We start from the raw sequence: 71,471 nt of genomic DNA on the forward strand, positions 1-71,471 counted from the left end.
TCTTTTATTTATTTAGTTTGTAGTTCTAGTCATTTATTCCTAGCTTTTTTCCTATTGTTATCCTTTTGTTTTCTTAAGTTCCAGTTAATTATCTCTAGTATTTATTTTGTTTTTCCTTTTCAGTTTTCCTTTTTGGTTAATCTCCCTAGTTATAGTTTTGCAAGGTGTGTGTTTTTTTATTTTTATTTTTATTTTTTTTACTTTTTAACTTTTGATCTCTTGTCTCTCCTGTTGTCTTGTCTTGTCTTGTCTTTATGTATGTGTGTGTGTATGTCGTGTTGGTTCCTGCCCTGCCTCCCTGATTGCTGATTCTGCTGATCTGACAGACAAGAGTTACCATCCCCAGGGCCAAACCTGTGGTTCCTTGAGCCGCTACCTAGTCCCCTTTTGCCATGGAGTCTGGAGTTACCCCCATCCCCAACCAGCCTGTTCTTCTGTCGTGTGCCCTGCCCTATTGTGTGGACTGTCTTCCTGTCTTGTCCTTTAGTGTTACCATTTTTGTTAAAGGGGTCATATGATGCGATTTCAAGTTTTCCTTTCTCTTTGGAGTGTTACAAGCTGTTTGTGCATAGAAAAGATCCCTGAAGTTGCAAAGACTAAAGTCTCAAAACCAAAGAGATATTCTTTATAAAAGTTAAGACTCGACCACGCCCTCCTAAAATGGCTCATTCAAACATGTCCCCACATGTCTACGTCACAGTGTGGGAAGATTTGAAAAACACCACCCAAACGTATATGCAAAGAAAGAAGGCGGAACTGATCTCGCTATAGCATTGTTGCTGCCGCTGGCGCCAACAGTTCAAGCCAAATATTTGAGTATGTGCATCACATTTTACGGAGGACTATTTCCTGAACCTGGGAGTAGCCTGCCAGCTATGCTCAATGACTGTTTCTATAAAGTGGGGCAATTCCAACTTTGCAAGGACAGTCTGGCACTTCTAACTCGCAGCCTGTAAGTATGTTTTCATATTTAAAGAATTTGCCACTGACTATTCAAACGAGAGTTTTGAACAGTGTAGAGTGGTGCTTGTTGTTTGTAATTTCTCCGATCACAAATGCAGGCATGGTAATGTTTACGCAGCGCGATGCAACGCGTAAAAAGACAGTATAAGTCATTATAATCAGTAATTATGTCCCCACTGGATGCAACAAATGCCTCGTTTGTAATGGGTTTTATCGTTTTGTGTCGTCGCGCCGGGACACAGCATCACAATATGGTAAGGGGCATAACCTTTCCGTCTCATGCTTGAGGTATTCGGCCAATCACAAAGCACTGGATAGCTGGCCAATCAGAGCACGCCTCGCTTCTCAGAACAATGAGCTTTTTAAAAATCGGCGCATTTCAGAAAGTCGGGGCATAGAGGAGCAACAATAATGTACAGTATGTGGAAAATGTGTTTTTTTTAACCTTAAACCGCATGAACGCATTGCATTTCACCAAATACACAAAATAATGTTCTTTTTAGCAACGTCATATGACCCCTTTAATAAACTCTCTTACCTCTGTTCATTCTGCATCTGGGTCCTCCCTTGCCAAACCTTGACAATTTCAAGATTAACACTTACTGGACCGAAGCAACTTAGGTTTCCTATTATTGTCCATACATCATTTTTGTATCAAATATGATGCAGTAGGCTTTTGTGGAACTTACATTTTAGGAATGTATTACGCTAGTCAACATTTGAAGTGGATCAAAACCTTTCAAAGTTGTCCTAAAACCTAAATGTTGTCTTGTCTTAAGGTCATTGTACACCGAGTTCGAAATTTGTGGCTGTTAAAAAATAAATACGACCTCATGTTGTCTCAATCACGTTTAAAAACTGCCTCCAAAACTTTCATCCATCATAAAAAAAATTCGGATCAGGTTAGATTTTCTGCGTTTTTGCATCTGTAGCAAGCATTTTGATAGGAAAGGATGACAAATACAAATACTCAGTGTGCAAGGACCTTTAGGACAACTTTGATAAACTATTTTTGATCCATTTCAAATGCTGACTACTCTATATTGCATAACATTTTTTGTTTCACTACAGAGTTTTGATCAAAAACTAAGCATTTACATATAACCTTACTAATATGTAACTCTGTCTGTGAAACCCAGACTGAAGTCTCAAAATGTATTTGAAATAAGCATCAACGTTTGATTTCAACCATTAATTTCTCTATGATTTCAGTTTTTGACATAGCCTTATTTAGTCTATATTAGTCTATAAGGTATCAAGTTTATATTTTCACAAAATGTTATTTACATTATGAAGGATGATTTTATGTAAAAAACAATAAATCAAAAATAAATGACTAGAGTTGGGTTTTCACAGGCAGTGTGGGTTCTCACACACACACACACACTCACTCACTCACTCACACACACTCTCTCTCTCTCTCTCTATATTTGTCTAAAGTGTAGTAAGTGAGACTCACGTCACCAAGAATGTTGTGATTTTTGGATCACACGTCACTCAAGGTGTGGTTATGAGTATATCAGATGACCAATTCCCACCTCTCTTAGTTTAGTGCACCAGTCCAAGACTCTTAATTTGGCAATGTGGTCATGTTTCCCACAAGCTGTTTAACAATTTGAATTTCACACACTGGAGGGAGCTGGTCAACTGATTTATCTGAAAGATTGGTGGTTTAGATAGCTAATAGAGCCTTGGATCATCAACACAAAGAAGACACAATTGTAATAAGATTAATGAAATGTATTAACAATAGATATGCAAGAGTGAATACAACAACTAGAGATGATACCAATAAATGAATAGGCACTGCTAATAGTTAATAATTGACTAGTAAATATGAAGGAAGATACCAAACAAAGTGTAGAAACAAATAAATGGAGTGAACACAGAATGGCAAAATGCAATGCTGTTGAGCGGAATGTAGCAATGGAAGAGATTTATATGGTAATGTTGCTTAAGGGAACCACTTAATGGCTCTGGTGGAATTATCGATTAATAACTGCTTATTTATCTCTGAACAAAAAAATATAGCTATTATTTGTAATGCTGACCCCAAGTATATGTTATCTAAACAGGTCAGAAAAACATAGGCTGCAGGTATAAACTAAGAGGAAAGAGGTTTGGTAAGTTTATAATTACGTTCCACGGGCGGGTGATCGGTCCGGCGGTAGAGACGTCTTCCACTGGTGATGCAGACTGTGTGCAGTGGGAAGGGCACATAGTTGCGTTCCGGTAGCCATCTAAGGACAGGGGGTCGTTTGAGCATGGACCGGGCAGCTGGGTCAGATGGGTCTTCACGGGGTCCTTTGCAGCCTGGCTGCGTCGTTGAGGAGCCGTGTGTTTCAGGCAGTGTCTGCCAATGCGGAGGTCCTTTGCAGACTGGGATGCGCTGCTTTCGGAGTGGCAAGAGTCAGACGGGGTCCATCACTGCTGGGTCCTTTGCAGCTGAAGGGCAGCCAACTGCGATAAGGAAGGCTTACTCAGGAGCTGAGTTGAACCTTAGCTGTCTTGAAGTCTCTTTCTTCGTCAGGCTAGAAACTCAGAACAGTGTATATGTTATTGCCTCCTTCCACACAGGTTGGAAAAACAGAACGGGTATCTGTTACAGTCTCTCTGGACAAAAGACTCAGAACCGGGGAGTGTTCCTGTTGCTGCCTTCCTGGTAACAGGATTCAGACTCAGAACAGGGAGTGTCTGTTGGAGGGATACTTTTATCCCTTTCTGATGAGGAGGAGATTGGAATCTGGCGCCTCTCCGTTCCAGGAATGTGATTGGTCGCTTGTGTCCGAGGTGGCCATGGTGTTGCCTGCCCTAGTGTGGAACTCATTTGCATACAGTGGAGTACAAAGTTAAACAGTGTCTTTAACATTTCACCCATGCAATGTTTCTTTACCAAACCTCTTTCAAATTGTTATCGGCATCATGAGGAGCAAAAAGAGTCCAAACATGATAGGAAACAGTTGAACTATCACTTATTCATACCATAATGTGTTAATAGGCCTGCTTCCGTGAGCTGTTGTGTAAACAGTCAATGGTCATCAACATAAACTGTTCTTCATCTGAGGATGAAGTGAATCCCTTGAAGTTTGCATCCATGGTCTCCAAACATAGGTATGAATGGATTTGGATAGATTTTTGTAGCCTTTCTTTGTTTCGGACACTGCAGTTGCATCCAGAGATCTGGAGGAATTTTTATGGCAGTCATTCATGGGGTCTGATGGTGAGGGTCAACCCATAGTCCAATGATAAGTCCTCTCTTAGGTGGCCGTGGGTGCAGACGATCTCCCTTCCTGTCCTGCTAGAGGTGTATGGCAGTTGTCTTGGCATCTTATCTGTTGATTCTGAACATTTGTATATGTTTCTCCACCAAGATCCAATAAGAGTGGGGCACATCTCCCTCCACACCGGCAGTTAGAGAGGGCCCTGCCATAAACTGGTCCTTGTAATGCCATTTTGACTGTTGTTCACTACAAAAGGATCAAGAAACTCTTCCATTTCAAAATAATTATATTTACATGGTTACATTCTATTATTTTATTTTTCTTTCTTTTCTGTTCTCAAATGGGTGCATTACACTCTGTCCACTTGTTCTTTAAACCCATCAATCAAAAGTTTGATCCAGAACATTTAGGGAAGCAAAACTGCTTAGATGGCAGAAAATTGTTGTGAGTGTGCATTTTCCTCTATAATCTCTTGGGATATTTTAAACACGAGATCAAAACCTTCAAGTACTTTAGGGTCATATTTGCTGTGAGAGGGAGGGAAGTAATCTCCTATAAATGCACAGCGATGCTGTTAGTTTGAAAGATTAATCAATATCCTTCTGCATCTCTTCCTCTCTGAAAGGTTTTGCTGCTCCAAGCAAACAACATAAACATATTTCCCGATATGACACAATGGAAATTACTATTTAATATCACACACACTTGCCCCCATCCATTAAGTTTGTAAACATATACCGCTATGGTATTTATCTCCAATTAACATCTTAAATTTTGGCAAAGGTACAATACATCGCTGATAAGCTACAAAAAGTGTTTTGCAGTGTTATTGAACTTATAAACTATATTGAACAGCTCCAATATATAATGCGTCTTGAAGTTATTTCAAAAGTGTGTTGGAATATGGTATTATTTGTAGCAAACACTACAGAGTTGATTAGCTTTATTATATTATTACCTTACAACATCAAATTACACAGCAACAGCGGCACCAGACGGACTCACTGGTTTACATACAGATTTACACACTGTGAAAGCAACAAGCGTCAGTCTCTTGGGTTTGCAAGCACAATTTATACTTGCAGTGGAAATACAAGGGGGAAAAAAGATTCTGAGATTGTTTTTAGATTATGAGCAAATATGACATACTGCAGTATTATTAAACTCCATGATGTAGTGTCATATATATTCAGCTGCACTGCAGTACATCAGAGCTTTCATTTATTACTTATAGTTTAGCTTTTTTAACTGCATGAGCAATGAAATAAACCATCTCTCAACTACTAAGGCAATAACACAAATGTCTGTCACAACAATCATAGTACATATTAATATAGATTATAAATTATACCAGTACAATGAACACAAGCCTGAATATGACACCCTTTAAGATTCAACAAAGCAAATTCACAACAGTGGTAAACATATATTTTTAACAAATTCTCAATGCTTCAGTCCTCACAGAAAAGAAGAAAAACAATTGATTTGCACACCTTCTGTCTCTCTCTCTCACACACATACACACACACACACACACACACACACACACACACACATACATTCAAGTCACAATTTCTGTGCTTAAGGACTATCAGTCAAGTCAGCTACACATTTATGGACACACATACATAGTTTTAAGGCATTGGTGGCCTAAAGTCTATAATATTCCACTTTTTCCTTTACTCTTGTTTTCTTTATTTTATTATTATTATTATTTATTCCTCTAGATTTGTTTACACAATACACAGATTAAATTTAAAATAATTTTAAATTCTTACAGGATTACACAAAACTAATCAAATGTTATCAGAGCTGATAGAATAACACAACTATTATTCATTCAAAAAAAAAATAAATAAATGAAAATAATAATAATCTTCTTTGTGTTGTACAACCTCAAATATCAGATATACAATATCAGACATGCAGACCAGCATAAATCCAGCAGGAGGGGAGGACACACATTTTCAGTTGTTTGGTTGATTTTTCCCTCTTAATCAAAAGACTAATCCTTTGTAGTTCAGCAATAACTTGTAGATAGAAAACTTTAATCTAAGTATGTGGGAGGGTAATAACATAAAAACCACATGATGTAAAGTGCATCATGTATTTGAGTTTTCTATGACTAGCCATCAGCAACAACCAGAGGCAACAGAGGGATTTCTCCTAGGACTCTAGATAACATAGAGACACACTTATGTAGGGTGTACGGCTATGGAGTTGGTTGCAGAATTCATCCTTTCATTCAGGAAATGTTCTATGAAATGTGTCACCACAGTTTCTGGGCTGGAGATATCAGTGCACGGATGTCAGTAGATGTAATAACTTCCTCTAGACGTCTCTCTGGAGATGCTTACAGCTCCAGGCAATCATGAACAACACTCATATGCTTCACAAGTCTCTTTTTGAACTTAAAAACACCTTTAGACAACATGTTTATCTTTAGCGTATATAACATTTCTTTTACTGTTTTTTTTTTTATATTTTTTTGTCAGTTAGGGCCCGTTCACACCAAGGACGATAACTAGAACAGTAATGGTAAAGATATAGTTTTTTGATTATTCTAAATTCAAAAGAACAGTCCACATCACAGCCATAATGACAACGACCCAGAGGAACGATATTGGTGGAATCACTTCCAGAACTCTGAGGAGCAATAAAAACATTGACAGCCAATCAGAATCCACCTGACTTTAAAGAGCTTGAGCATTTAATCTGTTTTTCTTTTTATATATACCATATTTACGTAAATTTAATTTAAAAATATTTATGAATGACTTCATTTTAACGCAATGTTCTGTCTCATGCTAAGTTATTAAAATGGCCTTGGGATATAATTGCAATGCACATGTAAAGGTGTATTTTTTTTAGAAATAAAAATAGATTCCCCGAGACAGAAATTAGTACAAAGGTAGATCAGATTTTTCAATGATGTATCTCTTCACCAGTGTTGCTCAGTACTAATTATTTAACAAACATTCACAAGGAAAACACGAGTCCACTAAACAGATTACAAAAGAATAAATTAAGATAATATTATTTGCATTGTTGTATTATAAATGGTACCTTCTGTATTTATTTACACTTCTTGATGATTCGCTCTTTGGAGAACATCTCTTTAATTAAATCTCAAATTCTTTTATGTGATGAGCATAGGTTTGCTACATCTGTCATCAGCTTGCATGAGCCAGTAATAGATCGTGATGCTTTCTGAGTAAAATCTGTCCACTGCCTTAGTAACAGATGCTGCTTAAGCCTGGTTACAAGGCTGTGTTAAGCTGCCTGAAAAAGAGATGAATGTTTTAATACATCATCTGAAAAAAGGTTTAAAAGGACCTTTAGGCTTGACCAGTGCACACTGCACATAAATCCGTTTTGTTTTCAAATCCAATCTTTCAGACTGACTGTCATTGTGTCAGTGATGAAATTTGATCCATTTGTACAGGTACTTTAGTTCATATCCGGTGTATCTAAACAAGTTGGAATGATGTAAGAGTCCAGAAAATATCTCGCTCTTGTTTTGAACTCCTGAAGCACATGAGAGAACATGAGTGGAATTTTATACATTCATGCGTATACACATAATGAGAGAAAATATTCATACAAAACTTGAGACAATAATGCTTTTTTTTTTTTTTTGGATGTTACAGATGATGCATCACACTCTAAAAAAAAAAATGCTAGGTTACCTTTTCAACCTAAAGGCTGAGTTGAGATGGTTGGATCACACAGAATGGCACTTAAGAGGAGAGATTTAAAACGCTTTAAACACTGAGGGTACAATCTTGTCGATTCACTATAATACACAGTTTATTCCCGACTTTCAGTGTTTATTATAAGCTTTCAGTCTATGTTTCTTGGCGACACTCAGCCTGATGGTTTGTCCGTAGTGTTAGTAGAGCATTCATTGGCGGGAGAAAATGTGAACAAAATAACTGGTCTTTTTTGTTTGTTTGTTTTTGTTTGAGATTCAATATTAAACTTTTCAAAAGCAGTTTTGTTTAACTAAGCTATATAAATATTGGGTTGCCATTCTTTTCGACACTTTTTCTCATACACATTTAAGTTTGTTTATATTTTTGTAAATATTTGGGTGTTTTTGCTAAATAAATGTTCACCTTTTGAGTATTACTGTTGCTGGCATTGTTACTGTAGTCATTCTGTGTGTGAATTAAATTTCCAACCCATATTGAGTTCATCTGAACCCAGCAGTACAGTAATTTCTAAACAATAATTGAGTTAAATAAAGCCCAATATGTTGGGTCAAACATTTAACCCAAACCAGCGCTACATTTTCTCCCTTTTTGACCCAGTGCTGGTAGCCAAAATGACCCAAATTGGGTTGTTTTTGACCCAGCAATTTTTAGATTGCAGAAAAAATGACTTGAAATTCAATCAGACTGAAATGCATTCCAACAAATTCACGTTTTAAAACCACATATGGATGTGGTTTGGATGGGGTTTGTAAAAATCAGATGCCATGTGTATTTTCTGACTACAAAAGCTCTTCTGACTAAACAGATTTTAGACAAATCCGCCAAAAATCTGTCTTCTGTCTGCATGAAGTTGGCTGCCTTATTGTTTTTTGCCATGTTGACTGATGAGGCTAATAAACTTTTTCATATTCATCACGCTGTCTACATACTTTGTCCGTGACAAGGTGAAGCATTTCGAGGAAAGACTACGCTGAGAGATTGTGTATTTAATCTGATGAGAACACTTGAGCTGACTGTTGGCTAAACACCATGAAGCATGTGGTTAGTTCAGGCTTCAAAATATATCCTATTAATCAGAAAAGAGCTGTGGGCCACAACAACGTGTTCAGAACTCTCACAGACGTCTCAAACACTCCTCGGGGAAATCAGAGTTTTACAGCCCTTCCATTTTCAGCCGTAACTCCCAAGCTCAGAGCATTACAACAGTAAAATGCCCCCAGATGGAGACAGGCGCTATGATGTCCGACTAATTATAGAGAAACAGCTCATTTATGAAATTTTCCACGGGCATACTCGATCTCCAAACACTTATTGTTTTACTGGATTTACCAAGCAGATGTTGTTGTTTTCTGTTCTGCCGTATTTCTTTAAGTGTTTAGAGTTTAATTGATTCCAAGTTCTGCTAATCCGAAACCATTATGTCAGATGTTTCCTTCGTGAGAGCATTTCCTGAATGAAACTAGTCTGTTTTTGTGCAAAAAAAAAAAAAAAACCCATGTTGGACTATCATGGGCTATTAAACACTGAATACACAATAGGGTCGTATCCATATTATTCTTCGCAATCAACATCTGTGCAGCCTACAGCAGGCTATGATCCATTTTACTGTTGCATTCACAATTCACTAAGCATTCAAACACCAATTTGCCTTGCGCCAATTATGGGTTTTTCTCTCACTTTTGGACTCCTTTATAAACGTAGATGCTTTACAAGTTGTAGTACGCCAGTTGTTTTTCACAAGAAACACATGGTTTCTCAATCTGGATCCAAACCTGAGGAAGTCAGGCGTCTGTTTCGCAAACGTCTTCACGGGAGGATCTCTACCACCGGCTATATATTAGTCTCATGAAAAAGGAGTCATGATGGGCTTGGAAAGGTCAGAACTAAATGCATCTGCTGACCTCATTTCTCTTCTCATTAGAATAAAGTAAAAACATCTGCTGACCAAATCTTTTTAAGACTGAGTGACGCAATGCAAGATTGGCTTATATAAAAGTATGTTGATCCTTTTTCAAAACACGCAATCAAGAAGAGCTCAAATGATCATTTTCAACTATGAGCATGTCACCTTTTCTGATCCAAAAATAACAACCTGAACTAATGGGATGCTGTTTTAAAATGAACAAATCCGACAATATTGTCTGGGTGATCCCATAAAACTGATCTTTGTGTGTGATCCTGAATACCGACCCATTATCCAAGTCATGAGTGGCACAGGGGAACGATGCCATTAAAACCCTGGCTGGTACATTGGGGAAAGTTTGGACGGCCAAGTGGCATAAATTTAATGGGGGAATTGGCAGCTTTTAAGGCCTGCTGTGTGATGGACGGTCATCAGGGCTGGGGAAGAGTGTGGATAACAAGGTATCAATGCAATGTTGACATTGTTCACTGCAAAGTAAGTTCAGGGAGCACATTGATTAGAAAGTCATGTTTAGCCAGTGGAAAAAATATGGAGCATATAAATCAGGGAAAAAGAGACAAACTATTGGGGAAGAGAAGGGTAGGTGGCAAATATCGAGAAAGGTAAGTAATATGGGTAGTTTGGTGAGCATTTATGCTGGTTCCTGCTTGGCTATGATTATGCTTAACTGTACCCAATGATGTAAAATCATTCTGCACATAAGGATGGTTGAATTGAGCATGAGCAATGTAATAAACAAATTGACTCAAAACCATGTTTTAAACCAGTGTTTCCCATCCATTTTTGCCTTATGCATCCCCAAAGCCCTATCTGTAAAGCTCAAGCATCCCTTCATCAACACTTTTGGTCAAAACAAGTCTTCACTGTCTTTGAGGAACATAATTAAATAATTAATTATTACATAATTATTTTATGACACGTTTACACTAATTGTTTAATTAATGTTACCTATTATTTTGTTTTCTTTCTTTACAAAGGAAAAACACCATGACATGAATCATAAATTATTCTAGCTTATTTCTGTTTCATAGGTTTAAAAACAATACCCCATGGGACCGTCATTTGTGACCATTTGAGGAATTGGGAATTATAATGATTGAATTTGAATCTTACTTGATGAGCAATGAGTTCATGCAAATTACTGAGGTTTTTTTTATTTATTTTTTATAACTGTTAGAAAAATGCAGTGTAGAAGAAATATACTTTTAAATGTTTCCATCGTTATGACAAAAATAATCTTTGTATATATCCATTGAAAATGTCATAACTTCCTACTTAATTTTATGAGTTTTTGGAGTTTCAGCTTAATTTTTTCCATCAGTAATTAAAATCAAAGTGGCTGAAAAAGTGCAATGAACTCATCACTCCAGGTTGTCACTTTGGCAGCACTTTAATTTTACTTAAAGTCAGCCATTAAATTGACATTTTCAATTTTAGTGGCTTGAAATAATTTACAGTCACTGAATCAAGTCCGACTTCCCATGGGTCCCACGGCACTCAAAAATATCTGACATTTAATCAAGCTTCTCTCTCTAACCTGCCTCAAAAAACATTTTCTCTTCTAAAAGAAGGACAGAACAATCACAAATCAGGTTTAAGCGTTATTTGCTGTTGTTTGATGATGACTATCTGGAAGGACCTTAATACGCTTATAGCTATGAATTTACAAGGGCATGTGAAAGCAGTCATAAATCAGTCTATGACATTATGACAGATTGGCATGAGTTCATCCCAATCAAGAGATTTAAGGTTTTCATTCAGTTGAGGTCACCTATAACCACAGACTGTGAAGGCCACAAAGGACAACTTCAAAAACAAAACAAAACCTCTGCAGCTCAAAAAATGCCAAAACCAGTATCCAGTCTACAGACCATCATCATTAAGTAATACTGTAGAATATTGTGACTTTTGTAACACAGTCTCACTATAAATATGTGTCTCTAAATACATTTCTGAAAAACTGAAAGAAAGAAAAACGTACCTATACATACGAATCGCTGCAGTTTCCATTTGACATAAACACTAGAGGCAGTAAAACTCTGACAATTTTTATTCCTTCTTACATAAAGTATGATTTGCAGGTCCACAGTTTTGATTAATAAAGCCTAATTGTCACACAACTATTTGAGGAATATCATGTTATGAATTCAAAACCTTTTTAAAATGCTGCGACATCTGAAAACTTTTGAACGTTAGCAGCACATATCCAGCTTCATATGTATGGGTTTCTATATTCAGTAGGTTAGTTCGGTAGCTCACGCTTGGAGTTCAACTTGAGAGGTGAAGAGCTTGGGTACGAATCCCGTGAAACTACGGTTCAACAAAACAGCTCAAAGCGGCATATAAGGAAGGTCAAATGGCACGGTTGCATCAACAAGTCCGTTTTTATATCAATTTTGCATTTGTTAACACTACCGGGTAGGTTTAGGGTTGGGTTTGGTGTAGGGGATATTTCCAACATCATAGAGCATTAACGTTTAGCGGCACTCCCTGCTAAATTATATTTGAATTATGAACCACTGCTTTATGTACCTGAAGCAACATAATATATCAACGTAACAAAAATGTTGTCAGGGTCACGTATTGAACCCGCGTTTTAGCACCGCTCACTGGACATTTCACTTTGAAACTGCCTCGAAACTTGCAGTAAGGTACGTAATAACGATGCTGCAGAAATGTATTTAGAGGCACGTATTTCTAATGGGCCTGGAATTTTAGTATAAGCCTGTTGACTCAGACTTTGGAAAGCTGCTATATGTCAGTGTTTTAGAGTCCTGATCTTATGAATGAAATCTTTCCTGATGAACCTTGACCTCAGAAAGGATTTTAAAAACACTATGCAGGCACTTAAAACTACAACAAAGGGACAATTTAACATAAAGTGTAAGGCTGGCATTCTACTAGCCATTTTAAGTAATTTACATAGTCGTATGAGCAAGTCGGTTAATGTAGCTGTCTCTCAGTGAGCGCTAACAGCTCCACAAACTCTGCTTCCTGCTGAGTTGATGGTCTTGCTGACTCTGATAACATCTAGCAAGTTCGAAATTATCGCTCAGTTGATAAAGGCAACCAATGAGCTTCCTCTCATTCCGAAGAGCCATTGTTCTCTCTCGCATCTGATCCAAACTTTTCCTCAGCAAACTCTACGCCACAAACTCTACCTTAAACGCAGATTGTTATTCATGGTAAAAAATCTTCTACACCAAAACGACATCCCGGTTCAGTCAGAAAGAATTGTCGCAGACAGTCTTTTGGTGTCTTTTTTTGTTAAGTGAAAGTGACAGACCTTCGACAGAAGAGGGTGAGGTTGGTGTGACCTTCCCTACCGAGTTGTTAGATGCCACCTTATGTATATACATTTATACAAGTCTCTAGTGTATATGTAGCAACGTGAGCAATCATGGATCATAAAACAATGACCAATGTTGATGTAGCATGTGGTTTGCTTTGCTGCAAGTAGGTGATAAACAATCAAAGTCTTCCACCAAAGTAAACCCTCGGAATATGTCAACGTCAACTCCAGTTCGTCTCCTTCTTGCCCAGCCTTTGTCCTCTGAGAATCAGCATGGTCCCATTGTGCTGACAGTGGTGTAGTTGAACTTAGACATGGATGCTCCAGTAGCAGTAACCTCATCGTCACCTTCCCTGAAGCCTCTTCTGCGGCAGGGCCAGCAGCAGCAGGAGAAGGTGGTGAAAAGAGCCTTTCGAAAGCGCTTGTTCATGAAACAGTAGATGATTGGGTTGACGCAGGCAGATGTGTAGGACAGCAGATGGATGAATGAAATGGGGGCTCCAGAAAGAGCCCTGTGGGCCGAGGGAAGGTCAAACGCTTTCCAGGTATTGACGGAGTACAGGGGCATCCAGCAGATAAAGAACATGGCCACGATGACAATGAGCATACGGATCACTCGCTTTTTGGCCATTAGTTTAGCCTCGGATGTGTTGCTGCGGGGTCGGTCCACCTTTGCAGAGCCTGTTGGGGTGAGGACTGACATCTCCATTGAGTTGGGCCTCTTGGACACCTGGATGTAGCAGCCGTCTCCATCATCGCTGCTATATAAGACAGTGGCGCTGATACCATTTTTCATTCCTAAAAAGGAAACATTGCACATTCCTCAAAAAGAATCTCAGAGGGAGTATTTAAATAAATACAGATCAAGGGGAAGCTTACATTTTGAACTAGATTTGCATTTTCTGAATAAAGTACTACTGCTTGCAAGGCAGAATTTAAAGTGTCATTGTCGTCAGCTACATTTTAAGTTTGGAGAATTATTATAATTATTATAATCATATATAATTATTCTTAGGCCCTGTTTACACTAGTGCGTTTTCATTTTAAAACATTTTTAAACCCTTGTTTCTTTCACTAAACAATAACCTTCATAAGACCCCACAGCAGGTTGTATTTTGACATTCTTGAGTTTCCTTCTTTTGCACAAATTGTTGCCAATAAAATGGGAAAGGAAATGACATTTCACTAATTCAAATGAAAACATCTTAATGGTAGAGTGGTGACGCAACGCTGGAGAGTTTGAATGCTAGATTACTGCAGCCCAGGGGAAATGGAGACATATTTATAACATTAATAGGATGTGATTTAGAGTAGAACGGTGGAATTCACGATGAGACATAATCAAAGCAATCCAGCAGATATAAACTTGTAAGAGCGCCATCAATGAGCAATTTAAGGGTAAAATTCAAGATTATATTTCCTGCTTTTTTCTTCTTGCTTTTTTAGGGGAGGTTGCGGAAATGTTGTCCAGCTGCAATTATATTTTCGAAAATCCAATAGGTCACATTTCATTACTTAGGAAATTGAACCTCATTCACAAACAGATGGCCATGGCTGTACACACAACCAATTAAATCCTCAGGGTAGGTCATCTAATACGATCACAGTGACTAGCGTGTTTAATACCCAGTAGGATGGTCTGGGGCTTACTAAAACATAACACTAAATTAGACTGTATTATGTTATTGACTTCATATTTGTCTCACCACTCTGTCCCTTCTTCTGCTCCAGTTCAAACTGTATTCCACGGTAGAGTTCTCGAGAAATGAGTCCATAAGCAATGATCATCACCACTCCAGGAATGAAGAACAGAACAAATAGCAACAGGATGCACCTAAAACAACATTAAAACATTTTGAAACACCATTTTGAGCAGTAATTTACCTAAAAGTGAAAATTTAGTCACCCTCAGGTTATCTAAGATGTAGATGAGTTTGATTTTTCATCACAACTGATTTGGAGAAATGTAGCATTACATCACTTGCTCACCAATGGATCCTCTGCAGTGAATGGGTGCCGTCAGAATGAGAGTCCAGCTTTTCACTTAACAAGATGTTAACTGATGGACTGGAGTGGTGCGGATTATTTGAGGATTATTGTGATGTTTTTATCAGCTGTTACGATGAAGAAACAAACTCATCTACATCTATAACCTGCGGTCTATTCCTTTAAGATATAAATACACCCACTCACTCATACATTTGTCTAAGAGTTATGGTCTGATTTAATGAAAACTGTTTCACCTAGACTATTCAAAACATTGTTTATTCTACAAAAGAGTTATTTATTCTGATTATACTTCTGAATTAATTTAAAAATTGATAATTATCCTCAGAAGCGTGTAGTCATGCTTTGGCATAGCTTGAAGGGAACATTTTCACATTTTCGTGATGTGCCTAACAACACCTCTTCCCTGTAATGAAACCACTTTAATGCCCAGCCTCTCGTGGCATATTACTGTAACAGAATATGCAGAAAGAATTAGAAAAATGTACAAGCAAACTCAGAGGAACATGGAGAGAGAGTACTGTTGTCGTCCCTTGCTGTCTACCTTGCAAAAGCTGTCATAAAATATAAATGTGATGCAGGAGGCACCCAGCTGATGTTTAAGACCCCGGCTCCTTATCAGAGCGCTGCACAGTGACTCTGTCTCTGTTTCTCTGTTTTTGCCTCTTATGTTGAGACAAACACAGACAGTCAATGATGTTACAGTATGAGTAATAACAGGATGCTTTTCCAATTAAAGGAATTTTCAGAGTACAAAACAACTTAAGCTCTAAGGACAGCATCTGTGGCATGCTCTTGATCACCACAGACAATCATTTAGAGTATGTTAGTATACAAATAATCAGGTATACACTTCCAGTGAAGTCTATGAGGTGTTCTGGAGGCTTTAAAAACAAAAATGTTCTTTTATTGTACCTTACTGTTTAAAAGTTGTTGTTTTTTAATTTATCTGATAAAAAGTATAGTAAAAATATTCAAATAACTTAAAAAGCTACATTTTGTACACATATTGCTGTAAATTGTCCGAGCTGTGGTGTTGTGGTTTGTGCATGTGCTCAGGACATGTATACAGACTGCTGGCTCTGGAGAAACCAGATTTGAGTCTGACCTAGGTCATGTCCCTTTTTCCACTTTATTGTCCTATAAAATAAAGTCAGATGAGCACTCACAACTGTACTTGAACACTCACCACGCTTGCTCCACCTCACTCTTTGGCCAGTCATGGCGGCACATGTGAGCTGTAATGTTGTTAGGCTTGATGAACTTCACCAGCGTGCTGAAGATGGGATAGGGTGTCATAATGAGGAAGGACAGGACCCAGGTGGAAGCAATGACTTTGTAGGCGTGGGATCGGGTCTGCCATGCTCGGGACTTTAGCGGGTTGCAAATGGCACTGTACCTCTCAATGGCTATAGCCACTAGACTGAAGGTAGATATGCAGACAGAGACGCCTGTAATAAATCAAAAGAATTACACTGAAAAAAAAACTATTGTAATTTTAACTGTAAAAGACTGTAAAAATTTTATAGTAAGAACATGTTGACTGGCTGACTAGTAAGTTACCTCACTATAAATGGTGAAAAACTGTAATAAATCTAACAAGACATTTCACAGTTTACAGTAATTTTGCAATATACAATTTTACAGTAAAATATTGTTAAATGTACAGTTGTTGGAAGTGAAAAGTCTTCTTGTAATTTACAGTGAAAACCCTAAAGTGGCATTCCCAGAATTCCCTGTGTAAAGTGTCACATTTGATTGTTTTTCATTTAAATAACTGTTTGTTAATTTTAATTAGCATGTATTAGTTATTATATAGATTAGGGTTTTATGTTGATGTTTATTGCATTATTTTAGTGCCATGTTTATATATATATATATATATATATATATATATATATATATATATATATATATATATATATATTAGTAATTACCCTTTTACTGTAAATGTAACTTAAATCCATATTAAAATGTGAATACCATATTTTTAATACATGCCATTGTACCATAATTTTCAGGTTTTTTTTTTTGTTTGTTTCAGTTCTTCATAAAGAAATTGGTATTGAGACAAGATCTTGTCTAAACGGTTTATCCACCAAGTTTTCTGATTCAGTTGCTCCTATACGTATTCACTGCAAATCTGTATTTATTTCCCCGAAAGCTTGATGCTTTGCAAAATAGAAAGCAACAAAGTCCTTAATATGTTTTTCTAAAAATACAAAGCTCAGTGAAAAACATTGCAGAATGGCATTCTTGTTGGTGAGCATTGTAAAGCGAGATTTCCGACAGCCCCTCATGTTTGAGGAATTACTGCCCGGATGGCCCGAGAGCTTTGATCTGATCTCGCCCTCCGCACCAGAGCTCATACCAAGGAAATTGTTCTTTGCTTTACAAATCCCCTTCCTTCTCCGCCCCCTTGAAAAACAAACAGTGGGAGGGAGGTTGTGGTTGGCACAGCATGTTGGATGTGCTGCCCTGTCGCACTCTGACACTGTGTGGGCCGCAGGCCACTCACACACACTCAAGCAAATAAGATCTGCTCTCTTGTGAACTGTGTCATCTCCAGGGCCTCCACCAGACAGTCAACATAATGCAGGAGAAAAACATCCTTTAGAATTGCTATCTGATCACCCGTGTATGCCAGAAAAAAAAAAAAAAACATGACAGTGTAATTGTTTTCAGGCCACCACACCTGAATCATTCCTTGTGCCTGTGACTTTTATGCAAATGCATAACAATATGGTCCACTGCTGTCCAGAACAGAATTGTCTTTTGACTTTTTTGCCCCATCAAATCACTTGCCAGCAGCCCTCGTGTGTCAGATTTAACCTTGGAATTGTATTGGCTGTTGCTGGATGAGCCTTGACTTTCATTTAGGGAGGTAGTGATCCATGAAACAGTGCAGATCAAGCTGGATGCATTTATACATATGTCTACATCAGTGGCCAATTTCTCAAAGCGAGGGGCAATGCCAAAATCTGACATCTTGCTAACTGTATTACAAATGAATAATAGTCTCACCAAGCCATTTTGACTTGTGCTTTATAGTCTGGTCCATATTTCAGTTTATTTGTGTGTTTTTTTTTTTTTTTTTACAGTATGTATTGTTTAGGAGCCAAAACCTGAAGTACATAATATTACAGTAATAGATTGTGTGAAGAAAAAAAAAACATATTTAAAAATACAGCGCAGCAAATTGTGATAGTTCATGAAGACTTGTCTTGTGAATATTAATTAAGATGAATAAAAAATGGTTTTGAAAAAATGTTTCAAAGTATAGATTACATTAACCTTTTTTCCCCTGCTTGTTCAATTTTCTAAACAAGTCGACTTTATTTCTGTAGTCGGTTATACAATACGGAGCCCTGCTCATGACATGCGGTAATGTCATATATACAGGGCTTAAAGTTCTCTGGCACCGTGCTGGTGTTGTGCCGAAAATTGATCATCTGCCGAAAACTGATTGCCATCTGTAATCACTTTTTGGCAACTGCATTTTATGGGTTTATTGGCCATTTAAAGGTATTTCAACAGGTAAAAATGACTGCATGAGCTATAATCTGTCAAATATAACCCTCATGCATGGAATCAAGTCATTTAGCTCATGCAGTCCTTTTTACCTGTTGAAATACTAATAATTCAAGCAATAATTCTTCACCCCTGGGTCTGTACAGCATCAGCCCATCACCAAGATCCAGACACTGGAATCATCTCTTAAAAAGTGCTCCTTACTATACCATGTATTGTACTACATGCATTGTATTGCTTTTCTCCAACATTAGATCATAATATGATGAATTACTGCTGCCAGGATAGACAAAAATTTGTACTGAAACATCTTTAAAAACTCAAAGGAGATGTGTTTACACAGAAAAGAATGACTTCATTTAAACATTCATAAGGATTCTGACTATTGCTGACTGTGAAGACTACATTAAAAGTAGTTCAAATCAATATCATTCAAAGATTTGAAGCCACGTAAAGTTCTGCAGATCTTGGCAATAGCATTTGAAGCCTGTGATTTTTATCAGTGCTTGTGAAGACGATCAGTATACAGACTCTCCCTGGGTGTCATATGCCAGCATTATATTCAGTGCAAAGTAGCTGTTCTGTTTTTTGTGATTTATCGGGTACATTGGTAACATGCCTCATTTAAGATTAGAAGAAATGAAAGTCCATCTCACCCATAAGATAGGCCACAATCTTGCACATGGCAGCTCCAAAGATGAAATCCTCCAGCAGGTTGGGAATAAGAGTGAAGGGCATGCAGAAAATAGCCATCATGAGATCACTAATGGCCAGGGAGAGCAGGAATGAGTTGGTCACCGTCCGCATTCGCTTATTCACCACCAAAACCACAATGATGAGCAGGTTACCAAACACACTCAGCAGGAATATGAGAGCGTATAACAGTATGCGCAGCGAATCCATTTCTGAAAGTCAAAGATCAAATAACAGATCAACATATTAAAGGCTTTTAAAATTACAAAATATAAACAACACTTGACCCTATAATGCCTAGCTTATGATATCGGATAGGTACATTTCTAAGGCCTCTAAATTATCAACATGATCAAAACTTTGCTGAAAACCTGTTGTACACAATCTACTACATGCCTTTTGTCGTCCAATCGATATATATATAGCAAGTTAAAGGCCTTTTTAGGTCACACTTTAGTTTGGGTAAGAACTCTAAATGTTAACTAACTATTAACTACGACTTTTGCCTCAATAAACTTCTAATTTGCGGCTTATTAATAGTTAATAAGGCAGTTGTTAAATTTACGAATGCAATAGGATTAGTATTAATGCAATAGGATTAAGAGATCTAAAATATGGTCATTCAGAATAGACATTAATATGTGCTTTATAAGTACTAATAAACAGACAACATACAGTATAGTAATAGGCATGTTAATGAGCAACTAGGTAATATTGAGAATTGTTCCCTAAAACTAAAGTGTTACACCATACATCATTATTTAGAAAAATCATTTTGAAATGTATCAAATATGAAGAAGAAGAAAAAAAAACATAAAACTGAGCATTTAAATATCTTAGTAAGATATGTTATAACACTTATATGCATTTTGTGTAATAAAAAGTTTATATATGCTTTATTATTATAAAGATATCATTGATTGAAAGATTTGTTCAAGTATTTCATATGTCAGGCTCTACAGGGTTAATGTTAGATTATAGGAAATCAAGTCGGTCAATGATGGGTTAAAAGTCTTGGGAAAGGTATGAGAGGAGAGTTTAAGTGGCATTTAATTGCTCAGTTTAAAATCACTTATCACTTTTAAATATGCCAGATCATTGCACATATACTGTATTTAATTACTGTAATATTCAAAAGGCCTCAGTTAATGAAATTCTCCACACTTGCCCGTGATTACTTTTTGAGTTTATTTTTCATACCGTCAGCAATTTCCTGGTGGAAAATTATATATAATTACTAGTATATGGTGAAATGTTTCTCCTTAAAGGTATATATATATATATATATATATATATATATATATATATACACAGTGAAATACACATTTTCTACTCCACATCAGCTGGTTCTAAAGCCCTTAGAAAACATACATTGTTTTTTTCAGCAAGTTAAATTTCCCATGTGCTGTCAGATTTTCTTGCTGACTTGCTGAATATTTAGAAGCGATAAATGCCTCTAATGGTCCTCAATGCAACCACATGCTAATAATGGAAAAAATCCAGCCATCATCAAATAACATCCTCAGAATGTAACAGCTCACTCAAACACTTAAAGCTGTGTGTTTTTTCAGACACGGCTGATGGTTTGTGTTTTTCTAACTTATCTCTGTGGCCATAAATCCGAATTTTTACACAGGGAATCATTCTTTCTGACATATCCCATCACTTTGTTTAAGCAATGAGTTGGAAACTTGATATCTGTAACTGAAATGCTAATGTGTAATTGGAAAGTTGTCTGATTATTGATCAATCATAGGGGAAATATGGTGACTAATGGAGAAAAATTGCATGATTACTGCAAAACAATATTAGACTATGAATCATAACTCTGCTAGAATGTCAGAAACTTACAATGCATTAATTTAATAGTATCATAAATATGGAGCCTTTCATAAGCCACTTCATGTTTATAGTTGAAACCAAAAAGTTCAGTGTATTCTATGCGGGTAACTTTATTTATATTATATAAATAATTTTATTATTAAATTTTCAAGTCTTTTCCTGCCAGCCACCGCCACCGTTTTTGAGCATTTTCACTAAATTTTGATTTTTATATGAATATCTGAACATGAAATAAGAAAGAACAGAGCCTCTCCTTTAAAAAAAAAAAAAAAAAAAAAAAAATAATAATAATTCTACTTAATGCATTCTTTTTTATCAACACTTTGATAACACCGCATTTTTTTACATATGCATGCTTACTTACATATGCAATATGTTTCTGCATATTATTCCCCGTTTTAGACTATATAAATTTTGCATAAATGTTTCATAACATACATATACAAAGAAATTAATTTATCATATTGTTGGGGTTCCTATAGAGCTGAAGTGGACTGGAAGTAGAATTTCCCCTGAGTTTAATATAGACATGGCATTTCATACAAGACAAGATAGTGCCACAAAATAAATAAATAAAAAGAAAACATCTGTTAAGAAAAGTGATGGTGTTTTATATAACATTTCAAAATTGTTCTTTGTTTAGATTTAAAGAAGGGCAGGTTTAATGATGTAACCAAAGATTCAAGATATCAAATGTACACTGTAAAAACTCCAACTTGCAAATTGTTTAAAAATTAAAAATTTAAGTCAGGTGAACTTTTTTTTTTTAAGCAAAATGTTGAGTTTACACATCAAAACAAGTTAACTGAATGTTTACTATATTTCGCTCAATGAACATAAATAAGAAAGTTATATTTTGACTTCTTCATTTGAGCGGTTAACTTCACATCACTGTGCATGCGCAAAGCACCACCTTTGGATTATACACGGGATTTGCAGCTTCAAACATCAACAACGATGGGGAAAAGGGAGTCTCCTTGACAAGGTAAGTTATTTTCTACCTAGATGTAATATAAGTAAGCCAAATAAACACAGTTAGGTTTGTAAATGTTCCTAAAAGAAAGAATGAACTTCGTGTTGAAAGAAGTCTGGCGGCTAACTAGTTAGCGAGCTTTGTTTTTCACGAGCAGTTAGCATTTGAAAGGTAACGTTATGTATTAAGATATATGTTTAGAGGTACAGTTCAAATGTTTGTCGATTACTGGTGCACAGTTTTTTATTATTATTATTTTGTTTAATACTGTGATACCAGTGCATATGTGAAACAATTGTTGTATTTATTCAGTGGCCAACAAAGTATATGATGACATCGCCACGAAGAAACATGCATGAATGAGAAAATAAAGTGCAGGATGTGTAAGATGATAAACGTGCTTGTTCGCACACACCCGCAGAAAATAAGCGATCACAAATTCAGCATTTTTTAGCAGCTTAGTTCGCTTAAATTGTCAGATACACACAAAGTTATATCAAAATGTCCATAATGGTGAGTATTCACGTAAACAGTCAGTTGTGTCAGGTCTGAAGTGAGAGTCAACAGTTGAGAGAAAAATTGCCTGTGTATCACTAAATTCGATCCGTGCATTAGCCTCATAAACCTGCTGATATATGTTCCCTTAATGTTACAAAAATAAAAAGTTAAGACAACACTCAATGCTGAAAATACTAAAACCGGTTGTAGAATTAGTAGTTATACAGAATTGTATTATTATTATTTGCTATGTTTTAATCATTTAATGTCAATATTTAGTGAAATCTAAAATTGATGTCGTTTTTATTTTATTTTTTTACTGCAGGACACAGAGCCAGAGGATGTCCATTAAAGGGGATGAAGATGAGCATCTTATCTACTGGAAGATGATGTTGCCACCATCCACTCAAACCCAGAGGTGCCTAGCTGTAGTACTAGAGACGCAGATTGTGCTGGAATATATACATGACCTTACCACTGCTGTTGCTGTCCTCTTTGGCTTATTTAGTTCACCCAAAAAATGAAAATTTGAAATCATTTACTCACCGTCATGTCGATAAGACATTTGTTCATCTTCAGTACACAAATGAAGATATTTTTAATGAAACCTGAGATATTTATGTCCATCCACTGAAAAACTATTCACCTAAAATTCTGACGCTTCAAAATGGTCATAAAGAGATTGTAAAATGAATCCATATGAATCAAACGGTATTAATCAAAGTCTTCTGAAGAGACGTGATCACATTACACATTACGCATTTCACAATAAATGCTGCTCCATCTCTGCAAGTGCCGTGAGTTTGAGTCTTATATAAAGTGTATTCATGAAAAAAAACAACACAGAAATGATATATATATTTTTTTCAATTAGCATTGCATTATAAGTACACTCTAAAAAAGATGGTTCATTAAAGGTTTGTTACGTGTAGTAACACTTCTATTTAGAACCGAGTTTAGGGTTCTTTATTCCTGCCTTTTTGTTTTTAAAATCTGTAACTGTCAGAGCACCTCATTACTGGTTTTCTGGAGTTCAACCATCCAGCTACACAGACTATCAACAGTTTCAACAGGTAAAATGATTTCTTACAATGTCAATAACTTATAACGTTCATATTGTAACTGGTTTCCCAGTACCAATAATATATTTTTCTTTTTTGTTTCTTTTTAGTGTGACCAGCTCTGTTCAGTTAAGGATACTCTCCTCTTCTCCACTAAGTAAGTAACAGAGATATTGAGTTCATGATCCATTGTTAGATTTCTTTTAGATATTTATAATAAAATTATTACTTGGGTTTATAAATAAATGGTAAAGCTATATTTAAGCTATCTCTTGACTTTAAATCTCTTTTTCTTTTTTAATATTATGAAGGGCATACTGTTTATAAGTGCTTATATGTCTATTTTTGCTTATGGCCTTCATAAGCATAATTGTTTTTACATAAACACAAGGACACTGTTTAACTCTAAACTCAACTGTGTATTTCAGATGCATCACATTCACAACCTCATCATCTGCAGAGAAACCAACACTCAATCACACCAAAATGATGGACTTAAAGGCATCGCAGAGGATCCTGAAGATACAGTATTTCACTGGAACTTGGTCTTCATTACATCTATGTTCTATTTCTATTTTGTATGTTACTTTCTGATGTATTTTTTAATGTTCATTGTCAACTGTCATTTAATATTTGTATTCAATGTTGTTAGAGCATTATAATTTTTGCTACAAGTTCACATCAATTAAAAAATAAATAAAAGTACCTAATTGAAACTACATGCAGTTTTATTTTGTTTTTGTGTGTGTGTGTAAATCCCTAATACAGGCTACAAGACATTATAAGAAAAATAAAAACAATAGTAATAGATAATATATATATAAATAATATGAATAAATAATACTGATATTAATGGTATAAATGTACTAATAATAATGAGAATGAACTATTATATTTTCTAAACCCTAATTCATGCATCCCTACAATTGCGTCTCTTCAGAAGACTTAAACCGCTCAATTCATATTAATTTATTATATAATTATTTTATTATTTATGATCTCTTTATGAACGTTTTGAAGTGCCAAAGTTTTAGGTGAACAGCCTTTTCAGTACAGGGATAGAAATCTCTCAAATTTCATTAAAATATCTTAATTTGTGTTCTGAGTATGAACAAGGGTTTAGAATGACATGGGAGTGAGTAAATGATGACAGAATTTTCAGAATAATGTTGGTTGAATTATTCCTTTAAGTGCTGTGTTAATAGTTGAAATATTTTGCTTATTGATCCAGCTTGTTTGTTGCATTATGCATGTGCCAAAATTAGGAAATTTTAAGGTGATGGTAAAGTTAAGCTTCCTTTCAATTATATACAAGTTTTGTAGTACAAGACTTTGCTTATTGCTGCAGAATTTATTATTTGTTTTTTTACTTTTTTTTTTTTTTTGGCACTTAAAAAATAATTTAAGAGCATTTTTGTTGTAAATTTTGTTGCATGCTAATTATAATTAATGTAGTTGACAATTTTATTTTATATTTTTTTTATCCTAGTAAAACTGCATATCAAATTGTGTTCCTTTTGAAGTTGTCATTGTGCAGAATGCCAATAAACACTTTCTGTAATGATTGTATGTTGTATTTGTATTTGATGATGTTGTATTTACAGTATTGTTTGCACTGTGTGCATTTGTGTTCTTAAATGATGTGAGGGGAGCGTACATTGTGGCTGAGAATCTGGAAGTAAGATTTAAAGTTATACATTTAAATAGTTTTAAAAAAAAGTGGTTGAGTCAACTGAAATAATATTAAAGCAACTGGCTGCAAAGCTTTTTTTGAGTTTACTGAACTTCAAGAAAAACCTCAGTTCTTGAAGTTCAGTAAACTCAAAAAAGCTTTGCAGCTAGTTACCTTAATATTTTAAGTTGACTCAACTTAAAAAATTAAGGTAATTTGCTGCAAAGCTTTTTTGAGTTTACTGAACTTCAAGAACTAAGTTGTGCCAACTCATTTTTAAAAGTTTGACTGGTAGTTCACTCAACTTAAACCAGTAGTTTTAGTGAACTTTTATATATGAATTTGCACAACTTCAAAACTTCAAAATTGCTTTGCAGCAAATTACCTTAATTTTTTAAGTTAACTCAGCTTTTTATTTTTTACAGTGTAGGAGTGTAATAATCATTTATTGAAACACCCATACTAATCTGAATACGAACATCTTTAATGTCTAGTGTGTTTATGGCCTGACATATACAGTATATGTGAACTTTTCATCACACTTCCTCTGATAATTAATATTGTTGGTTCATTTGGTAGTTTTGCTTCTGTGGAACACCAAAGAAAATGGTTTCAAAAAGCTGTTTTCAACTGTTTTTGTTCACGGTGAAAATAACTAGGGTGTAAAACAAAACTAGACCCATTTGACTTTGACTGTATGATACTTTTTTGCAAAAAAGTCTTCAAGGTGAACTGTCCCTTTAAGTATTCATTTTCTCCAGCTTTGATTATTTTTGACGTAGAAAAGCTCCACATTATAAACAATCCTCCCTAAGAGTATTGAATACTAAGCCTTAATTTTGGGGCCCAACTATCAGACCTTGAAAAGAAGCCATTTTTTGGCAAAGTGCAACATATTCCAGCTGCTTTCTATTACTGCCTCTGCAGAGAACAGTCAATGTGAGCCAGCATGAGCAGGGAGGATTATGGGATGTGAACAGTCATATCCTGTTTGTGGCTTAGTCAGGCTAAAGCAATCAATCGAGGCCACATTTGACTACAGCGAAGGGTTCTGTGTGTGCTCCATTACTGATCGCCTGTAGCCACTGCTCTTAAAGGATTAGACCCGCCAAAATGCTGCTGACATCCTCAGGACTTTGATCTCATGAGAGATGTGGTCCACATGAGTGGCTCAACAAAAATCAATCTCTCGCTTTCTCTGTCTTTGTTTGCGAGGAACGTTTTTCAAGAAGAATGTGTTTATCAAGTATCCTCCACATGGCACTACTATCTGTAGGACGCATTAGCCTCACTATGTGGGAGCAGTGTGAACTAAACTGTTTGAGGATTGCTGTGGATTCTGTCATAGTCATGGGTTTCAAAGGCCTTGGAAAATACTTAGAAGTGTCATATAACTGCGGCGTGTTGCCTTAGGATGGGATTGACGTGATTTAGGGTTAAAACAGCATCTCTCATCATTGCTGGTGATTGGATATACAAACCCGATTCCAAAAAAGTTGGGACACTGTACAAATTGTGAATAAAAAAGAATGCAATAATTTACAAATCTCAAATCTCATATTTTATTCACAATAGAATATAGATAACATATCAAATGTTGAAAGTGAGACATTTTGAAATGTCATGCCAAATATTGGCTCATTTTGGATTTCATGAGAGCTACACATTCCAAAAAAGTTGGGACAGGTAGCAATAAGAGGCCGGAAAAGTTAAATGTACATATAAGGAACAGCTGGAGGACCAATTTGCAACTTATTAGGTCAATTGGCAACAAGATTGGGTATAAAAAGAGCCTCTCAGAGTGGCAGTGTCTCTCAGAGGTCAAGATGGGAACAGGATCACCAATTCCCCCAATGCTGCAACGAAAAATAGTGGAGCAATATCAGAAAGGAGTTTCTCAGAGAAAAATTGCAAAGAGTTTGAAGTTATCATCATCTACAGTGCATAATATCATCCAAAGATTCAGAGAATCTGGAACAATCTCTGTGCGTAAGGGTCAAGGCCGGAAAACCATACTGGATGCCCGTGATCTTTGGGCCCTTAGACGGCACTGCATCACATACAGGAATGCTACTGTAATGGAAATCACAACATGGGCTCAGGAATACTTCCAGAAAACATTGTCGGTGAACATAATCCACCGTGCCATTTGCCTTTGCCGGCTAAAACTCTATAGGTCAAAAAAGAAGCCATATCTAAACATGATCCAGAAGCGCAGGCGTTTTCTCTGGGCCAAGGCTCATTTAAAATGGACTGTGGCAAAGTGGAAAACTGTTCTGTGGTCAGACGAATCAAAATTTGAAGTTCTTTTTGGAAAACTGGGACGCCATGTCATCCGGACTAAAGAGGACAAGGACAACCCAAGTTGTTATTCAGAAGCCTGCATATCTGATGGTATGGGGTTGCATGAGTGAGTGTGGTATGGGCAGCTTACACATCTGGAAAGGCACCATCAATGCTGAAAGGTATATCTATTTTCTAAAACAACATATGCTCCCATCCAGACGTCGTCTCTTTCAGGGAAGACCTTGCATTTTCCAATATGACAATGCCAGACCACATACTGCATCAATTACAACATCATGGGACAACATTCCTATTCCTAAACTTGAGCAACTTGTCTCCTCAGTCCTCAGACGTTTGCAGACTGTTATAAAAAGAAGAGGGGATGCCACACAGTTGTAAACATGGCCTTATCCCAACTTTTTTGAGATGTGTTGATGCCATGAAATTTAAAATCAACTTATTTTTCCCTTAAAATGATACATTTTCTCAGTTTAAACCTTTGATATGTCATCTATGTTGTATTCTGAATAAAATATTGAAATTTGAAACTTCCACATCATTGCATTCTGTTTTTATTCACAATTTGTACAGTGTCCCAACTTTTTTGGAATCGGGTTTGTATTAATGATATATTAATATACTATTTTGAACCCAAGGGTACAAAGTTTTGCCCATTTTATCTGAGTGTATATTTATGGACAAGCTTTGCCATTTAAAAAGTGACTAAGAACCCATCTGTCAGTCCTCTGTCATGTGTGCCATGTGTTCCCACCTCTTGTTTCCATATTTGGTCATGTTCCTGTCCTTGTTCTGTGTGATTATTAGTTTATTCAGTTCAGGTGTGTCTAATTATCTGTGATTGTCATGTGTATTTAGTTCCTGCCTGTTGAGTTAGTTTTGGTCTGGTCTACTCGTTATTGGTGTTCCTGTACTCGGTGTTCCTGTCTGTCTCAACCTTGCCTTGCCTTGCCTTGCCTTGCCTTGCCTTGCCTTGCCTTGCCTTGCCTTGCCTTGCCTTGCGTTGTCTTGCCTTGCGTTGTCTTGTCCTGCCTTGCCTTGCCCTGCTCTGCCCTGCCCTACCCTGATGTCAACATTAAAGACTATTATTTTGATATAAGTATAAGTTTATCCTCGTCTGCGTGTTCCTCGTTCCTCCCTGCTGTGTGCACCGTGACAGAAGACCAGACCTAAACAGTAAGCGACGCCCCTTCACCATGTTTAGTTTTTTCGTTTTTGAAAGTTTTGTTTTGTTCCTGTTTGTCTGTCCCGGGGCATGGAAGTCGCCGCTCGTCATCCCGCCATAGCCCACAGCAAGTGGGCGTTCGGCGGGATCGCCGTGAGTCCGTTGGCAGCGAGCCCCTCCAGTCTGCCGCCGTCCGCGGCTCTCTTCAGCCCACCGTTCGTGGGAGAATCGTCGCCGTCGTCCGCGGATCTCTTCAGCCCGCCGTTCGTGGGAAAAGCGACGCCGCCGTCCGCGGCTCTCTCTAGCCCACTGTTCGCGGGGATTTCATCGGCGCCAGCCGCCGGCCGCTGCTCACCCTAGCCCGCCTGGAGGAATGTGGCAAGCCCGCCTGGAGTGCAAGCCCGCTGGCCGCCACTGACTCAAGCCGTGCAGGGTCCCAGTGGATCCAGTCCACACGTCATGGCCAGGTGTGCCGTTTTTAGTTTTGGTGTGCCCACAGGAGCAGTTTTAATCCAACCCAGTCTTGTCTTGTCCACGGAGACTCGTCGAGGGCAGGCGGCTGGGAATGGCCTCCGCTGCCACGACTAAAGGAGCCGCCTGCCCCTCCTGTCATGGAGGCGGTTGCTGAGGAACCCTGTGAGGGGCCCCTGACTCCTTGTCATGCCCAGAAGAAGTCTCAGCTTCCGAGCTAGCCCAGGAGGGCTTCCTGTTCCTGTGGGCTGTCCTGTCCCTGTGTGTTTGGCCTGTCCTGTTCCTGTCTGTTTAGCCCTGGAGGGCTATCCTGTCCTGTCCAGTGTGTTTGGCCCCAGTGTACTGTCCTGTCCTGTTCGTTAAGCCCCGGAGGGCTCCTGATACCCCCTAGATTCCCCAAGGAAATTTTTTTGGGGGTGGGGGAGTAGTAGAGCTCTGGGTGGGGTGGGCGGGCCGAGGTATGTGGCCACAGCCACGAAGACCATCCGCCATGGCCTCCTGAGCTCCCTGCACCGCCATGGCCTCCGTCTGTCTGTTCTGCTCTGGAGGTCCCTGTCCTGTGTTCCTGTCCATGTCTGTCCTGAGGGGCCTCCAGAGTGCCCACCCCCCTTTTCAAAATATACGGTAACATTTTATTTTAATGTGTGCTTGTTACATATGTTACATGTACTTACTATTATAATAACAATTAATTATATAAGTAATCCTATTCCTAACCATATAGTAAGTACATGTAGTTAATATTACTCAGCACTTAAACAAAGACACCTTAAAATAAAGTGTAACCAAATATACTTTCAAGATTTGAAGTACTACAAGTGCACATTCAGTACAATTAAGTGCACTTATTTTTTCAAGGGTTGTTAGGGTATGTTTACATGGCAACAATTAACTTTTTTCCTTTGCTTGATTGAAACATTTTGCATACAGACATTCTTAAAATGACGCCTATTTACACACAGCGAAAATGACTAAAAATGCTGTATTACGTATGCCAAGTCAGTAGTTGATGTCACTTTTTTTTTAAAGAAACTCTACATGCACATACCTGTAGACTGAACACATAATAAGCAATGCACATGATGTCACCACTCTCACAAAGTCATGTTTTCTTAGTTTTGAAAACGATACCGTCTCCAAAAACATGCACCTTAAAACCCGTATTCAAAAGTTTGCATTTTTAAGCCCCCAAAACGCCATTGTCATGTACATGAATAGCCAAAATGCATTTAAACCAGTGTTGTGTAAACACTACCTTAGACCGACCGCCCACAAAGACCAAACAGGCTGAGTGACATTTTTTATTATAAACAGAAACATATAAAAAATCAGAAACACACACTGGTGAATACAAACAACTCAGCCAGGAGAAAAGATTTAGGGAGAAAGAGACAATAAATTAGATTACAGAGAATGAAACACTTGTTCCCCCTTGCCAATTGAAATGTTACAAAAGGGCCATAATCGAATTCAATTACTCTTTCTTTTGTGCTCTTCTCTCTGTGGATGAATGTCTCCCTCAGCATTTTTCATCATGCAATCTTGGCATATGTGACAGATGTTTGTTTCAGAATGATCTTTCAACATGTCCAATCTCGCAAAAACCTGTTATGTCAACCTTTGCAAGTCACATTGCTATTCAAACCATCCAAGACAGCATGGTGTGTAAAACTGCCAGTCACTCGCTGCACGTGAGGGACAAACAACAATGAGGTCAGTATAAAACTAAACACTGTTGGTCATTGATCATTTATTTAGCCCTATGAGACTCCACTGGTGGACAGATCTTTTAAAAAAAAAAAAAAAAACTATTTGGGCCATTCAGGGGGTGATGTTTCATTCAAACCACCATACACTCATACAGGTTAACAAAGTTTATTTAATGGCGTCTATGAGAACCTTTAACTTTTCATTTTACAAAAATGTATTTAAATTGGGGGAAAAAAAAGAAAAAAAAAGTTCTTAAGATTGTTGGTATGCTCTTAACACTGGAAGAAAAAAATGGTTTCTTTTAAGATCTGTTCACTGAAAGGTGAAGGTTCTTTCTGGAACTCAAAGTTATTCTATCATTGCTGCAAATGTAGGTTCATGGTTTAAAAAGGGTACATTCTTGCTTACAAATTGGGATTGGCTTGCATAACATTAAATTGAATTATATTATTACATTTTAATACAACCCTAAATCAATAGGCTCAAATGTAATAACAGCTTGTGCTTGTGTAAACCCTCTTTTGGCATTAAAAATCTATTGTCAGGATTTACTAAAGAAATGCAGTGAAAAGTGAAGTGATGAAAAAGAATGGACAGTTATTTTTGCAGCTGACCTTATTGCATATCCATCTGAAGAAGTTTGTTTGAGATTCAAAATTTATGGGAGCATAGTAAAATACTTATTTAAATAATGTGACTTTATAAGGTTTGTGATAGTCAATTTAATGGTATTTTTCGGCCAAGAGATAGATAGATAGATAGACTTTTCAGCATCATTACAGGTACCTAAGGATATTTGTCATTAGGGGACACTGAATTGTTTTGCTGTCACAATAAAATGTCAATACCAGTTTACTTCATATAAAACACAAAAATAAAAAAAATAAAAAAGAAATGAATAAAATACATCATAAGAATGCACAAATAATCGTAATCGTTTAAAATGCTACACATATAGGGAATAGGTGATTTCCTGAATTTTTCTGTTTGGCATCTGGGGATTGTCAGTTTATCAGAGTTTATCTGGTGTCCAGTCAACTGCTCCCTGAGTGGTGGTAGCCAGTCTCTAAAGCTAGACTTGTATAGCTTCCTAGCAAAATCAAGACACAGTTGGACTCATCTCTCTGCTAGTGTGCACAATCCAAGAAGGGAGAAGGCATCGGAATATCCTTGATACTTTTGTCCCAATATGATTTTACAGACCTATTTCTGCACACATTCCAACCTTTTAGTTTGATCAATAGACAAAGAACTGTACCAAACTGGAACTGCATACTCTAACACAGGGCACACATACCCTGTATAGATAACCAATTCTTGATCTCGAACACCAAATTTCTTTAGCCGGCGGAGAGCAAAAAGCTTTCTATTGGCTGAGGACAGCATGTGGTCCGCTTGACCATCCCATTTTAAATCACTCTGGATGGTAACCCCTAAAACCTTAAAAGAGTCACAGATTTTCAAAATGTTCTGATCTATAGAAAGTGATGGCCAAGCTGGTATCGGTTTCATGCGGGTAACAAGACCTTGCATGTTTTTGAGTTGAGTTTCATAGATAGATAGATAGACGCGTGCTTTGCTGTTGTATGCCTCTGGGGTGTTTTTACGACTAACCCCCCAAAAAAACTAAAAACGTATAGCTTGATGTCTTCCATACTTACATTATCTAAAATGTGTATGCAAGATATACAGATCGTTAAATCAGATGGATATTGTTTAAAAGTGAACTGAATATTTGTTCCAGGATGGGATAAACAACAGCTCATGTCATTAAATGCCTTGGCTGTATCTCACGTAAATAAAACATCACTATGATTTTTCATCATCCCTCGACCATTTCCATCTCACAACACATCACCTCTAGAGCCGCACAGCTACTGTTTCAGCTGTTGAAACAGTCCCATTTCCCATTTCCAAAACTCTACCATTTACTATTTTCATCAATACTTTTGGCCTCATGATCAATTCATGAGAAGATTGAACTGGGTTACGAATAAAGATCTCAAACCAGAGAAGGAATGCATGAATAAATTACAATCAAGAGGAATCAAGATATCATGAAAGTTAGTTGCATGAATTATGAATCTGAGGCCAAATGTAAGTGCATGAATATTCCTCACATATCAACAGCATTTCACATACTCATTGTCATTGTTATAACCAGTGCTATAACACTATATCTTTTGTTAAATTCTTGCCTTAATGAGGCATTTTTATTTATTATTATAATTATATTTTCTTTATCTTATTTATTATTAGTATCTATACCGTCGTATTCTTAATTTTCAGTTTTTATTGTCATTTTATTTTATTTATTTTTGTTTAGTATTGTAATTTATTCTCAATTATTAATTTAATATTAAAGGGTTACTCCACCCCAAAATGAAAATTTTGTCATTAATCACTTACACCCATGTCGTTCCAAACCCATAAAAGCTTCGTTCGTCCTCGGAACACAATTTAAGATATTTTGGATGAAAACCGGGAGGCTTGTGACTGTCCCATTGACTGCCAAGTAAATAACACTGACAAGGCCCAGAAAATTATGAAAAACATCGTCAAAATAGTCCATCTGCCATCAGTGGTTCAATCTGACTATTATGAAGCTTCGAGAATACTTTTTATATGCAAAGAAACTAAAAATTACGACTTTACAATTTTTACAACAATTTGTCTCCTCCACATCTCATCCACGTCACCGTAGTGCAGTTTTGGAGAATATCCGCTGGACACAAACTGTGTACGCTATTCTGTGTCAGCTGCGCCACATGGCGCTACGGTGATGCGGAGGAGACGAATTGTGAATAAAGTCGTAATTTTTAATTTCTTTACATACAAAAAGTATTCTCGTCACTTCATAACATTCAAATTGAACCATTGATGGCAGATGGACTATTTTGACGATATCCTTCATACTTTTCTGGGCCTTGACAATGTTATTTACTTGGCAGTCAATGGGACAGTCACAAGCCTCACGGTTTTCATCCAAAATATCTTAAATTATATTCCGAAGACGAATGAAGCTTTTGGATTTGAAACAACATGGGGGTAAGTGATAAATTACAAAATTTTCATTTTGGGGTGGAGTAACCCTTTAACTTTATTATTGCACTTTCACATTTGCACAAATCAAGAGAATGTCCCTTTGCATGGTTTGCTTACAGATTTCTTTACAAAAACAAACCAAAAAAATCACTATTATACTTTTTCTTGAGCAGAATATCTCAGTGGAGATTGCTAAACTCCAACTTACATTTTTGCCAGACAATTATGCTTAATAAATCGAGAGAAGCAGAAATCGTGATCTTGATTAAAATACAATTTATTGTGCAGCCCTTGCTGCTACGCTAAATTGCTTAAAATATTATTATTATTATATATATATTTATTTTTTTAATTTTTTTTGAGCCACAGAAATGTATTAAAATATAGAGATTTAAAATATAACATAAAATCTGAGAGTAATATATTGCCCCCATTAAATAGCATCTTCTTTTTATTTTTCAAGAGTAGTAAAACTCTTCTAAATCCTGGGTTACTTTGCTTTACAAGCTATAGTGTTCAAGTACTATAGTTTTAAAGTAGTAATTCACCAACATTGATAAAGCCATGAGTTACAAACGGTTAAATCACTGTTGCAGCAACAAGTGATCAATTCAAAAATAGATCAATGTCTAATCATGGATTTTGGGAAAAAGCTTGATTGTCAGGGAAAGTCAGAGGTTAACAGTTCATTTAGGCTGTAATCAATATTCCCAAAGCAGCAAAGCAATCCATGCTGTTTCCTGAATGATGTTTGTAATTGGTAGCCTATCTTTTGTAAGTTTACAACTCGAGTCTCAAGTGTCAGGTGAAGTCGTTATCGATGGCAACAATTTCATAAACATTCAGAAAATGTTGAAGCTATTAGGAACATACTGAAAACAGGACTAACTGCACATGAAATTGGTGCAGTGTAATAATTTGTCCTGGACTCTGGACAAAAATGATACTGAAACTGGCAAAAGTACCCCAAATAATTAAACTTTGGCAGCAAAAAAAAAAAAAAGGCCCCTTGCAGATCAACCATCTGCATGTTTCATGAACATTATGAAATGAAATCAAGTTTTGGAGGCAAAAAAGGTCAATATTTTCAAATCTGTCAGGTGGCCACCACTGTATATATATAGTAATATATTTCATTATTTAATTATATTCTATTGTAGTTATTATATTCAATTAATACAGTGGTGTGAAAAAGTGTTGGCCCCCTTCCTGATTTTTTTTTTTTTTTTTGCATGTTTGTCACACTTTAATGTTTCAGATCATCAAACAAATTTAAATATTAATCAAAGATAACACAAGTAAACACAACATGCAGTTTTTAAATGAAGTTTTTTTATTATGAAGGGAAAACAAAATCCAAACCCACATGGCCCTGTGTGAAAAAGTGCTTGCCCCCTAAACCTAATAACTGGTTGTGCCACCCTTTGCAGCAACAACTGCAATCAAGCGTTTGTGATAACTGGCAATGAGTCTTTCACATCGCTGTGGAGGAATTTTGGCCCACTCTTCTTTGCAGAATTGTTTTAATTCAGCCACATTGGAGGGTTTTCGAGCATGAATGGACTGTTTAAGGTCATGCCACAGCATTTCAATTGGATTTAAGTTCAGACTTTGATTTGGCCACTCCAAAACCTTAATTTTGTTTTTCTTGAGACATTCAGAGGTGGACTTGCTGCTGTGTTTGGAATCAGTGTCCTGCTGCATAACCCATATGTGCACTGGAGCTTGAGGTCACAAACTGATGGCTGGACATTCTCCTTCAGGATTTTCTGATTAGAGTGCAGAATTCATGGTTCCATCAATTAAGGCAAGTCATCCAGGTTCTGAAGCTGCTTGACCATCACACTACCACCATGGTGGTATGATGTTGGTATGATGTTGGACTGTTGGTATGATGTTCTTTTTATGAAATACTGTGTTGGTTTTACGCCAGATGTAACGGGACACACACCTTCCAAAAAGTTCAACTTTTGTCGCATCAGTCCACAGAATATTTGCCCAAAAGTCTTGGGGATAATCAAGATATTTTTTTGGGCAAATGTGAGACGAGCCTTTGTGTTCTTTTTGGTCAGCATAATATTTAAAAATCAGGAAGGGGACCAACATTTTTTCACACCACTGTATATTCTAATTATATTCCATTACAGTATATACAGGTGCTGGTCATATAATTAGAATATCATCAAAAAGTTGATTTATTTCACTAATTCCATTCAAAAAGTGAAACTTGTATATTATATTCATTCATTACACACAGACTGATATATTTCAAATGTTTATTTCTTTTAATTTTGATGATTAGAGCTTACAGCTCTGATTTTAAAGTCAAAAATCAGTATATCAAAATATTAGAATATTACTTAAGACCAATACAAAGAAAGGATTTTTAGAAATCTTGGCCAACTGAAAAGTATGAAAATGAAAAATATGAGCATGTACATCACTCAGTACTTAGTTGGGGCTCCTTTTGCCTGAATTACTGCAGCAATGCGGCGTGGCATGGAGTCGATCAGTCTGTGGCACTGCTCAGGTGTTATGAGAGCCCAGGTTGCTCTGATAGTGGCCTTCAGCTCTTCTGCATTGTTGGGTCTGGTGTCTCTCATCTTCCTCTTGACAATACCCCATAGATTCTCTATGGGGTTCAGGTCAGGCGAGTTTGCTGGCCAATCAAGCACAGTAACACTATGGTCATTGAACCAGCTTTTGGTGGACTGTGGACTTCAGAAAACACAGTGGACCAACACCAGCAGATGACATGGCAGCCCAAATCATCACTGACTGTGGAAACTTCACACTGGACTTCAAGCAACGTGGATTATGTGCCTCTCCACTCTTCCTTCAGACTCTGGGACATTGATTTCCAAATTAAATGTAAAATTTACTTTCATCTGAAAAGAGGACTTTGGACCACTGAGCAACAGTCCAGTTCTTTTTCTCCACAGCCCAGGTAATATGCTTCTGACGTTGTCTCTGGTTCAGAAGTGGCTTGGTAGCCCTTTTCCTGAAGACATCTGAGCGTGGTGACTCTTGATGCACTGACTCCAGCTTCAGTTCTCTCCTTGTGAAGCTCTCACAAGTGTTTGAATCGGCTTTGCTTTGACTGTATTCTCAAGCTTGCGGTCATCCCTGTTGCTTGTGCACCTTTTCCTACCCAAATTCTTCCTTCCAGTCAACTTTGCATTTAATATGCTTTGATACAGCACTCTGCAAACAGCCACACCTTTCAGTAATGACCTTCTGTGACTTACCCTCTTTGTGGAGGGTATCAATGTTCGTTCTCTGGATCATTGCCAAGTTAGCAGTCTTCCCCATTATTGTGGTTTCAAAGAACAAGAGATACCCAGAATTTATACTGTAAGGATGGTCATTTATTCAAACTCAAATGGAAATATTCTAATATTTTGAGATACTGATTTTTGACTTTCATGAGCTGTAAGCTCTAATCATCTAAATTAAAAGAAATAAACATTTGAAATACATCAGTCTGTGTGTAATGAATGAATATAATATACAAGTTTCACTTTTTGAATGGAATTAGTGAAATAAATCAACTTTTTGATGATATTCTAATTATATGACCAGCACCTGTACACTCTTAAAAATAAAGGTGCTTCATGATGCCATAGAAGAACCTTTTTTTTTGTCTAAATGGTTCCATAAAGAGCCTTTAACATCTGAAGAACCGTTCGGTTTCACAAAAGGTTCTTTGTGGTGAAAAGAAGGCTCTTAAGATTATAAAAAAGTAAGAAAGAGATGGGTTTTTTTAAAGAACCTTTGTCTGAATGGTTCTTTGTGGACCCAAAAATGGTTCTTCTATAGCATCGTTGTGAAGAACCTGTTAAGCACCTTTATTTTTTAAGAGTGATTAAGTTTAAAGTCCTTATTTTTATATTTTCAGTTTTAATTTGACTTCCACTCTATCTAGTTATGTCGTCTTATTTTTATTTATTTTTTTATTTTTTCAATTGATTCATGTATTTAAAAAATAAATGGCAGACTGCATGTTATTATACAAACAGAAAAATCCCATTGTACATGTGAAAATGCCCCTGTAAACCAATTTGATGGAGGAAATACTATATATAGTAGAAACTTAATTTCCTGTAAAGCTGCTTTGCAACGATTGTATCGTAAAAAGCGCTATACAAATAAACTTGAATTGAATTGAATTGAAATACTGCCCTTTTAAAAACAGTTAATTTCAGACGCTGCTTTGCTGGTCTCTTTCCAAACACAAATAAATGAAAGTCTTAAAAAGGATAAGTAATGCAATGTGGACACAAATGTATAATTATTGGTCTCTTAAATTACTGGGTAGCAAATGTCTTTGAGTTGTTTGCTTCTACATTAGAGCCAAAAACAAAAGCAATGCCATAATTTGGATTCGGATCACTGTCTGATGTTCTGAGGACAACCAAACACATTTGTCAATTAAGGCCATTACAACTACTCAGGCACACTGCATACTGCAATAATAACATCCAAATGTCTAGTTCTTTCTTTTTACTGTGAACAGTGTGAAAGATTAATTCTGCATTGCTGACTGCTGATTCATTGTATCTGTATGAAGCCATACAGCACCCATAAGAGACCCCTCATAACCCACTACAGTATAAAGAGAAGTTTAAAGTAGTAAATTATCTAATGATTGGATTCAATCATTGGTGTCAATCATCATCATCAAGATCTGTCAAGGACGTTTATTAATCACTTGTTGGCCACAAATGTTGCTATATTAAGCCAAAGCATGACGTTCTGCTAACCTCTGTGTCTTCTCAAATTACCCCGATGCAGCTTCATCACTGGACTCATCTAAATGTTAAGAGCTCATGACTGAAGACCTCATCCTGAGCAAACTCAACAGGCGTCTCACCTGAGATCAGAGGTTGCATTGTTTCAGAGCAAATTACTTCTACTGCCTGTCTCGTCATGTTAACACAGCACGTGTTTGATCATATACAGCAATGCTTCCCAACTGGGGGGGTCGAAGGTTTGTTCTGATGGGGTCAGCAGAGAAAAATACACTAAATGCAAATGTTATAATTCAATTTATCATGTGCAGAGTTAGGATAGCAAAACTATGGAAGTTTACTTCTGCCATGAAATGTTAAATAAATAAATAAATGTAATTAAATTTTTCTTGCATTTTTGAGACATAAAGAGAAAAGTCTAAATTGTGAGAAAAGTCTATATTGTGAGATATAAACTCACAATTTTCAGAAGAAAAGAAATTAGAACTGAGATGTTAACAACTGTGAGATATGAACTTGCAATTGTAAGAGAATTTTGAGATAACTTGTGAAGCGAAATTTAACTCAATTGTGAAGCGAAAAGTCATAATTGTGAGCTTTAAACTTGAGATGCTGCGGGAAAAAAAACGTACACAAAATGTGTACTTGTCACACAATTTCTGAAACCTGACACTCAAACAGCAGAACCACACACCAAAGCTGCAAAACCATACACTAATTCTCGACCTTTGACTCAGTTTTCAATTTCATAAAACACTTTTTGCAAAACACAACACACAATTCTTTATGTAACACACAAAAATCGAACAGGAATTAATATTATGGCAAAGGTGTTTGCAAATGTTTGCTTTTGAGATGTGTTTGTGATATTTTGAATGCAGTCTTTCATTTTGCAAGAGATGTGAGGCATTTTGCATCTTCTGTGTACAATTCTTGGATTTGTGTGTAAAGTTTTGAAAAAAAGAGGCAAAGTTTTGAAAATGTGTGTAGATGTGTGAGGTATAAACTCACAATTTTGATAAAAGTCAAAATTGCAAGATATAAACCCAGTTTTGAGAAAAAATCTGAATTATGAAATACAAACTTGCAATTTGGAAAAGAAAAGAATTGTGAGATTCAAATTTAATTAAATTCTGAATTGTGAATTAGAATGAATTAAAATTAATTCTGAATTGTGGGACATAAGCAATTCTCTTAAAAAAAATTTCATTGCGAGATGTTAATCCTAGTGAAAAATAAATATACTAAAATGTATTTGAAATATATTTATTCCATGCTAAGTATATTACACATACATTTACACACACTATTTTTAGTGTACTAAACTGGTATACTTAAAGTCTGATAAATTGGAACAACTCATTTTGTACTTAATGCACTTTAATTGTGCGTAAGTAATGCTGAAGTCCAACTAAAGATATACTGAAGTATATTTGATTGTGCTAAAGCAGAACTATTGTAAGTACACTTCAGTTGCACTATAAATATGTCAGTCACGCTCTGTGACCTTTTTCCTCATTTTTGATTGTGTCATTATGTTCAGGTGTGTCTAGTCATTATCCTCATTTACATTCTCCATATAAGTTGCATTCAGTTCTGTGTTTCTTGATCCGGTCTCATCAATGTGTACGTCTCTGTGTGTGTGTGTGTGTGTGTATATATATATATATATATATATATGTATGTATATATATGTATATATGTGTATGTATATACAGTATATATATATATTTTTTCTTTTACTGTGGAACTCACATTTGTGAGATATAAACTCAAATCACGAGAAGAAAATAAACTTGCAATGCGAAAAGAAGTCAGAATTGTGAGATTTAAAAACATCGCAATTACCTTTTTTCCATTCCTTTGGAAACAGTTTTCACAATTCAGATTTATTTATTTTAATTTTTTTTCTCACAACTGTTTTATATTGAGAAAATAAGTTCAGAATTATGAGATAAAAAGTCATAATTGCATTTTTCATTTTATTTTATTTATTTATTTATAATATTAATTTATAATATATATATATTTTTTTTTTCATTCAGTGGCGGAAATATGCTTCCATACAAAACAATTAGGCTTATAGTATATTGATTTGCATTCATTCACAATGCAAATCATTGCATTGCCAAGTACAGTGAAGAGACTGACTAAGATTCACAGAAAATCACTGAGATGACATTGATTGCCTGAAGCATGTGCACCCCATCCTGGAGTCATCATCAAGAAGAATGAATGAGTTTGCAGTGTATGCTACAAGTCCAGAACCTGTGGATTTGAAGAGTGCTGTTGGAGCACCGTGTGATGGCGATAATGACAGGCGTGTGTTTGATGATCAGGGTTTATACTGAACACAAGAACAGAGAGCACAACAGCCTCTGCTGATGGAGGAAATGGACAGCAAATACGTGTATTGTCGAGCAGTCTCTGATTAGGCTCCTCAGTGGCAATGCACTAAATTTAGCCTGCGCCCAGAGGTATGCTGAATGCTTCCATCAAAGCACCCAGAGAGAAAGAGGAGAAATCACATGTTTTTGCTGTAAAATGTGAACATGTGTAGTAGTGTGTATCAAAGAGCTGTTTCGACCTCAACTGACTTCTTAAATGGCGTTTATTGGGTGACCTAATGAAGAAGTCAAGTTGACTGAGTGAATATTCAAAATAAGTAAAACCATTTAAATGTTGAAATTGTAGCACATTTTCACAATTTATGTTGTCTAACAAACAGTGTTGAAGTAACTAGTTTCATGTAATGGCATTATGCGATTTAATTACAAAATGAAAATGTAAAAAAAATCTTAATAATTTTACACACATACACACATAGAGTTAATGGATTGCTTTCCCAAATTACATTGACTGCTCTTAAATATGAGACATCAATGTTTCATAAATGTATGACAGAATAGGACTCTAGACTGTTTTTCTAGACTGTTTCATTTCCTATTTGGGTGTATGTATATGCTTTATTTTTTTAATTAATTTTTTTAAGATTAACCATTTATGCCAGTGTTTCCTGTCATAGCTATGCAAAGATTTGATTGATTTTAATTAGTTATGATTTGAAATCTGTATTTAAATGAGATGCTAAAGTATGGCTGTGGTGGCTGTACTTTAAGATTGAATTATTATAATCTAAATTAAAGCAATAAGGATTTTGAAAGTCAGTAATCAGTGTTGAGTACTACTGAGGTTAACACTAAATGTTTGAAAATGATTAACAGATATAAACATTCATTAGAAATTTATAAAAGTAATCAAAAAGTAATTGAATATTATCAGTTACACTAATTTAATAAAGTAATTGAAATTTTAAATAGGGTAACTTGTAATCTGTAACCTATTACATTTCCAAAGTAACCTTCCCAACACTGCTAGTAAGCATTTTTATAGCGATGAACAATAACTTGTTTTTATTTATTTTTTGCTTTTTTGTCATTATTTTTAATCACATACAATTACTGTTGTTTTGTTTTCTTCTGCATGTGTTATTTTCAATTCAGTTATATCTAGTAAAATGTGTCTAAAAGGACTCTAAAAATGATCTAATTTACAGTTTTTTCTTGATTGCCAACACACTATAACTGATTAATTTGGCCCAATTTTCCAAATCATTCATACAGTTCTCGAAACAAAGACGCATTTCTCAAAACTTTTAACACATTTCACCTGTTTGCACACTTTCCAATTTGCTCAGTGTTTTCTGCAAAACTCTACACAAAATGCCATCATTTTGCACAGGTTTAACCATGTTCTCATTGTGAAAACACAAACACACAATATAATTAAGTCAAGCATCAAAAAATGAACTCAAACAGCACACGTGTGAACATTAAGTAGCAAAACTGATGACACACAGGTCAGAATCTCAGGATGATATAAACAAGAGCACGAGTGATTATGTGTTTTGGAAAATGAATCCTGCTAGTGGGAGACAACAAGGAATTGGAGGGGAAAATAAAAATGAAGGGGATAAGGTCAAAGGTCATTTGTTCCTCTATAGTTGACCATGTTCTTCTGCATGCACCGACCATGAGGGAAGTTGGTCTACAGGCTCATCTACAAGGTTTCAATACTACTTACACATACAATATACTGTATTACTGTACAAAGCAGCAGTACTTCAGATGAGAGAACTTTCATTATTCTATGTACAGTAAATAATGTAGCACATGTTGTACTCCCTCAAACTCATTATTGATTTGTAGTCAAGTAGTCCTTACAGTTTTTTAAAATCAATACTTTTAACAATGTTCCTAAACTCTTAACACAGTTAGTACAACATCCATCTGTGTAGGCTATACAATTAACACATTTCTTGTTGCTTTGACCCAAATTGCATACAGTTAACACAAATTTCAAATGCTTGAACTTCTTTTACACACAAGCTCAACCAAGACCAAAACAATGTAATTTTACTGCCAAATTTTCAAATGCTTTCACACTGTATGTCAGAACAGATAACATCATGTTCTAAAATTAACTTATAGGCTAAAGTAAAAGTGAGCAGCTGTTCATATTGTGAATTGAAACACAAATATGTCCTCTGTATTTTATTCTATATTGCTAATGAGAAACAGGTGATTGAAGTCATGCAAATATATAAATTACAGCTGATTTCCATCTAGGAAACACACTTAGGTGTTGTGGTTCTTTCAGTCGCATGACCATATGATATACAGTAAAAGAAGGCCTCTTTGGGCCGATCTTGTGTGGAAAAGTGCACTCCTGCTTAAATGTGATATTTTGAGCCCGGTCTCATGAAAGTGCGTATAAATAGTATGCCAAATAAAAACAAAAACTCATGGTATTGATACGAAAAAATGGACTTTGGCGTTCCACTATTCCCAGTGCAGTCAGAGCCTGGTCTGACACCCATTCAAGAATGATGTCTCCTTTCCTTGCCCCTTACTCCCCTTTCCTCAACCCCATTGAGAGGTTTTTCTGAGCCTGGAGATGGAAGGTTTTTGACCATCGTCCACAGGGTCAAATGTCCCTCCAGGATGCAATGGATGCTGAATGCCAAGACATCACAGCTGAACAATACCAGGAAGGATAAGGCATACCAAAAGATTCTTCCCAAGAAGCCTTGCCAGAGAAGATATCAGGTGTGATATGGATGAGAACATGTGGCCAAATGCAGAAGGACACATGATTTTTTATAGATTTTTTTTTATTCTTCTGTGGCTTTTTTTGTTTTGTATATTTTGTATTTTCACATAATAAATGACAGCTATATTGCATATTTTTGTTTTTTTCCTGCATTCTTGTTTTCTTTCGTGTCTTTCTAATGTCCTGTTGCAAATAAAGCCTTTACTGCAGCAATTCTGTTTCTGTCTTTCCCTCCTTTCTGCAGCAAAATAAACAAAATACATGCATTTACTAAACCCAACAAAACAAAAATTATAGAGAGGCTTCAAAAGAAACTGTAGTGTAAAACACAATCTATGATCAATGCAATACACTTGTCTATTAAGGTCAGACCTGACACCTAAAATGCTGTAGTTTCTATAATTCCATTTGATGTTAGTGTTTTTATGATATTGTGCTATGATTGACTAAATGTTCCTGTGGGAAGAGAACATGAGTTAGAGTTTTGGATTACTAATTTGATTTTGAGACATGTTTGCAGTGTTTAGGTAGATGTAGTGTATTGTGTTAGTGTATTATTGTAATTTGAAAATTAGTGTTGGAGTTTAGATTGCAATGTGTGATTTTGAGCATGAAATTAACTGTTTTGTCAGTTGTGTGTTGTAGGTGTGTTGGTGCGTTAAGAGTTTAGGAAAATTGTTAGAAGTATTGAAAAAATTGTCATAGCGATTGTAAAAAACTGTAAATGTATTCTATTTTTGCAGAACTGAGAGACGACTGTCTAGGCGAGGCAGAGAAGTCTTTTGTCAGAAGACTAAGAAACTGTTATAACAAATAAGGATACTACCCACACTGTAATGCAATTTGGCAGAGGATGCTGAATGAATGAATGAGTTTATTTATTCATTCATTTACAGTAACTGACTGTATATTCCAATGTGTGTTTGCTGTATATTCAGTTGTTTGGACTTTGAACTTTTCTCTAGTGAGTTTCATCTACTGTAAGATCTATTTACAGTAATGTAATGAAAGTAAACTTTTCTTAAAGTTTATTGCTGAATTTTACTGTATTTGCACCCCTCTATGTATGTTGTATACTGTAACAGACACTGACTAGCAAAAGGATTCCTATTTCCCAAAAGGAGGTTTTTGTCACAGTGTTTTGAATTGATCTCACTAGTGTTCTCTAGTCAGGAAAATATTTGACAGGTTTGTGTATCATCTGAGGCCAAAGTTTGAGTCTGACAAAAGAGAACATGTTTTTGACTAAACTATTTGTTTTGACCTGGAAGCTTGAAGTTTGTACAAGTTGGTGTGTAGTTTTGAGATTGTGTTTATAGTTGTGAGAAAATGGTCAATTGTTTCATGAATTGTGTGCAATCGAGAAAAACTGTAATATTCAGATTTATTATTTAAAAAATCCAGTCATAACCATGAAGTTTACAATCCTGTTAAAGCGCACAGCATCGTGAAGCCTTGGGGACACTGTGGTTATGACTTGATATGTTGCAAGTGGCAGTTGGAGCCGGTCATGTAATGTCCATCACTAATCTAATATAAGGAAAATTTGTCTGAGAAATATTTAACATCTGCTTTCTTCCAGCAAAGCTAACTTCATTGCTAATACTGGTTTTCCTCTCTTTAGTACTTTGGAATATTTCATGCTTTATTTATTTATTTATTTATTTATGTTTTAAAGTTAACATTTAATGCAGATATAGAATTTGTCATCACTTCATTTGCACAAGATAAGTAATTGCTTGACGTGGTAAAACAGTCCCTCACGTCATAATGCCCAGAGGGTGATGCAGTGAACTCTGAATTATTTATTTGCTTTGGCAGTGATTCTAAAAGCAGTGGAAAGGCTGCAAATTCCATTTCTTGTATAGACACTGCTGACTTAATTTAGATTTGTGGAGCACATGCATTATACTCCTTGGACATGGCCTAATGAAACAATAGCTTATACCTTTATAAGGGTTAGTGAAAGTGTTTTTTACTTTGTCTCATTAAATGTAATTTTAAATCTACAACTTTTATAAATTAAACCAACATTTATTCAAAACAGGGCTTTATGTTTCCCCACTGGTCATGAATGTGACCACTTATTTATTGACATGTATTGCATCGTATTGTACTCTATAATTTATAAGAGTTGGGGATTAATCAGAGCTATTACAGTTTTTCTCAGTTGCTTTGGTGAATTTCTCAGATCAGAAATGAATTTTTCAAAACAACTTTTTCAAAAGCAGTTTCTCATTCTTTTGAACAAGTTGCGATTGCTTTGGTACATCCATGCAACTGATTATGTACATTTGTCTGCGGTTTCCCACATTATCAGTTGTTAATATCATGTTGCTCAAAATGTATTATATAGTTCTCTGTGCAATAGTCTTACCCCTCAAAACATCTGAAGTCATTAAATGCAAAATGGTTGATCTAGTTGTCATAAACTGTCAAGCATATTTTCTACACATTTCTATTAGACTTTTTGTAAATTTGTCATGAATTGTGAAAGTGAATCTTGACTTCAACCAATTATAAACCAGTTCTCTGAAATAGCTCAAAGGTGCATCTCATGAACCTTCAATTGGAGAGAATGTATAGAAAGAGGACAACACAAGAGTTACACATTCTGACGATAGATGAACATCCAGAAAACGATCAGGGTCAACAGCCGAGAGGAAGAAGAGGAGTAAGGATGCTTGGTGGAAGGATACAGAGGCAAAGAGGCAGAAGAGGCCAAAGACAGAGGCGCATATCAGATTAAATAAAGGCCACTATTGTGGACCATGTTGTCAATCATGGCCTTACAATGGCTGAAGGGTGCAGCTAAATATTGGGAGATCGACCTTATCCTCGATAATTCAAACATTTCGAAACAGTCTCTTTCAATCAATATCCCACAAACAGTAATGTGTAAATTTGTACTTTTGAAATGGATATATGGCATACATAAGAAGTGCAGCCTTCAGTACAGTAACTTTCTTCCAAACTCTTGTCATAGTTTACAGCAGGTAATACTAACTGAGTGCACTGTTATATTGACAGCATGACTAAGCATTTTGACTATCTTGTTTGTGAACAATGACACAAGGACTTTTCATTCTGATGGCACTAATATGTTCGTTGACATAAATACTTACTTTTGAAAGATGAACTAAAGATTTTGAGTAAGTTACAGGCTTTTGCAGGAAATCCATTGTGTGGTGCCGTTTGTACAAATTGTTTTGAGAAATGCACATACTACTTTGCAAATATTAAGGACGTTTCGAGAAATGCACCAAAGCGACTGAGAAAAACTGTATATGTCCCAAATATGCCATGCTATATGGAGCATGACCGAGATTGTAATTACAAAACTCTGGTCATGTGCTTATCTACAGCAGCCATGTAAAAATGTTTTCATGAAATCTTTTTTTTTTTTTTTTTTTTTATACGATTTGACTACAGTCGATACGAATACACTCTTCTAAGACCTTTCACTCAAAAGTGTTCCTCGCAAGTGTCTATTTAAATAGCCTAGCTAGACTACATCTGGTTGCCAACACATACTTCATTATCCTTTTGTTGTAGCAACTTTCGTGGGCTGATGCAAATACGGCATCAGAATCTAATAAACGATATAGGGTTATAATCGCATCGCAATTCTCTGCAGTTACAAATAAAACTGCAGCGATGCTGGCAGAAAGTAATTTACAGTTTCCCAAGATGTAACAACCATTGTCCTTTCCCTAACACCCCATGATACAGTGATTGTAGTAGGCTATTATATAACAACACTTTGATGAAATGCCGTGAATACCGTATTCTACCTGCTCAAAGGTAAGGAGTGCCAGGTTACAGGACAAAAACATGGCATGGTGTGCTATTTATTTCCAGTAGGCTGTGCGAAATATTCAGTGAATTTTAGAGGGTGGAAATTTAAAGACATTTCTCATAAACTGATTTTCTGGAAGCAATCTCTTCAGGTTCATCTAGCGCAACCGAATTGTATTTGGCGCTTCCAGAACGCAAATGTCCAGTAGCTACTAGACTTTTTTAACAAAACTTTTTTATACTCCCGATACATAAATAGCCTGTATCATAAAGCCTATTGCCTAGCCTATATATTTTTGATGAACCATACGAAAAGCGCGGAGTACTGTTACTATGGTTACCTCCTCAGGCGAACGTTTCTATTCGCTGGCGTGTATTTAGAGCGTACTAAAACTTCCACCAGTATAACTTTAATTGTGCTTACTGAAGTGATTAATGTACGTTTAACACCCACAACCATTTCCTGATTTTACTTCAAGCCACCGGAGGATGCTTCCACCTCTCCATAGTGTCAAAACAGGGTCATGACAAGCTTTGGTACCTCATAGTGAAGGAGAACGAGTGTCTTGAACGAACGCGAATGAAGCAGCGTTCTGGTGCTGAGTGTGTATCGGGAGATCCTCACCTTTGGGTCGCGCCGGTTCCGTCTTGGGCACCAGAAGCGCGTCTCCGCAGGTGCCGTTGGGAATCTCCAGACTCCCGTTTAAGGTCCCGTTCAGAACCGAGCTGTTCTGAAGCTGAAGGCATGCCCAAATCCCAGATGTATCATTTAGCGTTTGTAAATCCATCTCGGACCTAACCGCAACTATTTTATATTAGTAGTTCCTCGCAATCATCCGTCAACAATAAGTGTCTAATGAGAGCGCAAAGAGCTGCTTAGAGAGCAGAAATTTAAAGAGGATAAATTAAGAATCAATAAAAAGGTAAGTAGGGAGAAATAAGATTAGCTCATGCTGAAATAAAGCGCTGTTGCTCAGCAGTGTGTTGAAGGCACAGTTGCTCTGTGTGAGAATGTGATGAAGCGCGGAGCGCCACTGAGTCTCTTCTCACGCGTGGACTGAGCTGAGGGTTTATTGATGAGCTCTTAAACAGCAGGGGTGGGAGTTTGGGGGTGAGCCGGTGGGATTCAGGGATTTGAGCATCCTGGAGAGGAGGAGGCATTGAAGGGAGTTTGTGGAGTACGAGCACGTGGAGATTTAGGGGAAGTTACGAATGATGTGGCAGGTGGGGTGAAGCATCTGCGCCCTCTTGTGGAAGCAGAACCGCTTCTGTGGATTTTTTTTATTATTTTTTTTATTTTTTTTGTCCTTTTCCATTTTTCCAACTTTTTTTGAAAAGTAATTTTTTTTTAGATTTTAAACATTATAACGGACATAATGTATTTTAGTGTTAATAAATTGCACGCCGTTTCGTCCTAAATTAATAAATATTCACAGAACAGATCAGGTGTAGTTGGCTTCAGTGAACATTTTCACGGTAGGTTTAGTTTTGATCATACATTTCCACGGCACGTATCTTAAAGTATTGACTCAAATAGATAGATAGATAGATAGATAGATAGATAGAACTTATATAGTGAAGAGTTTATGATCATTTGATTCAGTAATATGATAGCACCTTGTATGATAGTAAAATTATCATTATTGCTTGTCTACAAAAATAGTTTTAGAGATTTTGATCTGTTTGATCAGGTGTTTTCTCTTGTATAGCCGATGAGCCGTTTAAGCACAGGCTTCTTGTCTAAATGAAGTGCCTGAGTCTGTGCACATTTACAGAGGTGATACAAACAAATTTGTGATTATACAAACACTCATGGTCCAGACTGGTTTCCTCACTTGACTCTATCACAGGATTTAGGATTTAGATTTAATGAGTTCGCTAATACTCAGATCATTTGAGTGGCCTACTGAAAACACCAATTACGTTAAGAGGGCATGATTTACCAGAAGACTGACCTGCGAATCAGTGCCATGATCCCAGTTATTTGCACAGGCATCTAATGGAATAGAGAGAGTAATAAACATTGTGGCACCTGCATTTATTTTTTATTGCAATCGTCTTGTGATCATGAAGGACAATGGCATGGCATCAAACCTTAATAGACTTTGTTTAGCCTGACTGAGTTTAATCTGTATATTTTTTAGAATAAAAAATAATAATAATAATAATAATTGGAATTATTTATTAAGAAAAAAGTAAGAAATTATTTTTAAATAATATATTTTTGAATGGAGTGTCTTATGCTCACTAAGACTGCATTTATTTGATCTAAATTACAGCAAAAACAGTAATATTGTGAAATATTATTGCAATTTAAAATAGTAATTTTCAATTTTCAAATATTTAATGTAATTTATTCCTGTGACACAAAGCAAATTTTTCAGCATCATTACTCCAGTCGTCAGTGTCACATGATTATTCATAAATCATAATATGTTGATTTGATGATTGGTTATTATCAGTATATTATATTGATGCTAAGTTGTTTTTTATTATTATAAATGTTGAAAATAGTTGTCACTGTCTAATATTTTGGTGGAAACCATGATATATTTATTTCAGGATTTTTATTTTCAGAAGTTTTTATTTTACTTTATTTTATTATTTTTATTTTATTATTTTATTTTTTTTAGCCTACCTAAAACTTTTCAATAGTAGTGCATGGTTTCCACCAAAATGTTAAGCATCAACAACTGTTAACATTAATAATAAAACGAGTGTTTCTTGAGCATCAAATTGTGTATAAGAATGGTTTCTGAAGGATCATGTGACACTGAAGACTGCCGTTATTATGCTGAATTTAGCTTTGCCGTCACAGCAATAAATGACATAAAATATTTGAATATTTAAAACAATTATTTTACAGTATTACTGTTTTTACTGTATTTTGATCAAATAATCGCCTTATTGAGCATAAGAAACTTTGTTCAAAATATATATACAGTGCCTTGCGAAAGTATTCATAGCCCTTTAGTTTTTTCACATTTTGTTATGTTACTGCCTTATGTTAAACTGCTTTAAATTACTTTTTTCCACATCAATCTACACTCCATACACAGTTTTTTAACATCTTTGCAAATGTATTAAAAATAAAAAAAAATAAAAAAATAAAAAATTTAATTATTCCATTGCATAAGTATTCATACCCTTATCTGGGACAGCTGAAATTTAGCTCATGAGCATTCATATTGCTTGTAGATGTTACTACACTTTGAGTGAAGTTAACCTGTGGCAAATTCAATTGAATGGGTATGATTTGGAAAGGCACACACATCTTAATAAAAGGTTTAACAGCTGATAATGCATATCAGAGCAAAAAACAAGCCCTGAGGTCAAAAGAACTGCCTGTAGAGCTCAGAAAAAGGTTTGTGTCAAGCCACACATCTGGGAAATTTGCAAAAAAAAAGCACCTAAAGGACCCTCAGGCTGTGAGAAACATTTTTCTCTGGTCTGATGAACCTCAGTTCCAAACATCAAAGCTTGTTGCATCAAACAAAACCAACTTGAGACTGTTAAGGTGCCTCAGCTAAATATTTAGTTAAGGGTATGAATACTTATGCAATGTACTTATTTCTGTGTTTTTTTGTTTTTGTTTTGTTTTGTTGTTTTAAATAAATTTAAGAAGTTGTGACAAATCTGTTTTTGCTTTGTCAATATGGTGTATGGAGTTTAGATTGATGTGGGAAAAAAAAGTCATTTAAAGCAGTTTAACATAAGGCAGCAACGTAAAAAAAAATGTGAAAAAATTAAGGGGTATGAATACTTTCGCAAGGCACTGTATATAAAAATCTATGTTGAATTTTTATTTATTTATTTATTTTTTATTCATTTATACCATAGAAAATGTATACTATAGTTATTTTAATGCTTCAAGGTGTTCTGCAGTCTGGTTACTAGATTTCAATATTGTGTACTGGATGACAATAAAATCTAGAGCTATCCAACTATCACAAATACTGTAGCATGTTGTAGAGCTTAAAGTGAACACACACTTACAGCCCAGTAAACCAAGTAAATATAGTGAATAAGAAATATCCTTACAGACTTCAAATTTGCAAATAAAGATGTCTTATTACAAACATGATCTATTCGTTTGAATTTTAGGGTAGAACATGGTCACTAATAGCAACAGAGAATAAACCTCCAGCCACGGGACGTGGTTAAATAACTCACCTTTTAGATCAACCTTTGGCCTGTCAAAGTCCTTCACACACACTTACACAGCGCTAGATAACACCTGAGCAGAAGCAGGCAGCCACCTCCTTTAGACCGGGACACTGAGGAGACTGCAGCTGGTGAGTGACACAACATAGATGTACCTTTAGAAATATCAAGTGCTTTGAGAAAGAAGAAATATGTGCTTTGATGTGTACCTTACTATTTGAAATATATATTCAGAGTGATTTGAATAGATTTTCTTTTATATTATCACAATAGTATAGAATAGAATAGAATAGAATAGAATACAATACAATACAATACAATACAATACAATACAATACAATACAATACAATAGAAATGTTGTTCCAGACCACCTAAATTTAAGCGATGACGCCCTGGGAATCATGTTGAGAAATTTTATAATGCAGTTTGATAGCTTAAGTGAAATTCTTGCTTTCGAATTATTTGTACGGATGAGAAACTTGACCCAAGTTGCATTAATTATTAAACAGCAGCAAGGAGGTGGTTTTAGGCATAACGTGATGATGTGAAAGCATTAGCAGCTCATAGAGCAGTTCATGGAGCACTCAAGTGTGAAAAGTGTACTTCAGCTCTCAGCTGATGTGTGAGGTATTATGTAATTGACATGGCATCTGTTGAGCGTCAACCTACAGCTAGATACTTGCGCTTTTCCCCTGGTCAAACATTTATCAAAATAAACCAAGGCTAGAGGCAATCTTTCTAAAGCCTTGAGGATAGTTCCTCCCAGTTGTGTCTATTGATTTGTAAAGATTTCATGATTGGCATTCGTAATTACTGAGACAAGGTACGAGGTACATGTTAGAAAGAATTATAAATAAAACATTTCACGAATCTCATACAACTAGTCAGAGCACTCACTCTAAAGCTCATTCTAAAACACAATACCTTTATTTATCAAATAAATAAATGAATTGATTGATTGTCATCTGTACAGAGATAAGGTATAAGCATTTTAAAGCAAAATATGCTTTGACAAACACATTCAGGCATTTTGTTAACAATTAACAGTTGTGGAATCAGAACACTCTTATTTATTTATTTGCTCCGCTTCTACTTAAATTTAACATAAAATCACAATGTACTATATTTGTTAATGCACCTTCTAGGTCTTATTACGCATGATTAATTAGGGCATATTATTAAAACATTTTTTAATGCAATTAATACCTCAATTTAATACAATATTTTTAGCTCTAATAATTCAATTTGATTCACGTAATTAATAACTAATTACATTTAGTAACTATTTTAATTTGTCTGATTTTTTTTTTTTTTTTTTGTCTGTTTCACACAGAAATATAAGTAAATTATTTTACAAATATCATTTAACACCAGCTTTAAACCTTCAGTGATTTAGTTCAGCAAATGCACCCTTTCACAGGGAAGTGATTATATGGCCTTTGATAATTCTGTATTACCCCAGTTATCACTCTGTTTCAAGAACATAAGATTGCATAATCATGTTCACCTCTGTGTCTAATCTGCACCAGTCTGCATGCCATTGATTTAATCTGTGATTTAACTCACAATATTTTGTCATTATAATTTCTATATATTGTGAGAAATGAATTTGGTCTCCACACACTTTATTGGCATGTTGCTGGATTGTGATTGTCAATTTTATCACCAGATGATTGGTATATAATGAATTGTGTGCATCTATGATAAGATAACATCAGATGTAAGAAGAGTAGATGACCTCAGTGTGAAAGCAACACTGATCGATAGATGTTTCCTAACAGGGAAAATGGCTGGGCCAAAACCACGTATCATTACTCTGACTAAGCGAGAGGGTCAGGGCTATGGCTTCTACCTCCGAGTGGAGCATGGCGAGGAGGGTCACCTGATCCGAGCCCTGGAGATGGGCGGCGCGGCTGAACTGGCCGGTCTGAAGGACGGCGACCGCATAGTCAGAGTCAATGGAACTTTTGTGGACAATTTGGAGCACAGCCAGGTTTGATGCTTTTGAAAATCGACTTTCTGTAAATCCTGTATTATTTGTTTCAATATATTGTATTTCAATAGTTTGGTGGTAGACCTAGAGACTTGTCTTTTTCACGAATCAGGTTGCAGATTTGGTGAGAAAGAATGGGATGAGCGTGACATTGCATGTCCTTGGAGAAGAGGCATACAAGACAGCCAAAGCCAACGGCGTGAATCTTGCTGACACTCAGTCCCAGTCAGGTCAGAGCCAGCCCACCATGAATGGAGTGTCTGCACCAGCCGCTAAAGCCAAGCTTTGTTATCTGCAAAAGTCCAGCAATGGATTTGGTTTCTCCTTAAAGTCCACCAAAGGTAAGCCAAAAACTCCCATAGCCAGATTCTTAAGTAACACCATAAGATATTTTTAATGCTTATTTGGGCCAAGAACTGACCACTTAGAATAGACCATCTGACCAACATGTAAAGCAGCATGTTTGATCAATTTTTTATATACCATTTAGAGACAGGTTTATCTGAAAATATAAATTCAAATAAATGGTGAAAATGACAGAAATATCAAATGTGTAGACTTTGTGATTTGAATTGTTTACTCTCTAAAAAGTAAAGGTTCCAAAATAAGGGTTTGCAGTGATGTCATAGAATAACCATTTTAGGTTCCTCAAAGAACCTTCTCAAAAGATGTTTTGTATATTTCCCCCCTTAGTTTTAAGAACAGTTTAATAATCTGAAAAACTTTTCATCTGAAGTCCATGGATGTTAAAGACTCTTAATACCAAATACCTCATAAATGCCAATACATACATACAGTATATATATATATATATATATATATATATAAACAGTAGTAAATACAGATTTTTTTCACAGCTATAACACAGAAAACAAAGCAGTAAATCTTTGGTAAATCCTGTCATTAGGTTTTTCTCAAAAATGATCATGGTGCGCTAAACGGATTAGAGCTTGCCAGCTCAAGAAAGTCTTTTCCAGTGCTGTCGTCAGTCAGCAAATGGTCATCTGAGGCTGAGAAAGTCAAACGTTAACTAATTTCTTAGACCTGTTTTGGATCAAGCAATATGTTGATCATTGTTGGAATTGTTTCAGATGACACATAAGATGAAGTACTAACAGGAGTTATTTGATCGAACCCTGTTTTCTCTCAGGTACTAAGGGCGTATTCATGACAGAAGTGGTGTCTGGAGGAGTAGCTGATCAGGCCGGTGTGAAGCTGGATGATCGTATAGTGGAGATAAACAGTGAGAATGTTGAGAGTCTCTCACATGATCAGATCGTGCAAAAGGTAAGTTAAAATTATGCCTTTATTCTAACTGCAGTAACTTGTGCTTAACAGTACCTTTAATCACCAATTTAAGAATTCAGTAGCTTTACCATTTTAGAAAAGCTTTAAAGGGATAGTCCACCCAAAAAAATTCATTTTAAATCATTCACTTACGCTTATGTCATTCCAAACACAAAAGATGATATTGTATAGAATGTTGGTAATCAAACAGTACCAGGTCCCATTGACTTCTATGTTTTTTGTTTTGTTTTGTTTTATGTCAATGGCACATAATTGCTTGGTTACTAGCATCCTTCAATATATCTTCTTTTGTGTGCAACCAGAATGGATGCTGACGAAGACCTTCACTCTGCTGTTTTACCCAATATCAGTGTTTGAGGAAAATATAATAATAATAATAATAATGTAGTCCTATTGTTATTGTAGGTAAAAGCAGCCGGGGACAAAGTGATGCTTCTGTTGGTGGATGAGGATGCTGACAAATTCTTCAAGAGCAAAGGCATTCGACCAAATGCGGCTCATGCCACTGTCAAGCACCTCCTGTATAAACCACGCATTGCAGTCATGACCAAGAGAGCAGATGGTTATGGCTTTCTCCTGACGGAAGATCCTAAACGTGCAGGTAAGTGTTTACCATGGTGTAGAAGTCAGCATGTAATACAAATTTAGCCTGTGACATACAGTATTGTGTTATCAAACTGATTTAAGGTCCTGTCAAATTTAGCCTAATTGCAGTCTAAATTAAATCTGCTTCAGTTGTTCAAAAGACAGTTTAAAATAGAGTATTTATGAGCTCTCTCCAAAAGTACCTTGTTCCTTTCTGAGTATTATGTTCTTGTCAGATTTGTCTTGGTGGCTTATCTTTTGGTTCCTGCTGAGGGATTGAAATGTTATAGCAGTGCATCTGTATCTGACCAGCCAAGAAATGTAAAAGAGTTGTAGAATTTGAAATAGGTCACAAGCTATGTATTCATTCTTTTGTAAGTTTTAAGAATTTCATCCTTTATTTTATGTCATCCAAAGTGACTTACGGCACACTAATTGCATAGAAGTCTCTCTGGAGCAACCTGAGGTTAAGTGCACTGCTCGCAGGCATGAACTCAGGGGAAATACAGAAGGACTGTAATTTCCTGAAATTTGGTGTTAGTAGCTCTGATTCACTTTGCATTACCATTGCATTACTTTAATTTATTCTTCTGTTTATTTTTCTCTGTAGCATGGTGGTGCCAAATGAACTTACTGAGGTTTATTGCAGTGTAAAGGCAATGTGTTTATGCCAGATAATTGACATTGCGTAACTGTGATTCAGAGGAATTTTGATGACACTGTACAGTGATATGCAAAGGTTATCTACTGAAATGCCTCTAAAATGCTGTAAAAAAAGAAAAAAAAAAAGAAAAAGGTTAGCATTTTAATATGATTTAATATCACAAGATGTTCCTGTGTACAGTAAACGATGTATGTTGCAAGAGAGGGCATTTTAATAGAAAAATATTTTACCATTCATATACAGTATATATATATATATTACAAAAATGTTAAATAATACATTAATAATTAAATTGGTTGAATTCATATTCTTAATTACAATCAATAAATACTAACTTGCTGAAAAGATAAATTAGGATGACCATACTTTTTCAAAGACATGTCTTGGCTGGGATTTCTAAAATGTCAGGGTTTTGGCTTTTTCTATTGACAGTCCTTATACAGTATATGTACACATTGCTTTGGATGTTCCCTGTAGATGCCACCTTCTCGCATACCACGCTTGGTTGATTATTTGTTATGTTGTTGATTATTATGTTTGATTCATGTTGTATTTTGTTTTCTGTGTCAGGCCATTATATTGGAGAACTAGACAAAGGAAGCCCTGCGGAGCGAGCGGGACTGAAGAATATGGACAGACTAGTGGCTGTAAATGGACAGGAAATAAATAACTGCAAACATGAACAGGTGGTGGAAAAAATATCACAACAAGGAAACAAGTGCTCCCTCCTGGTGCTGGATGCAGAAGCAGAGAAAATGTACAAATTGGTGAGTCCTTTTCATTCAGATAGCCGCAACACAGCATTGATTTGAAACATTTTTACTGATACTGAAGAGTACACGGTTACTGCAAATATAAAATTTTAGTCTGAAATTACTGTCTGTATTAAATATGTAATACTATGTTGTATAGGGTGGTGTTTCTCCATTTCTGTACTGGGAGGAAATGAGAGGGTCCCCGCCCAGCTATCCTGAGCATGAAGCTGAAGCCATACCTGCTCCAGCAGATGTGGACCACAAACCCAAACTGTGTCGGCTGGAGAAAACCGCTGCTGGATTTGGTTTCCATCTCAATGGCATCCAGGGAGTTCACGGACAGTACATCAAAGAGGTGGGCTCTGACAAATGACCTGTGCTGACATTTCTAGAAAGCTTTCCTTTATAGGTTCAGTTTTTGAATAGGTTCAGAGGAGTTCACCCAAAAAGTCTGTCATCATTTACTCATCCTCGTGACATTCCATACCTGTATGACTTTCTTTCTTCAGCTGAACACAAAAGGAGAATTTGTAAAGAATATCCCAATTGTTCTTGTCTATTTAATGAAAGTGAATGGGGACTGGTGTCTATTAAGCTCCAAAATATCAGAAAGGTACCATAAAAGAATTATTAAAGTATCATAAATGTTGTCCATAAGCCTTATATTCCAAGTCTGCAATAATAATAATAATAATAATAATAATTAATAGATTTATATTTTATTCATTATTATTATTTATATTTGAATTGCATAAAAAACGTTTCACCCTTTTGAATTCCAACCATTTAACACTAACAAACTAATACATATAATATGATTCATAATGGTCAGCCATACACAAATAAAGCAAGTCAAAACTATATTTCTGTAATAAACTGAATCTGCTTTAAACACACAATAACCAGGTTTATTATTTATCATTAATAATTCCAATTTGATTTAATCCCATTAATTTTAACTGAATATTGTTTGTTCCAAGACTAGCCATATTTATAGATATTAACCATGTTTATATTTTTTAACTAAATAAATTCAGTTGTTTTCACAATGAACAGATTTATGCTGATTTTTTATTTATTTTTTTAAATATACATTTTTAAATAAAGTAGAATAGATGTAAATTGTTAGAAATTGATTTTAGTTTTGGAATTTGATAGATTCACCCATTCACTTTCATTATATGCAAACGAGTGGACATGATATTCTTCCATCAGAACATAAGGTTGAGTAACTGATTTTCATTTTGGGGTGGAATAACCTGTTAATGTGTTTTCTCTCAGGTGGTGAAAGATGGAGCAGCAGACAGAGCTGGATTGGAGGATGATGATATTGTTGTGGAGGTGAATGGGGTGAATGTGGAAATGAGCACACATGAGGAGGTTGTGAACCTCATCCACAAGAGCGGGGACACGCTGGTCCTCCTGGTGGCTGAGAGGACGGCCTATGAGCACCTGAAAGCACGAGGGGTCGCCATCACCCCTCAGCTGCTGGATAAAGAGCCTTCCGCAGATGTCCCGGCACCAGCCTACGCACAGGAGGACGAGAGGAAAGATACAGGAAGTGACAACGAAAGGCCGGCCACTCCACCTGCTCAAACCCGGTCAAGGGTCAGCACTGCTTTTCAGCATTTCTCAATGTTTTCAATATTCACAATATACCTCACAATACACAATACTAAGTTTTTCATTTTGTCATCATTTACTCAAACTCATGTCATTCCAAACTTGTATGACTTTCTTTCTTGTGTGAAACATAAAAGACATTTTGAAGAACTGTACACTGCCCATACTTTTTTTAATTAAAGTCATGGAGTCATCATACATAACACAACATAACTTTGTGTTTGGAATGGTATAAACATGAGTAAATTATATCAATATAATTTTAGTGTAAAGTATTCATTTAAACTGTTTGGTTCGAAAGTGTATTTATGTATTTATGTAAATATACATTAATAATGCTTTTCTTTCTCTATGATGTATTAAATTGATCAAGAGTACAGTAAAGATGTTTATAATGTTAGAAAAGATTTCTATTTTAAAGAAATGTTCTTTATTATTATGCATCAAAACATCCACAAAAATATTAAGCATTAGCAACTCTTTTCAACATTTGACACTGAAGACTGGAGTAATGATGACGAAAATTCAGCTTTGCCATCACAGGAATAAATTACATTTTAAACATATTAAAATAGTAAACATCTTTTTTTAAATTGTAATAATATTGTGCAACTTTACTGTATTTTTGATCAAATATATTGATCATAATATAAGTCTTGGTGAGAGACTTCTCTCGAAAACATGAAAAAATCTAGTGGCAGTGTATATTGTGATTGTCTTTCTTTTGTCATATTCTGAGGTAAATTTGTTATCTATTCCTTTAAGGATACAAGCCATGACTAAATACTAAAAGACCTACTAACTCTAACTTTTTTTTGCACCCTAGTCGTCGTCATCTTCATCCTCTTCATCGTCATCATCTTCAGCATCAGATGCAAGTGAAGACGTGAAACTCTGAGCACACCACACTTCTGTACCAACAGATACTTCCAATACTGTGATTTAGTGACAGGTTGATGCACTTACCTGATCAACTACTGTACAATCTATTAAGAGGGGAGATGCCCCTTTGAACAAGAGACTGTAAGACCACTGATTAAAGGATATTTTCAATGTGAATATACATATAGTAACAATATCAAATGTAACAGATTATTTCTGTACTGTTTTCATTGGAATCTACAACAACACTGATCTATTTGAACTGGCTTTATTATGCTTGTCATACATGAAATATAAAATTACAAGTAGTCATGGTCCTTCAGGAAATGCATATTCTTCTTGATATATAATTTATTCTACAGAATGTTTTGTCATGTTCTCATGGATACCCATTGAATAAAATCTCTTTATTTGGTGTGTTGTCAAATGTGAAAAAAATGTTCTTACCATTTTAAAGGTGCATTCAGTAGCTCTATAGCAAGTGTTAGCACCAGTGTAAGTACCTATAACCGGTGCTTGAAGTGGAAAAATACTGTACGGATACACTGATAATGATAAAATCAGGTGATTTGCACTTCAACATTCAAAGACAGATTTGCATTGTAGGCAAATCAACATCATGAATTAAACATTAAAATTAACTTTCTATATTTGTAATATATATATATATATATACAGTGGGGCAAAAAAGTATTTAGTCAGCCACCAATTGTGCAAGTTCTCCCACTTAAAAAGATGAGAGAGGCCTGTAATTTTCATCATAGATATACCTCAACTATGAGAGACAAAATGAGAAAAAAAATCCAGAAAATCACATTGTAGGATTTTTAAAGAATTTATTTGCAAATTATGGTGGAAAATAAGTATTTGGTCAATAACAAAATTTAATCTCAATACTTTGTTATATACCCTTTATTGGCAATGACAGAGGTCAAACGTTTTCTGTAAGTCTTCACACACTGTTGCTGGTATTTTGGCCCATTCCTCCATGCAGATCTCCTCTAGAGCAGTAATGTTTTGGGGCTGTCGCTGGGCAACACGGACTTTCAACTCCCTCCAAAGATTTTCGATGGGGTTGAGATCTGGAGACTGGCTAGGCCACTCCAGGACCTTGAAATGCTTCTTACGAAGCCACTCCTTCGTTGCCCGGGCGGTGTGTTTGGGATCATTGTCATGCTGAAAGACCCAGCCACGTTTCATCTTCAATGCCCTTGCTGATGGAAGGAGGTTTTCACTCAAAATCTTATGATACATGGCCCCATTCATTCTTTCGTTTACACAGATCAGTCGTCCTGGTCCCTTTGCAGAAAAACAGCCCCAAAGCATGATGTTTCCACCCCCATGCTTCACAGTAGGTATGGTGTTCTTTGGATGCAACTCAGCATTCTTTCTCCTCCAAACACAACAAGTTGAGTTTTTACCAAAAAGTTATATTTTGGTTTCATCTGACCATATGACATTCTCCCAATCCTCTTCTGGATCATCCAAATGCTCTCTAGCAAACTTCAAATGGGCCCGGACATGTACTGGCTTAAGCAGGGGGACACGTCTGGCACTGCAGGATTTGAGGCCTTTGTTACTTTGGTCCCAGCTCTCTGCAGGTCTTTCACTAGGTCCCCCCGTGTGGTTCTGGGATTTTTGCTCACAGTTCTTGTGATCATTTTGACCCCACGGGTGAGATCTTCGTGGAGCCCCAGATCGAGGAGATTATCAGTGGTCTTGTATGTCTTCCATTTTCTAATAATTGCTCCCACAGTTGATTTCTTCACACCAAGCTGCTTACCTATTGCAGATTCAGTCTTCCCAGCCTGGTGCAGGTCTACAATTTTGTTTCTGGTGTCCTTTGACAGCTCTTTGGTCTTGGCCATGGTGGAGTTTGGAGTTGGACTGTTTGAGGTTGTGGACAGGTGTCTTTTATACTGATAACAAGTTCAAACAGATGCCATTAATACAGGTAACGAGTGGAGGACAGAGGAGCCTCTTAAAGAAGAAGTTACAGGTCTGTGAGCCAGAAATCTTGCTTGTTTGTAGGTGACCAAATACTTATTTTACCGAGGAATTTACCAATTAATTCTTTAAAAATCCTACAATGTGATTTTCTGGATTTTTTCTCATTTTGTCTCTCATAGTTGAGGTATACCTATGATGAAAATTACAGGCCTCTCTCATCTTTTTAAGTGGGAGAACTTGCACAATTGGTGGCTGACTAAATACTTTTTTGCCCCACTGTATATATATATATATATATATATATATATATATTTATTGTATATACAACCCGATTCCGGAAATGTTGGGACGTTTTTTTTATTATTATTATTTGAATAAAATGAAAACTAAAAGAATTTCAAATCACATGAGCCAATATTTTATTCACAATAGATCATAAGTGAAAGTGACGTGACATGTGGCCAAGTATGGTGACCCATACTCAGAATTAGTGCTCTGCATTTACCCATACAAAGTGCACACACCGTGAACACACACCCAAAGCAGTGGGCAGCCAAGGTCTTGAGGGTGGAGAGAGCGCTGGACATTCACTCTCCCTACCTACAATTCCTGCCGGACCTGAGACTCAAACTCACAACCTTTGGGTTACGAGTCCAACTCTCTAACCATTACTTCCATTCATAGTTAACATAATAAATGTTTATATTAGAAATTTTACAATTTTATGCACTCATTCCAAATTTGATGGACGGGGCATGTTTACCATGGTGTAGCATCTCCTCTTTTTTTAAAAACAGTTTGAAGACATCTGGGCATCGAGGTTATGAGTTTTTGGAGCTTTGGTGTTTGAATTTGGTCCCATTCTTGCCTGATATAGGTTTCCAGCTGCTGAAGAGTTCATGGTCATCTTTGATGTATTTTCCGTTTAATGACGCCAAATGTTCTGTATAGAGCTGAACTGCAGGCAGGCCAATTCAGCACCCAGACTCTTCTACTACAAAGCCATGCTGTTGTAATAGCTTCAGTGTGTGGTTTTGCATTGTCCTGCTGAAATACACAAGGCCTTCCCTGAAATAGATGTCGTCTGGAGGGGAGCATATGTTGTTAAAAACCTTTATATACCTTTCAGCATTCATAGTGCCTTCCAAAACATGCAAGCTGCCCATACCGTACGCACTTGCACTCCCATACCATCAGAGATGCTGGCTTTTGGACTGAACGCTGATAACACGCTGGAAGGTCTTCCTCCTCTTTAGCTCGGTGGACATGGCATCAGTGATTTCCAACAAGAATGTCAAATTTGGACTCGTCTGACCATAGAACACTTTTCCACTTTGAAACAGTCCATTTTAAATGAGCCTTGGCCCACAGGACACGACGGCGCTTCTGGACCATGTTCACATATGGCTTCCTTTTTGCATGATAGAGCTTTAGTTGGCATCTGCAGATGGCACGGCAAGTTATGTTTACCGACAGTGGTTTCTGGAAGTATCCCTGGGCCCATTTAGTAATGTTAATGACAGAATCTTGCCGATGAGTGATGCAGTGTCGTCTGAGGGCCCGAAGACCACAGGCATCCAACAAAGGTCTTTGGCCTTGTCCCTTACACACAGAGATTTCTCCAGTTTCTCTGAATCTTTTGATGATGTTATGCACTGTAGATAATGAGATTTGCAAAGCCTTTGCAATTTGATGTTGAGGAACGTTGTTTTTAAAGTATTCCACAATCTTTTTACATAATCTTTCACAGATTGGAGAACCTCTGGCCATTTTTACTTCTGAGAGACTCTGACTCTCTAAGACATCCCTTTTATAGCTAATCATGTTACAGACCTGATGTCAATTAACTTAATTAGTTGCTAGATGTTCTCCCAGCTGAATCTTTTCAAAAATGTCTTGCTTTTTCAGCCCTTTGTTGCCCCCGTTCCATGGTGGATAAAAAGTGTAAAAGTGGATAAAAGTCAAAAATTTCTCCATTTAAACATTTATGTTCTCTATGTTCTATTGTGAATAAAATATTGGCTCATGTGATTTCAAACTCTTTTAGTTTTCATTTTATTCAAATAAAAAAAAAAAACATTTCCGAAATTCAGGTTGTATGTGTGTGTATGTGTATATATATATTGAATACCTATTATAAGATAATTCAATGACAGATTGAACGGTTTAAGTTGGCAGTCCAAAACAGTGTACAAATCTACTCACCTTAAGAACTAAAAAGTGGCTTCGATGAGTTTCAAGTTTGGTGTTTAAAAATAAATTGTGCAAACTGAAAGAAATCGTGTAATCAGTGTTTTGATATTTCTCTATACACAATGTAACAAATTGTATCATCAGTAAGTCATGGCAACTTATGCTTTTACATTACTTTAACTCATCAAGTTATAGCCTATGAAAGTTGTGTTAAATTATATGAAATTTAACTTGATTTTTCAGATACAGCAACTGGGCTTTACATAGACCATTAATTCTCCTTTGGAAAACGTCACACTAAACAAATTTAAGATTTCATCAAGTTTTTTTATGGCAAAATTTTGGCCAAAATTGTACAGTGTGCGCCATGTTTAAGATGTAATGTATTATTAGATTGATTGGAATGTTAAGGTAAAGTTGATAATCAATCAATAATGATTGATCTGAACAATCAAATATTTTGATATTTATATAATTGCTGGTAATTTGCTCGCATACACAGATGATATCCCCCAATTTCTTAAAATAGTGTTGATAATAAATGATGCCATATTGTCTCTCTGATCACCAAAACTACACTGTTCAATATATTCAGGTCCCTTTTTAAGCATAAGGCGAGTTAAAGGCGCATTTATACAAGACCCGACAACTAAATTCCAAGCTCTTCTGGGTTTACTCCATTCATCTCTTCACTCTCTTTTGCTCTCACAAGATTTCACAGATCTAGATAGTGTTTGTTGCATCACGGGGCACCCCATGCTGCCTTGTCACCAAAGTTAGTGCCCAAGCATGCAGCGTTTCCACAAAGACCAGCTGTGCCTACCTCTTTGCCACAGGCAACAACTTTACCTGCCAGTTTCCTCCAGTGAGCACCTACGTCTGCCTCTTTAGCACAGCAACAAAATTCCCAGTGCAGTCAAAAGAGGCTGTGCCCATGGAGCACAGAAGATTTGGTTGGTCCCTCCTATATACAAAGTTCTGGCATGAAACTCTAGATGGCGCAGTCTGATGGATCTAACTCAATATGACATAATGAAATCATTATCACTTGTCACAGCTGATTGGTTCTCTCCTGTATCGGTAGCCAATGAGCTCGCTGCTCAACATTCAAATACTTGGCTGGTGTTTGCTGTAGCAGTAGCAGCACATTTCAGAAACCCTTCACCATCCCCAGCTCCACCTGTATAGATCTGCTACAGGGTGATCATGTACTGTATGCTAGGGGGGTTATTCATATGTTATATGTGCAGCAGCAATATTGCTTACATGCTCACAGTACCATGTTGTGGACATATTGGCAGTAGCGAGTCTCGGTACTTGCTCTTCTGCAGCATCAGCGTAGCAGATCTATTCCACCAAGACCAAATACATTAACATTGTCATGTACATTAACATGCCAAACCCTCAGAGAATTGTCATGAAAGAACTATAATTTTCATTTATTTTCAGATTTATTCAGAAGCTGTGCCTTGGTATATTTCAAAATGTATTAAGATTTAATCTATAAAGTACTCATTAACGAAGCGATCATGTTTTCTAGATTTCTCTGTTTTAAATCATTTGTATTATTTCAAAACATACTTTAATCTCATACACTTTTCAGTTCACAGACCCTGCATGTTGATAGTACATGAAGTGATGTTTTATTAATAAATTTCGGGAGGAGCACGCACAGATAATTAACACAGCCAATTCATAATCAGCAATCACACCATCTATCCAATCAGCTCGAGAGAGAACCCCTATAAATAATCAAAGCAGTCTTGCCTCCATCAGTTCTAGTCTTTCAGCATCCCTCCACCACCCCGACTCCTCACCTTCAGCCCGTTCCTACCCCAGCACCCAGGGGGGGGAACGCTCTGGGTCCGGGCTAAATGCAGAGCTCGGACCCCTCTCCCCGTACAGGGGGAGTACCCTGGGCTCGGGGGTAAGTACCGAGTTCGGAGCCCTCTCTCTGGACAGTACGCCAAATACGCATAACCTTTACTTAGTTTATTATATGTAAGTGTGAACTCGTGAAAGCATATCGCTTTTACCATGAGGTGTCTATGGAACACTATTGAACATTTTTGTTCCCTCAACAGGACAATGTCGATGCTGATCAGACACCTTCATGTAAAAAGTGGTTCATGCCAGTCAAATCTACATTTTCATCAACATTTGTACTTATTTTTATATATTTACACATTCTGAGAACAGGCTGTAGTAATAACTCCAGAAGATCAGCCACCTTCATTGCAAACAGTGCATGTCAATCAAATAATTATGAAAGTTCATACATAATTTATACACACCTATATACTGTATGTATAAAACAAAACGCTATAACACTTGTTTTATGTAAATTACATTGATACTAGTGAGTGTTAGAGAGCAGTCTCCGCAATGATACATTCTCTTACCTGTCCAACAAAAAAAGCAGCAACTTGTGCGTAACAACTCATCATCAAATATTCCCACCTTTGTGTACCATACCAAAGCTTTTGTTAATTTTTGTCCGTTTTTCTGTCTTTAGCTCTTTCCTTGTTCTTCGGTCATACATATACTAATTCTCCTATTGTTTCCACTGGTAAGGTGTGATAAATGTTTAATTTCTTAATTGTTGCTCTTCACATCACCAAACACCAATATGCTAATAGCATATCCGTAGAAGTGGCAGCCAATGATCTTCGCAGGTCATGTCATTTCAAAATTCTCAAATACACTGAGGGGGTGCGCCTCACACAATACATAATTAAAACACTTTTCATTTGATGAAGACATCATGCTCATGACTCTTCACAAAACACAACTTATTCCTTGTAAAACTTGTTCAGCATCGATCTACTGAATGTACCAATAAGAAGCAGTGGAAATGTTTGAAGAAGCCTTTTAATGGAAATCTGAGCTTCCTGTATATGAACAGAAATCCAAGACAGTTACATCTCTGGCACGTAGACATTGCCTTTTCAGTAGATCAACGGCACCCATCTGTCTAACACCGAAAAAACAAAATATTTAAAGCCAAATTTACATATATTCTCAACCCCTTTCTAGTTGATGTGATTTCAGCAGAAGATTATGACTCTCACTCAATACAATTTCCACTTGTGAATCATTACAGTTCTTAGACATGGAATGATAGTAACGATTAACCAGTCTGAAAGAAAAACAAGAGTCCAACAGTCCACTGTAACATCACTGGGTGTTGCTGAGATATAGATCTGATGTCTATTAATGAAAAAATGATAAAAGGTGGCCCAAGACAAGATGTAACTGATTTCATGGTAAACAAACTAGTGAGAGCATTTAGTTTGTTCACCTACCGTGGTAAACATAATAACACATGGTATGGAGGGAAAAAAAATTACACCCACATTGTATACCATTTTGTCCCCTCTATTAATATGAGTATTTAAATGATACAGCAAATCAGCATTTTTTTTTTAACCCAAAGTCAAATAAACACTGTTTCTGGGCCCCTCCTGATTCAGGAAATACAGACCCAATAATGCTCATTATGGGGCAGAGGCGTAAATGGAGAGGCAAAAGAAAGAGACACTTTAGTCCTATGTGTCTCTCTCTGATGAGGTCACTTATGAGGTCACGGGGTCATGTGCTTCTCAGGTGCCTGTTTATGGGCCAGGTAGAGGAAGAGGATGCTGGAGAGAGCACTGACCAGGAAGATCACGTCAAACCAGCGGTGGTAGAAGTTAAACTGCAGTTCTCCCAGTACCTCCGTCACTATGGTGCGGTACTCTAAAGGCATGCTCATCCGCATCAGGAGCACAGACGACACAAAATACATGCCCTACAAACAGACAGCAGAGTGTGGGAGAGAGAGACAGATGTCACACCACTTTGTATATGAGGAGTATTTTCAAAATATTAGTGGGATAAGGAATCAAACACAGTTATTCAAAATCACTTTCACTTTTTTAAACAATACTGGAACCAAATGATATAACATTTTAATATAACATTTAATAGGTCTGGAACACATATTGTGAAGTTAATTCAGAATTGGAGCCGAAGAATTCTCTTTATGATTCCTATATTACTGTCATATAATTCATGAGGCAACTGATTTCCAATATAATATTAGACTTTTTTCCAATTCATTTATTTATTTATTTATTGATACACATACATATACACACAGACATATATACATATATATATATATATATATATATATGTGTAGAGAGAGAAGGTTTAAGAAAAAAAAAAGTATTAAAATTATCCATTATTTCTGCTGGAAAAACACTAAACTGTTTTTATACTACTGTTCAAAAGTCTGGGGTCAGTAGTTTTGATTTTTGTTTTTAATTTTTTTACATTACTCACCAAGTGTGTATTTATATATATATATATATACAGTGAGGAAAATAAGTATTTGAACACCCTGCTATTTTGCAAGTTCTCCCACTTAGAAATCATGGAGGGTCTGAAATTGTCATCGTAGGTGCATGTCCACTGTGAGAGACATAATCTAAAAAAAATTCCAGAAATCACAATGTATGATTTTTAACTATTTATTTGTATGATACAGCTGCAAATAAGTATTTGAACACCTGAGAAAATCAATGTTAATATTTGGTACAGTAGCCTTTGTTTGCAATTACAGAGGTCAAAGCGTTTCCTGTAGTTTTCACCAGGTTTGCACACACTGCAGGAGGGATTTTGGCCCACCTCCACACAGATCTTCTCTAGATCAGTCAGGTTTCTGGCCTGTCGCTGAGAAACACGGAGTTTGAGCTCCCTCAAAGATTCTCTATTGGGTTTAGGTCTGGAGACTGGCTAGGCCACGCCAGAACCTTGATATGCTTCTTACAGAGCCACTCCTTGGTTATCCTGGCTGTGTGCTTGGTCATTGTCATGTTGGAAGACCCAGCCTCGACCCATCTTCAATGCTCTAACTGAGGGAAGGAGGTTGTTCCCCAAAATCTCGCAATACATGGCCCCGGTCATCCTCTCCTTAATACAGTGCAGTCGCCCTGTCCCATGTGCAGAAAAACACCCCCAAAGCATGATGCTACCACCCCATGCTTCACAGTAGGGATGGTGTTCTTGGGATGGTACTCATCATTCTTCTTCCTCCAAACACGTTTAGTGGAATTATGACCAAAAGTTCTGTTTTGGTCTCATCTGACCACATGACTTTCTCCCATGACTCCTCTGGATCATCCAAATGGTCATTGGCAAACTTAAGTCGGGCCTGGACATGTGCTGGTTTAAGCAGGGGAACCTTCCGTGCCATGCATGATTTCAAACCATGACGTCTTAGTGTATTACCAACAGTAACCTTGGAAGCGGTGGTCCCAGCTCTTTTCAGGTCATTGACCAGCTCCTCCCGTGTAGTTCTGGGCTGATTTCTCACCTTTCTTAGGATCATTGAGACCCCACGGTGAGATCTTGCATGGAGCCCCAGTCCGAGGAGATTGACAGTCATGTTTAGCTTCTTCCATTTTCTAATGATTGCTCCAACAGTGGACCTTTTTCACCAAGCTGCTTGCCAATTTCCCGTAGCCCTTTCCAGCCTTGTGGAGGTGTACAATTTTGTCTCTAGTGTCTTTGGACAGCTCTTTGGTCTTAGCCATGTTAGTAGTTGGATTCTTACTGATTGTATGGGGTGGACAGGTGTCTTTATGCAGCTAACGACCTCAAACAGGTGCATCTAATTTAGGATAATAAATGGAGTGGAGGTGGACATTTTAAAGGCAGACTAACAGGTCTTTGAGGGTCAGAATTCTAGCTGATAGACAGGTGTTCAAATACTTATTTGCAGCTGTATCATACAAATAAATAGTTAAAAATCATACATTGTGATTTCTGGATTTTTTTTTAGATTATGTCTCTCACAGTGGACATGCACCTACGATGACAATTTCAGACCCTCCATGATTTCTAAGTGGGAGAACTTGCAAAATAGCAGGGTGTTCAAATACTTATTTTCCTCACTGTATATATATATATATATATATATATATATATATATAAAGAAATAAAGAAATACAGTAAAAACATTAATATTGTAAAAACATTGTTAAAATTAAAAATAACTGTTTTCTATTTGAATGCATTTTAAAATGTAATTTAGTCCTGTGATGCAAAGCTGAATTTTCAGCATCATTACTCCAGGCTTCAGTGTCACGTGATCCTTCAGAAATCATTCAAATATGCTGATGCAAATATGCTCAATAAACAGTTTTTTTTTTTTTTTTTTTTTTTTATCATTATTAACGTTAAAAAAGTTGTACTACTTAATATTTTTTGTGGAAACTGTGATACATTTTTCAGATTTCTTTGATGAATAAAAAGAACAACATTTATTAGCAATAGAAATAGTTCGCAACATTATAAGTGTCTTCAAAAATATTTTATTCAAAAACTCTTATTAGTAATTATTTGTATATCATAATCAATAATAAAAAAAAATCCTAAATCATACATACATCAAACGTTTGCTTATGTATGTATATGTCTTAAAATTAAATAAATAGTTCACCCAAAAATGAAAATTCTGTTATTAATTACTCATCCTCATGTCGTTCCAAACTTGTAAGACCATTGTTTGTGTTCGGAACACAAATTAAGTAATTTTTTATGAAGTCCGTGAGCTCTATGACCCTCCATAGACAGCAAGTGTACTACCGTGTTCAAGGCCCAGAAAGGTGGTAAGGACATTGTTAAAATAGTCAAATAAATTTGTTGGATAAAGTTGTTATTTTTGGTTTCTTTGTGCACAAAAAGTATTCTCATAGCTTTGTCAAATTAAGGTTAAACCACTGATGTAACATCAATGGGTTTTTGCGATGGCTCCATTTCTGAAAATGTTCAAGGCCCCAACCTGTACAACTGTACTAAGTTTCATGCTTTTATGAAAAAGTGAACATATCACCTCAAATTTTGCACATATCACCTGGACTATGCTACCTTTCTATGTCTTGAATGTGGTCGCACACTTGCTGTCTATGCAGAGCCAAAAAGCTCCCGGATTTCATCAAAAATATCTTAATTTGTGTTCCGAACATGAACTAAGGTCTTGACGCTTTGGAACAGGACGAGGGTGAGTAATTATAGAATTTTCATTTTTGGGTGAACTATCACTTTAACAAAACTAATAGTACAGTTTTTATTTTTTATTTTTTTATGTCTCACCATGATCTGAGCCAGGACGAGCACAATGACATTGGAGGACTTGCTGCTGGAGATGGCACAGAAAAACTGTGAACAAAACGTAAAGAGATTAACCAAAACTGCTTTTCATGAGCTTTAAACATCATTAATGCTTCTCAGAAACTAAATTCGAGCAAGACCATGTTGCAGTTGCTCAAGAAAATAATCTCCTCCCTCTACACCGGCTGAACCAACACGCCTACGCACACGTACAGTAATATATGACCGTTTCCCCTTAAGTGAAAGGATTGAATGAGAAAAAAACATGTTCATCCTTCATTACCTTGGTGAGTGTGATTAAAAGGCCTCGTATGGACGTGACTATGATGATTCCCACCAGGATAAAGGAAATGTGCTGAGACCAGAACTTGACCTGTGGGAAAACAAAGGTTTAAGTTCTTCTGCACATAAATTGCGAGGCTTTATCCATTAGAAAGGGATGAGCA

The 71,471-nt window shown here is 36.3% G+C and overlaps 3 protein-coding genes across 3 annotated transcripts in view; 1 reads left to right on the plus strand and 2 right to left on the minus strand.

Moving 5' to 3' along the window:
* Positions 1 to 11,844: 11,844 nt before the first annotated feature.
* cckbrb (cholecystokinin B receptor b) lies at positions 11,845 to 48,733 on the minus strand. Its single transcript, XM_058787068.1, has 5 exons — positions 48,375 to 48,733; positions 19,311 to 19,559; positions 16,313 to 16,574; positions 14,823 to 14,950; positions 11,845 to 13,914 (listed from the first exon to the last, which is right to left on the minus strand). Exons 1-5 carry the CDS (start codon positions 48,535 to 48,537, stop codon positions 13,385 to 13,387), a joined length of 1,332 nt encoding a protein of 443 aa, XP_058643051.1. The 5' UTR covers positions 48,538 to 48,733; the 3' UTR covers positions 11,845 to 13,384.
* Positions 48,734 to 51,933: 3,200 nt separating this feature from the next.
* pdzk1 (PDZ domain containing 1) lies at positions 51,934 to 60,139 on the plus strand. The gene is made up of 9 exons (XM_058787067.1): positions 51,934 to 52,044; positions 53,696 to 53,907; positions 54,020 to 54,248; positions 55,058 to 55,194; positions 55,621 to 55,816; positions 57,035 to 57,231; positions 57,377 to 57,574; positions 58,501 to 58,827; positions 59,669 to 60,139. The coding sequence occupies exons 2-9, from the start codon at positions 53,701 to 53,703 to the stop codon at positions 59,738 to 59,740; spliced, it is 1,563 nt and encodes a 520-aa protein (XP_058643050.1). The 5' UTR covers positions 51,934 to 52,044; positions 53,696 to 53,700; the 3' UTR covers positions 59,741 to 60,139.
* Positions 60,140 to 66,720: 6,581 nt separating this feature from the next.
* Positions 66,721 to 71,471, minus strand: part of si:ch73-390b10.2 (Golgi pH regulator) — a 13,465-nt gene continuing 8,714 nt past the window's right edge. The window contains exons 12-14 of the mRNA XM_058788201.1: positions 71,309 to 71,398; positions 71,008 to 71,073; positions 66,721 to 67,657 (exon numbers count right to left, since the gene is read on the minus strand). Coding sequence (XP_058644184.1) covers positions 67,451 to 67,657; positions 71,008 to 71,073; positions 71,309 to 71,398 — 363 coding nt within the window. The 3' untranslated portion in view covers positions 66,721 to 67,450. The remainder of the gene's footprint in view (positions 67,658 to 71,007; positions 71,074 to 71,308; positions 71,399 to 71,471) is intronic.

This window comes from Onychostoma macrolepis, chromosome 09 (genome assembly GCF_012432095.1).
Source record: "Onychostoma macrolepis isolate SWU-2019 chromosome 09, ASM1243209v1, whole genome shotgun sequence".
Classification (NCBI taxonomy): domain Eukaryota; kingdom Metazoa; phylum Chordata; class Actinopteri; order Cypriniformes; family Cyprinidae; genus Onychostoma; species Onychostoma macrolepis.

What these genes read in the sequence shown, in the direction of transcription:
- cckbrb (XM_058787068.1), bottom strand. Translation starts at nt 48,537, where the DNA reads ATGGATTTACAAACGCTAAATGATACATCTGGGATTTGGGCATGCCTT. An exon ending in GATTGTGGCCTATCTTATGG is followed by an intron (nt 16,575 to 19,310) that starts GTGAGATGGACT and finishes GATTTATTACAG; the next exon opens with GCGTCTCTGTCTGCATATCT. An exon ending in AGTGAGGTGGAGCAAGCGTG is followed by an intron (nt 14,951 to 16,312) that starts GTGAGTGTTCAA and finishes ATGTTGTTTTAG; the next exon opens with GTGCATCCTGTTGCTATTTG.
- pdzk1 (XM_058787067.1), top strand. Translation starts at nt 53,701, where the DNA reads ATGGCTGGGCCAAAACCACGTATCATTACTCTGACTAAGCGAGAGGGT. An exon ending in CAGAGAAAATGTACAAATTG is followed by an intron (nt 57,232 to 57,376) that starts GTGAGTCCTTTT and finishes TATGTTGTATAG; the next exon opens with GGTGGTGTTTCTCCATTTCT. An exon ending in CTGCTCAAACCCGGTCAAGG is followed by an intron (nt 58,828 to 59,668) that starts GTCAGCACTGCT and finishes TTTGCACCCTAG; the next exon opens with TCGTCGTCATCTTCATCCTC.